Source organism: Juglans microcarpa x Juglans regia, chromosome 5S (assembly GCF_004785595.1).
Source record: "Juglans microcarpa x Juglans regia isolate MS1-56 chromosome 5S, Jm3101_v1.0, whole genome shotgun sequence".
In the NCBI taxonomy this organism is placed as follows: Eukaryota; Viridiplantae; Streptophyta; class Magnoliopsida; order Fagales; family Juglandaceae; genus Juglans; species Juglans microcarpa x Juglans regia.
The window spans coordinates 11,529,240-11,601,328 of record NC_054603.1 but is presented as its reverse complement, the minus strand read 5'-3'; the positions used below and the strand labels follow the sequence as shown (position 1 = coordinate 11,601,328).

Sequence of the window (72,089 nt, the reverse complement as noted above, 5' to 3'; positions counted from 1 at the left end):
TTGTTTCTTTTGCTACTTTAACATATTCTTTTAATTTTTTTCTTTGTTCACATGATTTACCCAGGCTGGAGAAGAGTCATTAATTTTTATATTATTTGTAAAAATGGTTTTGTGCTTCCCACTTGTGTAATTATTTTTTTGAGCAAGAACATATAATTTGGATGTGTATTGTATTTTTGCTGTATTATTTTTGGTGAATTGAATTTTTTTTTTTTTTTTTTTTTTCTGAAACACCTTTTCCGGTGACTAAAATTAGCCTATCTATTCCCATGTAACTTGAGTGTTGAACTTCTAATGACCCTCTTTTCCAAACCCACGAGATATCATGGACTTGATATATTGAATAATTAAATACTTTTGTTCTCAACCAAAAAGCTTGGACAAAAAACTTGTTGATGTGTAAATTAATATAGTTATTTTGTTGAGGTTGTAATTTTCATTAATGCAACAAAAACCTCTACCTAGTTGGTCCCTCTAGACTTTAATGCATGGTTGCCAACCCTTGGGAATCCGCTTGGGAATTGTCTCTCTTCATGCATTATTAATATTTATAATTTATATAAATGTACACTTTATACTTACTACTTGCTGCATGCAGTTTCTTTGAACTCATTGTAACTTTGCATATATATATATATATATATATATATATAGGCCATGACCAATAATGCCATGTATAAAGCAGAAGCTGTTCTTAATTCTCTTAAGAACAGTGTTGCTCGTATATATTCTCTTAATTTCTTTGTGTTGCTCATACATATATATAATATAAATATTTATGGTGTATGGAAATTACTAGGAAAGTAGCTAGGAATGTTGAATTCATTGACGAAGGGTCTTTTTTTCCATGTAAGAATTAATTGACCAAAGTTCAATTCAAAATTATATATAAATAGGTGGAACTAGAGAGTTGGGCATATCATCAAGAGACATCCTACAATCATAACACTACTTATCCGGCTGGCCTAGAAGCCACCCTTCAAATAGTTTTTTACCTTTGATACTCTGGTGATTTCCTTCAACTAGTTTCGTGATAACCCATTACAAACTTTCATACAGTTAATAGTCTACCAAGAATTTCCTCATATCCTTATTAATGTGTATAATTCCATGTAACTCAACCAGATGGATAAGGCTTGGATGCATATTGAAGATAGATTGCCTTCCAACGAATACGCAAATGGCATTAAACAATTCATAGATATGGTGAAGGCCCATGCACCAAGTAGAGAATGCATCAGGTGTCCATGTAGGAGATGCAGATACCGAACTTTCCATCCTATTGCTATGGTTGAGGATCACTTGTTCATCGTAGGTATTGTTACATCTTATACGGAATGGATATTCCATGGCGAGGAGGAAACTTTGCCAGACACCACATTTTCGGACAAAGAAGGTGATGATGCCTATAACTACAATGACTACATTGATGATGTAGACGAGCTGTTAGATGATATTCGTGTGGGGTCCTTTATGGATAATTTTGGTAGAATAGAATCTAACTCAGACGCAGGGCCTTCACGAGACACCTTTGATACTCCAATACACCCTAATTTCGACGAGTTGCTAGACGATGCAAGAAAGCCACTTTATCCAACCTGCACAGAGTTCTCAAAGCTATCATTCATAGTCAAGTTGTTTCACATAAAGATAGTTGGTGGTTGGACTCTGAAGTCGTTTGATATGGTTATAAAGCTTTTACAAACAGCATTTCCTGAGGCTCAGTTCCCTGCCTCATATAACGAGGCTAACCGCTTACAATGTGGTTTCGGCTTTAGTTACACAAAGATACATGTATGCCTAAATGATTGTACCTTGTTTTGGAAGGATCATGCTGATAAAGATGAGTGCCCTAAATGTAATGCATCTAGGTGGGCCTCAAGCACAACTAACCAACAGAGGATATCCCAAAAAGTCCTCCACTATTTTCCTTTGAAGCCACGGTTGTAAAGGCTGTTTATGTCAAAGAAGACTACCCAAGCCATGAGATGGCATGTAGAAGAGCGTGTTGATGATCCCAACTTCATGAGACATCCAACTGATTCTAGGGTATGGAAAGACTTCCATAACAAATATGATTGGTTTGCCCAAGATCCTCGAAATGTCAGACTTGGTCTAGCAAGTGATGGGTTCAACACATTCAATAACATGAGCAAACTGTACAACATTTGGCCAATGCTACTTGTGCCTTACAACTTGTCCCCTTGGTCTTGCATGAAAGATCCATACATGATGATGTCGTTGTTAATCCCTGGAACAAAAGCACCGGGAAATGATATTGACGTGTTCTTGTGTCCCCTAATAGATGAGTTGACAGAACTATGGGAAGAGGGAATTCGTACATATGATGCATACAAACGAGAATCGTTTCAGTTGAGGGCAGCGTTGCTCTGGACCATCAATGATTTTCCTGCATATGCAAATCTTTCAGGCTGGAGCACAAAGGGTAAGATGGCATGCCCTATATGTAACTTAGAGACAGATTCACTATGGCTTGTGCATGGCCAAAAACAATGTTATATGGGTCATCGTCGGTGGTTGGTGCTAGATCACTGTTGGAGAAGGAAAAAAAAATGCTTTTAATGGTAAGGAGGAACACCATCTCCAACCTAAAATGAAAGCGGGACAAGCTTTAATGGAGCACTACATGAGGTCTCAAACATGCAATTTGGTAAATCAACAAAGAAGAGGAAACGTATGCCCAATGAACTTTATTGGACAAAAAAATGTATCTTCTTTGAGCTTTCTTACTGGTTAGATTTGGGATTGTGACATAACTTGGACATCATGCATATTGAAAAAAATATTTGTGATTCAATCATAGGAACCTTGATGAATATTGAAGGCAAAAGTAAGGACACTACCATTGCGCGTAGGGATTTGGAAGATCTTGGACTAAGAAAAGAATTACATTTACAGCATGGTAATCATACTTCTATGAGTCTTGTATGTTACATGTTAAATGTAACTGAGCGAAGGAGTTTTTGTGCACGTTTTTCAGAAGTCAAATTTCCATATGGTTTTGCCTCAAATATTGCCCGGTGTGTCAACATTACTGAAGGAAATATCATGGGGATGAAGAGCCATGATTGTCATATCTTTATGCAATATTTGTTCCCAGTTGTTATTGGTGGGTACCTAGGACCCGATATTAGGGGAGCTTTAATAGAGTTCTGCTAATTTTTCAAGGAATTATATTCACGAACACTAGACATAATAGTGTTGGAATGACTTCAAGCTAATATCCCCATCATTCTTTGCAAATTAGAAATGATATTCCCACCTGCATTTTTCGATATCATGGTGCATCTTGCCATTCATCTGCCAGATGAGGCATTGCTAGCAGGACCTGTTCAGTACAGGTGGATGTACCCTTTCGAGAGGTATCTGCGTAAGTTCAAACGATATGTCCGTAACAGAGCTCGTCCAGAAGGCTCAATTGCTGAGGCATATGTTCACGTCGAGTGCTTGACATTTTGCTCTAGGTACCTTAATGATATCGAGACTAGATATAACCGAGAGGAACGGAACATTGACTTGGTTGGGCAAACATCTCAAGTGCCAAGTTTATTGGTTTTCTCCCAAAAGGTGCGCCCGTTAGGGGCAGCAAGAATGAAAAAATTACCCGATGCACTTTTGGCCAAGGTCGAGTGGTACGTCCTTAATAATTGCGCAGAGATTGAGGACTATATTGAGTAAGTGCACCATCTATATCCAATTCAGCATTTTATTTTATTTTATTGTAAGTGGATAACGTATTAACGCATTTGGTTTTTGTAGTGATCACTATAACAAAATGAAAGAAGAGGACCCCAGTAACATCGAGCGTAGGCACCAAAGTCAATTCCCAACGTGGTTTAGAACACGCGTAAGATTTCTCTTTTTCACTTATAAACATATCCCTTTATAGAACCTTTGAATTTCTTCCTTAATGTTCTCCTTTGTCAAATATCCATGTTAGATTGCCGAGTTGCATGCGAAGACTCCTCCCGAGGTGACCGATGACATATATGCATTAGCATGTGGTCCAGATCCACTAGTTGCATCATATGCTGGCTGTATAATAAATGGAATTCGGTTTCACACGAAGGATCTCGAAGGGTGTCGTCGCACCCAAAACAGTGGGGTTGTTGTTCATGCCGACCATGAAGGATTACCAATTGACTTCTACGGTGTGTTGCAGGACATCATAGAATTATGCTATATGGCTTGGCGTAAGTGTTTTTTGTTTAAATATGATTGGTGGGACATTGGCAACACGAGAAGGGGGATACACATTGGGGATCACTTCAAGAGTGTCAATACTTCTAGGCAATAGTATAAAGATGAGCCTTTCGCTCTAGCATGCCAAGCGTTGCAAGTGTTTTACATAAAAGACCCGACTTTGGGGGGAAGTTGGCACGCAGTACACAAAATAACAATTAGGAATGTTTACAATATTCGCCACAAGACCTCGGACTTGCATGAAGTTGATGATGAATCCGACGTTGTTGAAACAGAAGACGAGAATGACACTGATGTTAGGAACTGTGGTAATGTTAATGAAACTAACCCAGGCATGCTCAATCCATTGACTCGAGTAAATGAAGACTACTTGCCCATTAATCCATCAATGTTGTCACTAGAGCAATTGGCTGAAGAAAGTGACGATGAGGCCTTCACTGATGATGAAACACTAACGACGCTTTTTGGATGGAGAACATAGATGAGGGGGATAGCGATCGTACTGAATAAAAACCTCATTTTCATTATTATAGAGATTGTTTCTGATGGTTTATCTTATCCTATTTTAATGATAATGATTTCTCTAATTATATATAATGTTAATCACTTCTACATAGCTATTTCGGTTATCAAATGTTGTGCCCGACTTTCAATTCCACCATACATGCAAATAGATTCATGAGGATTTCATATACATATGTTTTTTATTATTCTATTTTACTACTATTAATTCACCATTAATAGGGTATATATTTACTTTTGAATTTATATTGCTGACTGACTTGGTTTAAATTTCATCTGTTTGCAGACAGCGCGTGACTTTACTCATTGGGAGATCATCTCCACACTTCAAGAAAGCGTGTGTGAAGGCATTATTTCGATATAATGTGGCCATAGTCTGCATGCTTTCTTTACTTTGACTTGCAATGCTAAAAATTGGTTCTCAACTACCATTGTTCCTTTTGATATTCAGAATGTTTCCAAGATACAAAAGCCTTGCATTTTAGAAACCCAACGAGCTTTACTGAATTTAAATTATTAAAGACTCCAACCATCACATTCTTTTAACAATTAATGTCTTTTACATGAGTAAAAGGGGAGCAACCCAATACACATGATTTATACAACTACATATCAGTCACTACAACCTATCATCCAGTTCACATAAGACCACCTAAATTCAAGTAATGAATTTAGTAAGGTATAGATGACAGTGTTGGTACTTGGGAAAAACTGAATACGATACAACAAAAAAATGGACTAATGATACAACTTTATAATACTGACAAGGGAAGACAGATGTGTACAATTGTTCACAGTTTTAGCTGAATGTTAGTTTGCTTGAACTCTAGTCATGAATGGTAGTTAAATACAGCAAGGTATCTACAAATGGACCACATCAAGCAGCCCATACAAGTAGTTTATTCACTCATTAACAAATTGAAAGCACCAGGAAAATTACCAAATTTAGTCACTATTCAAATTGTGATTTTTATAATATTGTGCTTGGGTCTAAAATATACATGGTCGAATCAGACACGTCAATTTTCTTTTTCATGTCGAGTGCTCTGGGTTTCAGAAGGCTCAGTGATAAAGCAAGGAGATTTAGAATCCAGGGTTCTGAATCTGCAGACCAAAGTCCAAGTATGCACACCACAATTTCTGATAATACTGAAGTACCACCACACTTTTTCACCTATTTGGCTGAAGAACTAACCAACAAAGACAAGAAAAGGTACATATTTTTGTAACCCTACAATCATATTCTTGCCTTCACGAAGCAAAGACACTCTCTTCATGGTTTTTCTGTGTGATATACTGACTTGGGAAAAATCTGGAAATTTTCCAAAGGCATATACTTTGCTAAATTTCTGAATGTTGACTCTAAAGACTGTCAAAGTTCATAAATGGTAGGAACTTTGACAGATATTGAGGTATAAAAACTGATACTGGGGTTTGCATATAAGGATTAATTAGAAGAAAATAGTACGAATAATTTGCAGAAAGTTGTCATTGTTAACATAGAATTACCTTCTATGTACTTCAACCATGTTGCTAAGTGTATGTGAACCCATGGAGCAACATCATACCCGCTGGATGGTGTGTTGCAAACATCTCATTTTTACTTTATGTTTTTTTCTCAAAGTGGAGGGAAAACAGATTAGATATTTATGTTTTCACATCATTTAAATGTGATAAGTCATCTGATTTTAACAAGAGAACAGATTGTGATAACTCCAAAGTTTTTTAAATTCACTTCCTTTGATGAAGAAGCCAGAATGTTATGGATATTGTGATTATACAATGTGGTGATTGGGTTGAACATAAGTTGAAGTAAGAGTGTTCACTGGATTTGCATGTGATAAGTGCATATTAATTGGTGACTAGTGAACAATAGGTATATTTATGCCACATGCAGTTTGGAGATGGCATGTCATTACCAATTATTCAGAATAGATGACATATGTTGTGCTAGGGCCCTGGAAAATTTGTAAAAATGTTGATATTTTTGTGAAAACATGATTTTATGTTGGATTTTCAATATGTTTTGTAACCTGAGGAAGCCATGTATATTTTCAGGAACATTCACATAGTGATATTAACTTACACAATGATGTTGGTGGGGAATTAGGAATACAGAGTAATTATGAAAAAACGAACACAACTTTGACTAGTGTTGATAACTAGTCATATGTGGTTATGTTATGGGTTCCATGTTCATATGTGGTTGATACATTGTATCAACCCCTATTGACGAAGTTCGAGGATTGGTGCCTCCGACAAGGAGCCTAAGAGATGAGGAGGATCCCATAGTTGATGCCTAAACTAAAGCAGTACAGGAGGTGGGTGTAGAAGAGTCCAATCACGATGTACAACATGACGGCAATGAGGGGGATAACATCACAGGCTTGGCAAGTAAAGGTTATAATGTTCACCACATGTATCTTTACTAGTTTTGCTGTTTATAATCCTTAGACATGATTATATGACATTAACAAGTTTATTAATGTCATTAATACAGTTCCACCTATTAAAAAACGAGGCCGAGGGCTTGCGAAGGGTTCATTTGAAAGGTTGAGAAAGTTTGGTAAGATCCCTTTAAACATAAAGGATGGGCATAGGGGTCTATCATGTGAAAATGCCACTATATTTAGTAGTCAAGTGAGCTGGATTATAAGAGTACATGTTGAAATGCGGCATGCTAGTTGGAGTGTGGTAGACGACAAGGAGAAGCACGAACTCATCAATCGTGTTAGAGTAGGGGTTTAATATATATGCCTAGTCATTTTTATTTATGATTATGCATGTGATTTTTTTTGTGACAACGTGTATGTGAACTTGTACAATGCTTTGCAGGGTGATTCTATCATGGATTGGTCAAAAGACAATCATCGGGAGGCTGTAGTAAACACACTCGCTGATAATTACAATGCATACCATTATGAACTGCACAAGCACTACCTTAAATATGCATCGCATGAGGAGGCACTAGCTGGTCGGAGATCGTCAATGGAGCCACATGTTTGGTAGTGGCTATGTGATAGGTGGGCCAGCAGGACATTCAAGGTAAGTATGAATAGTGTTATATCCATGTTGGGAAAACTGAGTATTGTTTTATTTCTCCTCTTATAGATGTCATCTATATATATTGTGTGTTTTGTTGAGGCATTGAGTACCGGTGTGTAAGTGTATGACAATAAATATTTGGAATTCTTTCAGGAGCAGACTCGTAGAAACACAAATAATAGGAAAAAACAGAAGGTCAAACACACTGGTGGGAGGAATCTTTTGTCAGGATTATGGAAGAGAGGGTAAGATATGTAGTGTTTAAAGTGAGCGTTCTGTATTTTCTGTCCATACAATGCTTTTGAACCTTAATTAACATAAATTGTAAATGAAGGGTGAGGAGGCACCGAATATGATTGCATTTTACAAAGAAACACACTGGTCTAAGGAGAAGGGGAAATTCATCAATGCAGCAAGTGAACACAATTATGTGAGTTAGCTGATACAAAATTGGATGATTTCTAATTATTTACTTCGACTATGCATGGCTGACCTGCATGCAATGATGTTTTTCTTTATGAAATTTCAGAATCTGATGTAGTGAGGCTGAATGAGAAAGACACTGAAGAGGCTCAGGATACTGATGCTGCTGCTGATGTTTTCAAAGTGGTCTTAGGGTATAAATCTGGCTATGCACAAGGGCAAGGCCACTCAGTCATTCCTGAACCCTCCCATTTTATTCAAAAAAATTAAGGCATTTAAACGATTGGCCGAGGAGAATGTACGAAACAAGACTTTTGCAGACATTTACAAGACTCTCATATGGTTAAGATTTTTTAAGTGTTGGGGACTTTTGTGTTTTTTGTTCCCCCTATGGAAATGGAAGTTAGTTAAATGTTAATGGTTAAGATGTGTATTGTGGGCAGGTGGGAGGTGGTTATATAAGTGGGCTTTTGTTTTGGCCATCGTAACCTGGTTTCTTCATGGAAGTAGGTTTTTGCAAACGTTTGGTGATGGTATGCATCACGTAATGGTTTTCATCAACAATATCAGTGAGTATCTTCTCATATACAATGTTGATTATTGTTTGTAGGACTCTATATATTCTTTATCTGAGTGGAATGGGTTGACAATGATCAAGTTTTGTTTTCTTATTCAGGGATATTGTTGCATGCTTGTAGGTAGCTGCATAGTCTGAATGGTTCCAGCAGTGCACAGTTCTGTTAGTATATGACAACTGTCCCATCACAATCTCCATGAGCTTGACAGTTCACAAAGAGAACAAAAAAATATAACTGGATAGAAGCTCCAGATCCAGTACTGATGGTATATGCTTAATTTATCTATTCTTGTTTATTAGTACTCACATTCACATAGTGCATGATGTTAGCATATGGAAATTGGGATAGACCACATGTTTGTTTAAAATAGATTGGATTTTGGAATTGACTGGTGTATTGAAGGAATAAGTAATTCTTAATTAATAGGTGGTTCTGATGTTGGTGGAAGATAAGAGTCAGTTTTTGTAGTAAAAATACTTGACGCGGTTCCCTTGTTAACATGGTGTGTATAGTATGTCAATTTTACATCTTTATACATTTTCGAGTTATATATAGGTGATCGAAACAAGAAAGGAAAAAAATTATAAAGTCATGAACTTAAGATCAATTTGCTTTCAATATTTAAAATGAGGATTGTGCAAGAAGCAAGTCTGGTCTTCCACGTGTACAGGAAAACAGAGGTGAATTCCATGATGACCTTGCTATATGGAATACAGCTAGTATGTAATAATGGACTGTTTTTGAAATGGGATGTGGTTGCTGGAAATTATATATTGAAGCTGGCATGCATATTCATTGTTCACATATGAAGTAGTTTTATGTCATATTTCACACATGATTGATGCTGGTGACAATATATGGTATATTGTTCATATATTGGCTAAACATGTAGTCAACACTTTAGCAGCCAAATGGTGTTGGTAAAGCAATGGTTCTAAATTTTTTTCTATCTTGTTTAGCACTCATAAATGTAGTTTGATCATGCTATAATGACCATAGGATTTTATCTAGCTTTAAGCCAGGCTCTCTGTTTTGAAATGTGGGAATCAATGATTTGTTGTTCAAATTTGAGATTGAAAACCAAAAAGTAAGTTGGAAATGGGCTAATATCCCTAGAATTGTATGATAAACATACTTGAATTCTTTTTGCAATAATATTTTGAGTATGGTCAAACATTTATATTTTTGGACTATACATAGTCATTTATTGATGTTTTTGTCAACAAATTAGCGTACTGAGATATATATATATATATATGTGCCATCTAATGTGGAAGACAATGTTATTGTATACTAATAATGAAGGAGGTGAAAACAAAATGTGCTATTGATATATTAGGTTCCAGCTAGGGAAATAATAAGTATTGGCATACTTATTATTTTTGTAGCTCTAGTTGGACAATTTATAAATTGCTGCAATTATATATACATTTGCCAGCTTGCTAGAGGATTTTACAATGGTTTGTTCGTGGGTTTAATATTGTAAATGCCCAAGTATATTAAGGGAGATGATATGTGAGGAATTCTTACTTAGATCACTGTCAGTAACTAATTCATTGTAGTGTAATGCTTTTTTGGTTGAGGCAAGAGTTTAATGTGATGATAACATCATGTATGCTATCTGCTGGATAGGTCTTCTTCATTCAGCATACGGGAATTTGATCATGATATAGAGGCTGCATTGGTACATGTGGATGAGTGCAATGGAGATATGGGGAGATTTAATTTGAAGCAAAGTTCATCAGATGGATATATGTAGACAAGTTCATATAGTTGTTTTATGGGCTATATATACAATAGTTGTAACAATCAAGCTGATGACCCTCTCTTGTCCCTCCCACACAGTGAACATTGATGTATTTTCATGCTTTTCCTTAGATGAACAGTGTCAGGTGGTGAATTAACTTATATATAAATGAACAATATCAATTATTTTATATGGCTGTGAGTGTATTTTGGACTAATTTTGCCATGTATCTCAACTAGGTGCCAACCAATTTATTCACTTCTTAATTTCCAAGATTGAGGAAAAAATTTAGATAAATTTTAATGTTTTTTCTACAGTCCCAGCTTGCTTGTTTTTCCCCAAGAGCTAGCAATCGTGGCAAAAGACTGATACCATATTTGCCAAAATGTTATTGCGACAGGATTCCTCCATGGCAAATAACCCATTTGCCACGATCGTGGTTGTGGGATTTATGGACTAAATTGGTTTGATGTAAAATGCATTTCCTACAGACTTCCCTCATGGAAATTCTACATTCCCTACGTGAGAGTTTTGGTGGGGAAAAGTATTTCATCATTAATGCAAAAGTATTTTTCACATTATCCCTTCATGGAAAGTAGGTTTTTCCCACTATCACATTTCATGGGTAAGCAATCATGGATATTTAACACATCCTTATTCCCCAAAAACGGTAAGGGTGGGTAATAGTTTTACCCACCAATTGTGCTCCTGGGACGTGATCCTTTTACCCACCATCACATTTCATGGGTAAATTCTCATGCATATTTAACACATCCTTATTTCCCACAAACGGTAAGGGTGGGTAATAGTACCCACCGATTGTACCCGTGGGATTTGCTCCTTTTACCACGAGCTTAATAGAACTTAAATTCCCTTTTGCGATAAAATTGAAGTTTTTTTCTACGGAATATGCCGTGAAAAAACACAGGTATTATCCACGAGTTATAGTTATCGTGGATAATAACACTTTTTGTGGCGAAGTATACCCCACGAGACTCCCATGGATAGATTTGGTGGGTAAAAGGTTTTTCCTAGGAGAAACCGGTCTTTTGCCAAGAATTTCCTCCGTGGGAAACCACAGTAATCTTTGTAGTGGGTCATTTTTCAGTTTTAAATTTAAAACTTTTTTTATCTAATCATTATAACTTTTTCAAACTTCCAGACAAAATATTATAAAAAATTATTGATTTTTCAATCTTCAAAACAAAAATAATATATATTAGAAAATAATCAAACAATTTTAAATTTTACAACATTTTTTTCAGCTCTTACTCTTCCTTTTCCCAAAATCCAATAGATTGGATTAACTCAAATTATTTCACTACTATTCTCATAATTTTCATGTTATCTCATCTCATTACTCAAAGATGCCCTAATAAAAAACGGTGGGACACACTTGGACCCATACGAAAATTTTATTTTCTCATAACACAGCATACTTCTTTTAAATAGGTTTCATGAGGCTTGCTGCACGCCAGTACTATGTCTAGTATTACTTTAAAAAATAGTTTAACATTATGACTCAAGAGAATTTGAATTTCTTTTGGCATCCACTGCAATTTCCATTCCTTTTACTAAACGTACATGCTTAAATAATCTTGTACTTTCCACCATCATGTTTTGTCAAATTATTTTGTGCTTTCAAATGAAAGGAACGGACCTAATTAAAACAACAATAAAATTACCTTCAAAGTTGTTATTACCGAGGCTTAACTTTGTAAGCATGCTTAAGTTCCCTATTTCTTGGGGTACTACTCCATCGAAATTGTTTTTCCACAAATCTAGAATCTGTAGCTGTTTGCACTTGTACAGAGATTATCAGATGGTCCCTGTGAACAAATTACCATTTAGAAAAAGTTATCGGGGTTTGCTAACCAACTAAAGATAATTAATATATCTATATATATATATATATTATATAATTGAGCAATCAAGACTAAATATACCTGCAAAGTTGTTTTGACTAAGGTTTAATTAACTTTGTAAGCATGGTTAAGTTCTCCATTTCTGGGAGTTCGCCTGATAGATTTTAGGAGCGAAGAAAAAAAATTGTAAAGTTGGGAAGCTGACGATTAATTGTGGCGCCCCCAATCCCCCTTATATAAATACACAGGGATCGAGACGCCAGGATGGTGACAACACGGTCACACATCCCAACGAAGTGCCAGTGTGTGTACATGCAACAGTGTTCAAATAAAATAACCCAGCGGATAGTCAACTAAGTACCAGAATTTAATTACAATCAAACATCAGTAAAGATTTAAATAGCAGTTATACAGTCATTCATAAAATAATTTACAATAGTTTTAAAATGTACAAACGAGTGATCCCAGATCACTCCTCAGGCGGAGCCGTCTCCTCAGGCTCGCCCTCCTCCTCCTCATCAGCATCAAAATCTGCGACACCACAAAATGGTCTCGCAGGTAAGTATAACCCAAACAACAACGTAATACAAAATGCATTAAATGCAACTAACATGCATGCACATGAAAACATGCATTTTTCCACAAAACATCATTTTTCCCGAAAATGATAAATTTCCAACACACACCAAAATCCCATTTTGGTCCAAATTATCCGTAAATCATTTTCCCAGAAAATGATTTACCCAAGAATCAACTCGCACTATTTTCCCAGAAAATAGTGCATTAATCCCAAATGCACCATGCATTATTTCCATATGCACCATGGCCTCCCCTATGGACCATCCGCACGTCCTGGCTTCGCAGCGGTGCTCAGTTCCGCGCCCAGCGCGTACATGGCCAAGCACTCACACTACGCAACGAGCGATGCCCAGTTCCGCGCCCAGCGCGTACGTGGCCAGACATCCTCTAGTCCCCGCCAGCAGAAGGACCACGGAGTCGGCACGAGACCATCTCGTCCGATCCCATTGTCGCCCGGCGACAATCCAGGGGACGTTACTCAGTATATTCCGCTCCCGAGTAACCAGAGGAGCGTTAATGCCCCATCTCGGCTTGGGGTCGTCATACACACGCACCAAAAATATTAACACATAAAATCATAGCTTTTCAAAGTACATGAACATGAATGCAATACACGAAAACCCAGTTTTCTTTTACAAACATGATCATGCATGAAATGATGAAATGCACATGTACCAACACAATATCCAAACCAACAAATACCAATCCAATCAAATCCAACCAAACAACTCCAATCACAAATCCATCCGACCCCCGAACTCCTCGGACTCAGTCCGGCATGCCAAAAATACAGTGAAATGGGTTAGTGCAAAAATACATTTAAATTACGAAAGTTCTTTGGAGAAATACTTACAGTGCAATATAATAATTTTCCGAGGATCACGAAGTTGAAAAAATGCGACGTTTGAGCAACACCACAGTTTAAAATACACTGTGGCCGTGGGTCACAGATACCCATTTTTCAACGAGGACAAAAGAAGACCCAAGATTGATAGGGTAGGGCCTAGGGAGGTCGGTGAAGCTAGTGGTGGTGGTGGTTTGCCGTGGGTGGCGGCGCAAGGGGTGGTTTTAGGCCAAAAAAGTACAAATCGGAGATGGACTTGGTGGGGCTTCACCGGTGACGGGTCGGAGTTGGGGTTGGGTCCAATGGGTTGCCAAGAGGCCGGGGATGAAGTGGTAGGAAGATGGTGGCCGGTGGTGGCGCGACGGCGGCGCAGTGGTGCATGGAACGCCGCGGCTTCAATGGGTTCGTGGTGGTTAACGGCGACGATGGAGGAGCTGGAAATGGAGGGAGGTGATCGCCGGCGGCAGGGGGAGCGGTGGAGCCGGGCGGTGTCGACCACCGCCGGCGCACGGCGGCGGGCTGGGGAGGAAGCCACGCACGGCGAGAGAGAGAGAGAGAGAGAGAGAGAGAACTCGCGCACCCGGGGAGGAAACCGGGAGAAGAAAAAGAAAAAGAAAAAAAAAAAAAAAAAAGAAAAGAAGAAAAGAAAAAGAAAAGGAAAAGAAAAAATAGAGGGAAAAGAAATGAGGTCCAATCCTCATAACTTGGGTCACGAAAATGATCCAACGGAAACGATTTTAAAACCACTAATTAAATGAAATAATTTAAACGTAATGGTAAAGTCAAATTGAAATAATTAAATCCCACGGTAATTAATTAAATATGAAAAACAATTTAAATGCACAACAATAAATAAATATTAAGAAAGCACATAAAAATTAATTTCCTCCAATTAAAATCATAGAAATAAACTCATTAAAAATCCAACCAATTTTAAAATACGAGAATAAAATTTAAATAAATAAAAATAATCCTTTAGTAAAAATACACTAAAATGCGGGGTGTTACATCCTCCCCCCCTTAAATAAAATTTCGTCCTCGAAATTGGCAAGGTCAACATTAAGACTAAGACAGGAATAAGATTCAACTAAGAGCAGACTAAGAACATACCGCCAAAATAGTCCGGTAAGGTCACTCTATAAGCAACAAGCGCAACCTTCTCTATGATCTGAAAATGGCCAACATATCTTGGACATCAACAATCGCCCAAATTGAGTTCTTCCCACTAGGAGTCCTCGGCAACCCTACCACAAAATCCATAGAAATATCATCCCACTTCCACTCTGGAATAGGGAGAGGTTGAAGTCTACCTTGATGCTCAACCTTAACTAGACGGCACGTGGCACATTCCTCAATGAGCATGGCACTATCCATCATACTCATTTTAGTCCCCCAATGACACATCACGACCAGTATTCCTAGAGTGACTGCTATCCAAAAATCTCATTTCCTCAAGAACCTTAATACAACATCCAATAAATTCCAATGATCAAAAGCCCTTACAATAATATGTGCCAACTGCAATCAACTCCTATGCTCCAACTTCTAAACCTTTATTGAATTCTACTATTGGAAACCTAATAGCCACTTCCAATGTTAACCATCAGTAACAGATTTTGCACAACCAAATGATTAATCGCCAATCACAAGTATCTTCTCAAAATTCAAGTCACCATTAATTCTTCAAATCAGCACAATTTGAACTCCTGACTACAACAAAAATACCACGCTTCTGCTGCGCACTCAGATATTCGCCACATGCATAAAACTTACGTCCTCATGAAACTAACACCAAGAGTACAAGGTGGCTCCATTCCTACTAACCAAAACCCTTATCACAATTTGGTAGAAAAAACACTCTCTCTCCCAAAACCACGAGTTATAACTCAAATTCCTCAATTAACTTCTGCTGCCTTGATCAAAATCAAATTCTATAAAATACAACCATGATCAAAGACAGAAACCCAATATCAAACAACCTCAGCATCCCAAATTGAAAATAAACAACCTCAACCCAAAATACACTCATCTCCTCTAAGATAAGAAACATACTTTAAAAGACTCAATTCCAACCTAGCGAATCAAAAAGAGTGCCTAGAGACTTCTACCTAACAACCTAAACCCGAAAGCTCACCATCTACATTCTAAACATCATCTAATCTAACGGTGACTAAACACACAGCGAACCACCATCTATTATCCTTAAAATTGATATGGATTAAATCCTCAACCTGACACTGTAACCTCAAGCTAAAAACAATTATTGACTGAACTAGATCAACATCCTCCATCTCCAAAGAAATTTTCCCCTAAAAAATTTTCATATCAATAACTCAACTCAGATCAATCCTATTTTAATTCAGCCATTCAACTCTGCAATTCTAAAACCTTAACCCAAATATAAATCATTTCCTGAAATCCTCAAGATCGATGAACTCAAATCTAAAACATTCGCCTTATAAAACTTGTAAATTCTAAAACCCCAAATGTTATCAAATTGCTTATCGAGGTCGGCAAGATCAAAAACTTCTAGTCTAAGTAATCTCTTAATTGCTTGTTGAACCTACCAGCTTAAATCCCATTAACTTATTTTCTAAAAAACTATGGGGCCACAAACCTTAGATGAACTTCTCATAAATCTAACATTGACATTCGTTGAACTTACAATCCCCTACCTCAAAGACTCATTACCTAAATTCTACGGAACCTAAATCCTCAATTATCCTAAGCAATTAAAAACTATTCCCCTCCTTAGCAGCAACTTGAGTACCTAATCCAAAGAGTTCTCCCAGACCCTAATGTTCGAGCCTTGATATTAAAACAACCAATCACCAAGAGTTCAGGCCTACTATACCAATGTTTAAGCCTAACAATGGCCTTCTCAGTCGTACCATCTTCCTGTCATAACATAACCCTTAACCCGCCTTTCAATTTCGAACAAAACAAAATAAAATTCCATAAATAAAATAACATACGACCAAATGCATAAAACCAATGAAGTAGTTCACCATAAAATAAATATAACAATAAAATAATCCGCCATAAAATAAAACAATTAAATTAAAATGACATACAAATAAATAAATAAACAACGAAATTATTATACAATAAAATAAATAAACAACAGAATTGTTATACAATAAAATAAATAAAGCCAATAAAACCATACTCAACCAAAGGTAAACACTAATTAAAGCAATAAAATCAAATAAATCAAATAACATCAATTAACATAAAATAAAATAGCAATAAACTCATAATATAAAATAAATAACTTAACTTACACCACTTAAACAAAAATTTTATTATTTTAAAATAATAATAAAAATAATTTTCTGGTTCTATCCTAAGGGACATGTGGTTTTACCCAGAGCCGAACTGCTCTGATACCACCTGTGGCGCCCCCAATCCCCCTTATATAAATACACAGGGATCGAGACGCCAGGATGGTGACAACACGGTCACACATCCCAACGAAGTGCCAGTGTGTGTACATGCAACAGTGTTCAAATAAAATAACGCAGCGGATAGTCAACTAAGTACCAGAATTTAATTACAATCAAACATCAGTAAAGATTTAAATAGCAGTTATACAGTCATTCATAAAATAATTTACAATAGTTTTAAAATGTACAAACGAGTGATCCCAGATCACTCCTCAGGCGGAGCCGTCTCCTCAGGCTCGCCCTCCTCCTCCTCATCAACATCAAAATCTGCGACACCACAAAATGGTCTCGCAGGTAAGTATAACCCAAACAACAACGTAATACAAAATGCATTAAATGCAACTAACATGCATGCACATGAAAACAAGCATTTTTCCACAAAACATCATTTTCCCCGAAAATGATAAATTTCCAACACACACCAAAATCCCATTTTGGTCCAAATTATCCGTAAATCATTTTCCCAGAAAATGATTTACCCAAAAATCAACTCGCACTATTTTCCCAGAAAATAGTGCATTAATCCCAAATGCACCATGCATTATTTCCATATGCACCATGGCCTCCCCTATGGACCATCCGCACGTCCTGGCTTCGCAGCGGTGCTCAGTTCCGCGCCCAGCGCGTACATGGCCAAGCACTCACACTACGCAACGAGCGATGCCCAGTTCTGCGCCCAGCGCGTACGTGGCCAGACATCCTCTAGTCTCCGCCAGCAGAAGGACCACGGAGTCGGCACGAGACCATCTCGTCCGATCCCATTGTCGCCCGGCGACAATCCAGGGGACGTTACTCAGTATATTCCGCTCCCGAGTAACCAGAGGAGCTCCACCGAGTTAATGCCCCATCTCGGCTTGGGGTCGTGATACACACGCACCAAAAATATTAACACATAAAATCATAGCTTTTCAAAGTACATGAACATGAATGCAATACACGAAAACTCAGTTTTCTTTTACAAACATGATCATGCATGAAATGATGAAATGCACATGTACCAACACAATATCCAAACCAACAAATACCAATCCAATCAAATCCAACCAAACAACTCCAATCACAAATCCATCCGACCCCCGAACTCCTCGGACTCAGTCCGGCATGCCAAAAACACAGTGAAATGGGTTAGTGCAAAAATACATTTAAATTACGAAAGTTCTTTGGTGAAATACTTACAGTGCAATATAATAATTTTCCGAGGATCACGAAGTTGAAAAAATGCGACGTTTGAGCAACACCACAGTGTAAAATACACTGTGGCCGTGGGTCACAGATACCCATTTTTCAACGAGGACAAACGAAGACCCAAGATTGATAGGGTAGGGCCTAGGGAGGTCGGTGAAGCTAGTGGTGGTGGTGGTTTGCCGTGGGTGGCGGCGCAAGGGGTGGTTTTAGGCCAAAAAAGTACAAATCGGAGATGGACTTGGTGGGGCTTCACCGGTGACGGATCGGAGCTGGGGTTGGGTCCAATGGGTTGCCAAGAGGCCGGGGATGAAGTGGTAGGAAGATGGTGGCCGGAGGTGGCGCGACGGCGGCGCAGTGGTGCATGGAACGCCGCGGCTTCAATGGGTTCGTGGTGGTTAACGGCGACGATGGAGGAGCTGGAAATGGAGGGAGGTGATCGCCGGCGGCAGGGGGAGCGGTGGAGCCGGGCGGTGTCGACCACCGCCGGCGCACGGCGGCGGGCTGGGGAGGAAGCCACGCACGGCGAGAGAGAGAGAGAGAGAGAGAGAGAGAGGGAGAACTCGCGCACCCGGGGAGGAAACCGGGAGAAGAAAAAGAAAAAGAAAAAAAAAAAAAAAAAAGAAGAAAAGAAAAAGAAAAGGAAAAGAAAAAATAGAGGGAAAAGAAATGAGGTCCAATCCTCATAACTTGGGTCACGAAAATGATCCAACGGAAACGATTTTAAAACCACAAATTAAATGAAATAATTTAAACGTAATGGTAAAGTCAAATTGAAATAATTAAATCCAACGGTAATTAATTAAATATGAAAAACAATTTAAATGCACAACAATAAATAAATATTAAGAAAGCACATAAAAATTAATTTCCACCAATTAAAATCATAGAAATAAACTCATTAAAAATCCAACCAATTTTAAAATACGAGAATAAAATTTAAATAAATAAAAATAATCCTTTAGTAAAAATACACTAAAGTGCGGGGTGTTACATTAAACAAATTGCAGCGTAGATATGCATGTTGAAGAAAACATGAAAAGGCATTGGACCAGAAAACTTATTTGATCCAAGATAAATTCCTTCAAGATCAAAACCGGTTTGATATATATGCTAGCTAAATAGAGATGGTGGAATAGCACCTAAGAAGTTGTTACCAAACAGCGCCAAATATTGAAGTTTGGTTAGCAACCCTATCCATGATGACATTTCTCCGTTGAATTCATTGTATCCCAAGTTTAAAAACCGCAACCGATGAAGACGAGACAACTCGTTGGGAATTGAACCGTGAAAGCTATTGTTTCTGATCATTAGGCTAACAAGAAACGAGAGGTTTCCAATGTGTGGAGGAATGGTACCATCAAAATCCATGTAAGAAAGGTTCAAGGCTGTGACTCGGAGATGTCTAGAGCCACGTGTGATACCAACCCAATTGCAAACGGAAGTACTACTGGTTGACCGATTATTTGCCAAAACATCGTGAGGATCATAAGAAATAGAAGCCTTTAATGCCAGGAGCAGATTGATCGGTTGTAATGTTGGGAATGGCAGTACTTGTGTAAGACTACTGTACCAAAATGAGAGTAAGAAAATGGGGTACGAGGAAACCAATTTTGTCTACCATGAGTGTACGTTGATTGGAGAAGTAGGATTTGTATTGGACTCAAAGGAAGAACTAGTACTGGTTTTATTAATGTTTAAAGAGATGGCAGCAATCGGAATCTATGAGGAGCTCGAGAAAAGTGCGGGGTGTCCGATTGAATGGTTTGGGCGTTGAAGTCATCATATTTGTTTGAGTAATTCTACATATAACCGTGAAGTGTACAATCGCCACGTAATCGATTTGACAAAGAGTGGAGTCCACTATTAAAAAAATTATTTTTTTCATATGGATCTTATGTTTTATTCATTTTTTTCAAAGCAATTATGCGGCGGTTGCACAATTTACGATTGCAAATATCTTTTTTCTATTTGTTTTGCTTGAAAATAATGCTGTCCAAAACAAAATAAAAGTATACGGTAAGGAATAGTACGAGTAAAATACGACTCCAATATGTTCACTCAAACTTTATTTTAGGGCGTGTCATTGTCCCGTACGTGTAAGATTGTGCTTGTGCGAGTGTCCTTTGAAATTAATCTTTCTTTGTCTTATACTCGTTATTCTACGACGAAGGGTACAGTCTTAATTAATTTTTATATATTTTTGTACCTTTGTTTTCTATTTAGCCATGCTAATTAAAAGGTATGGTATAGAGAAGAAGTCTACATTTTTCGCATTAATTCAAAAACAACGACATGAAATAATATTTTTTTTATAGAGTCCACAAATTAATAAGCTGGCATTATATAATTAGTCGAGTTATAATCGTACATCACAATTCACTGCAAATTTCTTTGACCCCTAATAATATTAAATGTGTAGTACAGCAAGATGCTAATTATTTCATAATTATTCTGATCTACTCGATCTCACCCAACGGAAAAATAATATTCATCGTGAGAGGAAATGGTTGCGGAACAGTGCTTTTCATGAGAACGAGGTTCATGTTGTACTACTCCTGGCCGGCTGTCTCCAAAGTCTCCTCCCTCTTTATTTTACTGCAAATCATGGATAGTACACATTTATTCTAAAACATGAAGTAGACTAAATTGATAAAATAATCTCTTCTCGTTGGCAGTCCAATATGGTAACATTTAGAGATAGTGAGTTGCGATGAGATATTCATATATAAGCTTATTTTCCTTTTTGTATGAATGTAAATATTAATTATTATTCATACTGTGTCTGGTACAATATACCAAGTGAAATTGGAAATCTGCAAAAACTAGAGCATTTTGATATTGGATTAAACTATTTTTCTGGACTAAATCCGTTCGATCGAGATCTTCAATATCTCAACAATACAAGTTGTTCTAATTAATGACGTCAAATAATCTTTCTAGCCACGACCTTCCATCAAATATGGGCCTTTTGCTTGCAAATCCTCAAAAACCTAAGTCTTGGCCGAAATAAACTAAGTGGAACGTACGATTCCCAACTCTATTCTTAATGCTTCACAGCTCACCATGTAAGAATTGAGTCAAAACTCATTCTCAGGCTCAAAGCCAAAAACAATTGGGAATTTAAGGCTCCTGGAGGTGCTCAACCTCGCATATATTAATTTGGCCTTTCAATTTCTAGAACATAGGAGCCTTTTATGATCTTCTTTGTCGGAGTACTGCAGATCATATCTCAGATATTTAGGTTTGTCCAAAAATCACCTGAATGGAATCCCTTCAAATTCTATTGGGAACCTCTCAATCTCTCTTCAAAATTGTCAACTACATGATTGCAATATTAAGGGCAACATTCCGAAAGAGATTGGCAAGTTAAGTGGCTCGATCGATTTATAAAAATGAGACTGAATATGCTACTGATCACTTGCCCCGTTTGGATATAAAAATCATTTTATCTCATCTTATCATTATAATTTTCCTAAATTATTATACAAAATATAATAAATAATTTTACTTTTCCAAATCCCTAAACAATAATAATAATAATAAATAATATTCAAATAATATTTTATTCAACTTTCAACTTTCATCTCAATAATCTTATTTCAACTCACTGTCTAAACTACACCTTAAGAGATTATATTTGTTAGATTTATGAATTTTACATAATAAAAAATTAGCTTTAGGTTGTGTATTTGCAATTGCCATCACTCCCTCATTCCCTGCAGAAGAGATCTCCCCTTCTGGAATATCTTTTTTTTTTTTTTTTTAAGGAAATATCTTCTTCTTTCAAATCACCAACTCATAACAAATGAATACGCATGGTGTATAGACCAATGGGCAAAGGACTGTAACTGGTCCTTGATATCACGGACAAGTAATCTTACTTCTAACCAAGACTCTTCTTCTCTTTGAATTGCTTGGACAATCTGAAGTGAATTCCCTTTTAAAATGATCTTGGTGAGTCCCAGTTGTAGACCAAATTTGACAGCTTCAAAAGCTCCAGCAACTTCTGCCAACAGAGGATCAAGGATCAAGGAACAAGGACATTGTTTTGTCTCATAGCTGCAGAAACCAACCCATTCCCATCCCTCACTACGATACCTACTCTCACTTTACAATTAATTTTGTCCACAACTGCATTCCAGTTTATTTTGAAATAATTCTTAGGAGGGGGGTCTAGCTTTGAACTACCATATTAATAGAACTACACTGCTCAGGTTTCTAAGAATGTAGTTCCTTCATCATATGCAAATCCTCACTTGCTTGCTTCACTACCACTTTTGGATGCTTGAACTCATTCTGGAATACAACCATGTTCCTTTTGTACCATATTCTCTTTGAAACCACTGCAACCTCTTCCATGATCTCAATATCTGGATTGCTGCACAGGTCTTCAATCAAACCCAGGAAAAGCCCCTCTGAGTGAGGACTTATTTGTAGCTTTGTAGAACACTGACCCCAAATTTGCTGAGCAGCAAGACAAGTCGATAGGGCATGAGTAACTGATTCCACCCCCTTAAGACATATAGGACAGTATGGCTTCTCCACCACTTTCCTCTTATACAGATTCAGCATAGTAGGCAAACCCTCTTTACATGCTCTCCACAAAAAGGTTTTTCCTGTAGGATAAATCTTCATCTTCCAAATAGTTGACCAAATCATACTTTTCCCTATACTACTAGACCTCTAGCAGTATTAGTTTTGCCCATTTTATTCCAAGAAATCCAGTGTATTCTCCTCTCTTCCTCTTGCTAACCCCACCAGTAATCTTGCATCACTTTGTTAATGCTCCTGAGCAGGCTACAAGGGAGCTTGAAAACTCCCATACTAAAGGTAGGAAGAGCTTGCACCATAGCTTTAATAAGAATTTTCTTACCTTCTAGAGAAAAAGTTTTGACTTTGTTGCTGATCAACCTACTTCTAACTTTGTCTAGAATACTCTTGAATGAATTAACTTCGGAGCTACCAACCAAGTAGGTAATCAGAGATATTTCTCATAAGGTACTGAAGATCTAACTCGAGCAATATTGGGGATCATTTCTTGGACCTATCTTGGTGTATTTCTACTGAATTGAATAGATGTTTTCTCCTTGTTCAATTTCTAACCCGAGTCCCTAGAGGTTGAGAATGTGGATCAATCTACTCCATTCGAGAGCATTAGCTTTACAGAACAACAAACTATCATCTGCAAAGAAAATGCGAGTGATGCTAAACTAGCTGCGAACAATAGGAACCCCTGTAATAGATCTTTGCCTTTCTGCATGGGTCAATCTTGAGCTTAACACTTTAGCACATAAGATGAAATGACAAGGGGATAAAGGGTCCCTTCGCCTAATGACTGTTGAGGGTTTGAAATCTTGTTGAGGCAATCCATTGAAAATAAGAGAGTAAGAAACAAAATTAATACATTGCATCACTAACCTCACCCAACTTTGAGCAAATCCCATCTTCAGCATTACAGCTGCAAGAAACTCCCACTCAATTCGATTATAGGCCTAGCTCATATCGAGCTTCAAGGCCATATGACCCTCCTTTGCAAATAACTTACTACTCATGGAATGCAAAACCTCAAATGCCACAATAATATTGTCAGAGATTAATCTACTAGGCACAAAAGCAGAGTGGGTTTGAGAGATAATACAAGGGAGAATTTCTTCAACCTCTTTGCAATGGTTTTAGAGATAATCTTGTAGAGGACATTACACAAGCTAATGGGTATGAAATCAATCACTTTAGAAGGGATTTAATCTTGGGGATTAGAACAATGTATGTTTCATTAAGCTCAACAATCTTGCCATTAGAATTCAGTACATACAATACTACTTCATACACCTCTTTGCCAACAGTTCCAATGTTGCTGATAAAAAACAAGTGAGAATCCATCAGGGCTAGGTGAACTAAGGGGAGCCATCTGGAAAACAGCCTCCTCCAAATTAGTACAAATTAATTTGTAAAAATAGATATGATTTTTCAGTAACAAAATTTAATATTTCATTCAAAACAATAATGAATTAGTTTGAATTCTTTTTTTTTTTTAAAAAAAATATTTGTCATTTAAGAATATGAAATTAATATAACTCATAATAAATTAAGAAAAAATATACTTATCATTCTCACACCACACTTAATTTTTTAATTTTTTTCTCTTACTAAATGTGCGATTGATGGATAATAAGTAGAAGAACTCAATTAGTTTAGAAATAATAAAATTAAAAAAAAAAGGTGTGGTGTGTGGTCTGTATGGATGATAAGTAACAAATCTCTTAAATTAATCTGAACTCACTGTCCATTAAAATAAAATTAAATAAATGATACTTCAACATTCAGTCGTCGTTGCAATTAACTCGATCGACCGATCGAATATATATATAATGTATTCGGAAATCTAAATAATTATACAAGATATGATATATACAACACTTTCATCTCATTTTTATCAGGTTGTATTGATGTAGTATTGTCTATCGACCATTAGATCAACTCTTTTTTTAAGAATAATAAATTCAGTTATTGATTGATAACACTATATCTTATCTTTGTTATCATCCTCTCACTTACATATGCTTAGGAGATAAAAAAAACCAAATAAAAAAATCAATCTCACTCGGCCGAAGATATTAACTATATAATTTCAGGTATATAATTAATATATTCTAACTGTAAGTTAGACTTGACTTGAATGCATCTTTCTGGAGTGACAACTTTAGAGCCCGACATCTTTGAAAGTGTTCTAGTTTTTTTCAGAAGCGTTCCCGTTTTGGACATAAGCGACAGACCCAAATAAATCCAGTAGAGCCGAAAATCTAGCAATGCCAAGCCCAAGTCCAAGACAAACATAAGTAGACAATTTGTAAGCTTCCAAGTTATTGAACTCCCAGGAATAAAGGAATGCTTTTTTTGATATTTTTATTTTCTTTTCATTTCAATTTAGTCGTAAATATGCTAATTCAACTCTCCTTTAATTCATTTTATCTAGAGTAATTATCAAGTGTATATATATGAAGGATAGTCCATGCTCAAAATAGAATTTGATGTTTCAGGTATTAACTAGTCGCAGACCTACACGACTTGCATAAATAGTTGCAATCAACTCTACTAATTTAATCTTACTTGTAATGAAACAACTTATTATAAATCATATAATCTTTATACGAAACTAATTAACTTGAAGAAAACATACCAATTCAAATTGAAAACTTGTGTATAGCTTTTGTTAACAAGCAATAATTAAGCCATTTGCATGCATTACTTTACTTCCTCATTTGGATGGTGAGATGAAATGAAATGGTTTTAGATGAAAGTTGAATAAAGCATTGATAGAATATTATTTTTTAATATTATTATTGTTTTAGAATTTGTAAAAATTAAATTGTTTAATATATTTTATGTGGAAAGTTAGAAAAGTGGTAATAATGAGATGAGATGAGATAAAACCGTTTCTGTATTCAAACGAGACTTCGGTAATAAACTTCCACGTGTAGAAAACTCAAGATCTTGCAGCAACCGTTGCCCTATCTAATTAAGTCATGTATGCCAAGCCTTGCTACTCTTATTGGAAAAAAAAAAAGGATAACTAAAATGAAATTCTATTTTTCTTCTCTGCATTTTTTCCCTCTTTACTTTGTGCCCTATTCTTTATCTTCTCTTTCAGTTCTTGAGATAAGCTTCATTGGGTCCTCATCTTTTATCAAGATATTAGAAAAATACTTTCCACAATTGATCAAGATGTCAAATTTCTTGTAAAATTCTCTATTGCTTCTCTTCTCTTTCTTTACCAGTTCTAATCTTTGTGATGGTCCTTCAAACCTTTTTTATTAGTCATGGATAAAATTTAGGTGTTGTGCTTGTATTTCATTCAGGCAGGTAGTCAATGTGGACGAGAATTTGTACTAAAAACAAGTTTGCTTACATAATGGAACACTAAGCAAACCAATAGATGACTATCCTTTTTGACATGCTTGAATCATCATGTAATGACGTGGTATTACTGCTATATATGAATATTGCGGCTGAAATATGGAAAGATTTGTCTGAAAGGTTTGTAAAAAGTAATAATTCTGTCAATCAACTTAAATGCTTTTGAGTTGAGTTATTTAGATTTCTTTAGCTCAACAGCTGACCTCAAAAAATTTCTAAAGGTCAAAAGATGTGTTAACGCCTAAAAGTAGCACAACAAGTCAGAATAAGAGAAAGAGTCATTCATGGCTCGTTATGGCAATCTGCGGCTCAATCGGTGTGGTATGGAGCCTCAGCCAATGGTCCGGTGCGAATGTATGGTATCTGTACTTACATCCATGGCAATGAACAATAAATAAATACAAGAAGTAAAAAAGATGGAGATACAAATTTACGTGGCTCAGTATAATACTTACATCCATGGGTCGTTCGGAGGGTGATTTCATTATAATATGACTGTTTTACAAGCTTTCATAGTCACTCATCCTCGTTGTATAATTGAGATTAGAGATCTATTTCTAAAGGTGAGTCTGTTGTTGGTGCTCTGGTTCCCAGGTTGAAGAAGCTGAAGGAAAGGTCAAAGTCATAGTCTAGAAGAAGTCCAGAAGAAGAAGCCCCCGAAATCTTCTGGTTTATTCCCTTTTATCTTCTGCCCCTTGTTCCTATATGGCACATCTCTTCTCCTGATACCTTGGCACCCTGACATTCTTTAGCCTTTTGTCCCCTCATTCCTTATCTTTTTCTTCCCTTCTGATGAGACCCTTAACCTTGGGTTGGGCTTAGAAAATCACTTTGGGCCTAGTATATTTTATCTCCTCCAATTGTCTGTGATTCTTAAGTGCGATTTGCTCTAAAAGAAAACCTTGAGAATCTTTAAAGATAAAATATGCAAACAAAATAATCCACCAAAGTCTGAAGAGAAACAAATTTCGCGAGCAGGTCCCTAATTATCCGTTTCACCTAGTTATCTGTTTCACTTACGTTAAGCGATGAAGATTTCCGAGCACGAGGCTAGGTGGGATATCGGTTCGATCACGTTAGGTGCGAGCGCAGAGCATGTCTTGTCGAGAAAAGCTGGAGGCTAGCTCGACCGTGTTAGGCACGAGCACAGAGCTCGTCTTTGGTGGGAAATGTGCACGAGATAGGCTCAACTACGTAGAGTACGAGGCTAGGCAGGAAATATGCTCGACAGCGTAATGTGTGAGCGTTAGCTCAACATAGCAAGATAAGCAGGAAGTTAGCTCGAAAACGTTAGGTTCAAGCACGGATCTCGTCTTTGGCGATGGATAGACTCGACCGCGTAGAGTGCGAGTCTGTAGCTCGGCTAGCGAGATAAGTGAGAGGTTAGCTCGATCGCGTTAGGTACGAGCGCGAAACTCGTCTTTGGCAGGAGATGTGTGAGAGATTTGTTCAACATCGTAAGGTACAAGCGTGGAGCTTGACTTGGAGTGCAAAGGTCTGACATTCAAGTGAGTCTGTTCGACACCTAGGGGTCTTGGGTAGTCCCTGACCTTTCCCGCCTATTGATTCATTCATGAACATAACTCGAATGAGACGGTTGTGGCACGAGTGTTAAACATTTAGCGTTTGCTGAAGAAGCTATCGTCCCTGGAGTAATGTCAGGTAGCCAAAAGATTAGGGCCGCACTATGCTGTGAGAGAGGTTGGGTAGCCTAGAGACTAAACCTGCCTCTTTGAGCCTCACGAGGAGGTAAGTAGTAGACGCTTGACCAATTAGTGTAGGTAATTCCCAATCATAAGTGTTGAATTTGCAAACATGAATCGCCTTGCATGGGTATGGTGACGGTCTGAGACAGCAGTTATGGCATGATGGTAAATGCTTGACGTTTGTTGGAGGAGATGTCTTCCTGGGAATATTGTCGGGTAGTAGAAAAACAGAACCAGCACTACGTCATGAGAGAGGTTGGGTAGCCTAGAGACTAAACCCACCTCTTTAAGCCTCATGGGGAGGTAAGTAGGAGATGCTTGACCGTGCTGCAAAAGTCAAAGCAGTTAGCATAAATAACTCCCAGTCACAAGTTTGGAGTTTGTAAACCTGAATAGCCTTGTTGAAGTGTGGTGAAGGTCTAAGATAGTGGTTATGGCCGATTGTAAACTCTTGGCATCTGCTAGAGGAGATGTCGTCCTAGGAGTAACATTGGGCAGTCGAAGATTTGGATTCACACTACACCATGAGAGAGGTCGTGCAGCTTGGAGACTAAACCAACCTATTTGAGCCTCACGAGGAGGTAAGTAATTAGGCAGCTCAGAAGCTGGACTTACACTTCATCGTGGTGGATGTTGGGGTAAGTAGTCAGCAGCCGAGAGGCTGGATTCGCACTCCACTGTGCATGAGGTCAAGCAACCTAGAGACTAAACTCGCCTCTTTGAGCCTCGTGGGGAGGTAAGTAATTGGGCAGTTTGAGACTAGACCAACACCCGTCTATCGACACTGCAGGGAAGGTAAGTGTCGGGCAGGCTGGAGCTAGACCTGCACTTTGCAGTGACGAAGGTTAAGGTAAGTAGTCAAGAAGCTGGACCCGAACTCTGCAATGAGAGAGGTAGAGCAGCCTATAGACTACACTTGCCTCCTTGAATCTCATAGGGAGGTAAGCAGTTAAATAGTTTGTGACTGAACTCGCACCCTCCTGATGACAATGTAGGGAAGGTAAGTGTCGAGCAAACTAGAGCTAGACCTGCACTTGGTCATTACAAAGGTTGAGGTAACTAGTCAAACAACCAAGAGGCTGGACTTGCATCCACCGTGAGAGAGGTCAAGTAGTTTGTAGACTAGACTCACCACTTTTAACCTCATAGGAAGGTAAGTAGTCGGGCAGTTTGTGACTGAACACGCCCCCATCTGTTGACGCCACAGGGAATGTAAGTGTTGGGCAGGCTAGAGCTAGACTCACACCTCGCCATGAAAGTGGTCAGGCCGTTGAAGGGGTTGGACCTGCCTATTGACTCTCACGGTGAGGGTAAGTAGTCAAGGTGCTTGTCCGTGTGCATGTGAATACCAAACAGTTTATTCCGATGAAGACATATTGAGACGTCCGAGCGATGTCTAAGTGGGGTTGTGTTGCCGATGTTTCGCACTATAGGAATTAATTTTGTTAGAATAAATGAAATCCGCATAAGTTTTGAGAGAGACAAGCCAGGATGTTTTAGCCACTGTATCCAATTTTTGCTTGACAAAAATTTCCCACACTTGCTTACTGTTTCTTCTCTTTCTTGCTCATCTCTCTCTCTCTCTCTCTCTCTTCTCTCTTTTTTTTAAATAGCTTGTCCGGTGAACACTACACAGCTCTGACCACCAGAATGTGTAACCATCGCTGCATCCCTCTTGGTCGTGTAACTTCATGGGCAAGTAGTCTTGGCAGCAATGCTGAAGGTCTTCGTGTCTCGACCTCGTCGTGATGGAGTAGTGGTCAGAGGACTACTGAGGTTAAGAAGGTTATGTCTGATTGGGGAGTGAGAAGTTATGAGCCTAATGAAATGGTGGTCAAGATGTACATGGGCGAGATGCTTTGGGCGAGGTGTTGGAGGTCGAGATGTGTTTGTCTGAGAAGTATGTAGGCTTTTGTGATTCAGCTGCGTGCATGGCCGAGATGGGTTGGTCATCTTCGTGCATGGCCGAGATGGGTTGATGCCTACTAGTATGTGGCCGAGCGCTTTTGCCCAATATGTCTGTGGCCATGAGAGAAGTAGCTGAATAACTTGGCTGAGTTACTGACGATGGCCGAGACGTATGCGGTAGTTGTGGTGCATGTGATGGCTAGGATGTTGCGGCCAGGATGAAAGGTGGCCGAGATGCGTGCATGCGACATGCAAGGTGGTGTTGACCAAGATGCAATGGTCATCTTTGAGGGGGTGGTGCGGGATTAACTAGGAGGAGACAGACGACGTTGATGATCCACGTGGTAGTTGTTAGTTCCCCTGCCATGCCACAACAGGGCCAAACCGAGTATCCTTAACCACATGCACTCCTGTGCACATGTTGCCCGCAACAAGGCTGCTGCTGGTTGAGGGTGGTTGAGGACCACCCCAGAAGGGCTTGGCCCGAGTAGTTTCAGCCACTACACGTGGCTTGCATGGTGAACACTAGCTTCGTGGGGGCTGGTCAGGGACCATACTAGCGGAGACTGAAGACGCCGGCTGGCCAGGTGGTGGCAGTCGACGTCCTCCTCCGGTTGAGCCATGACTGGTCCGAGTGGTCCTCCGATGTACACGGCGAGATGCACATAAGGTGCACTATTCACTACCCTCGGTCCACGAGGACATCGTGGCAGAGATAGAAACCACGGTGGTGCACATGGTGACCATCGACAAGTCAGCAAGATTCGTAGTGAGATGCCATGAGCCTTTGGGTGCATGAAAACGTGCACCTGTACGACACTGTGCGTGTCGTTGTGCATGCCATGCATAGTGGGACGTGCATGGTATTGTGCCCTTAAGTGCACAATGCTATGCCTGACATGTGTAGGTGCACAATGCCAGTGACTCGAGAGGTGCATGTGCGGCATAGAGTGCATATAAGTGCACAATACTCACCTATGTACACCCCCTCTTTTTGCACAATTCACTCAAAATGCACTAAACGTTTGCAGCTCAAGTGGCGAGTAACTTGGGTCCCTGCTAGGCAAGAATTGGCTCAGTCGCCCATTTTCTACTATAGTTTTTTTATAAAAATAAAAGCCAAAAGGTTGAGGGCACTTATATTGGAGGATGTCATCTGCTCGTTTAGTGATTATTTAGCTCGTCGAAAAATCGTCATTCTCCTGCTTCTGGTGTAGAAAGTAAATCAGATCTCACAGACGACGTCAACTGTTAATACCTAAAAATAACACAAGTCGAAAGGGGAAAAATAGTCATTCTCGGCCGGCTATGGTGATCTGCTGCTCGATCGGTGTGGTGTGGAGCTCCCAACAGTGGTCTGATACGGCTGTACGATGGTCTGATGCGGTTGTATGGTGGTCGTGCTTACATTCATGACAATGAAAAAGAAATAAATGCAGGGAAAGTAAAAGAGATAGAGACACACAGATTAATGCAGTTCGGTATAATGCCTACATCCACGGATCGATCGTTTTAGGGGAGGGGGGAGAATCCACTTTAAGATGATTGTTTACAAACTCTCATGGTCACTCATCCTCGTTGTACAAAGGAGATCAGAGATCTATTTCTGAAGGTAAGCCTATCGTTGGTGCTCTGGTTCCCAGGTTGAAGAAGCTGAAGGAGAGGTTGAAGTCAAAATATGGAAGAAGTCCGAAAGAACAAGGCCCTGAAATCGTCTAGTTCCCTCACTTTTTATCTTCTGCCACTTGTTCATTTATATCACATCATCTCTCTTTTATGTCACATCTCCTCTTTTCCTCTTGACACTCTCATTCCTCAACCTTTTGTCCCCTCCTTCCTTCTATCTATCTTCCCTCCAGAAGAGACCCTCAACCTTGGGCTTTGATTAGAAAATCACTTTGGGCCTGATATATTTTATCCCTTCCAAGATGTATTTTTTTTCCTAAAAGGAACAATGTATTTGTTTATATCTATTATAACTTAGTACATTTAACTATTTTCTTTTTCTTTATTAAGATCTTAATTTTGGATCAAAATATTAATTTCTCCATTGAAGAGATAAAATCATACTTTATTATTCATGATCTATTATTACCACCATGACATGGGTGAAAAAGTGAAACAACTTGAATGCTTGTAGTTTCCTTTTTGTATTGTTATACAAATCAATATCCATCATATTCAAAAACTTATTATTGGAATAGAAGTTTCGACCCCAAAGAGAGATCATCTTTGGCTCTGTCACTATCATATACACAACTCTAAAATGGGGCAACTCCACATCCCTCAAGGCACCCTAGAGTCATGAAAAGAGTGCGAAATCTAGAAAGGAGACTTGCCCAAGCTGCCTAAACCAGGATTACCGAGATTCCTGACTTCAACCCCTTGCTTCTCTCCTGCAATGTTGGGAGCATGTCTACACACAATGATAGATATGTTATAGTCCGATCAAATAGTAAAAGGAGAAGAACTCCTATCATTGTTCTCTGAGAATAGAAAAATCGGTTTGTTTACCTTCATTGCTCTAATATTTGTAGACTTCTAGTTGTGTGTATTTTAACAAGGTAATGGATCAAACAAGTCTCTTGAGAGGAATCCTAAGATTTGTAAATAATGTTGTAAATGAGCCAAGTTGTTCATGCTCAACTCATGAACTTGTCTCGATTTTTGTTGTTTTAAGAAAAACATAAATTCTAACAAAAATCTAGGCTAGACTTATTATACAAGTCAAATTCGTATCTAAACTCATTATGATTTGTATGAACTCGAACTACTTCAAATTTATTATTTTGTAGATATTATATTAAACTTTATGCCAAGTATTTGAAAGTATTTAAAAATATAACAGAGAATCATGTTCTTAGCACGATGATATGATGGATGTCATTTGAGTCAATATGAATGTTATAAATCATTATACTGATATTTAATAAATATATTATTTATATTAATTCAATGTTGTTTTGTTGAAGTTTGTAGATAGAGTTAAGATATTTTTGGTGTGTTCGTGCACCTATATATATACACATTTAATCTATTTTATTATAGAAATCATATATATATATATATATACATATATATATATATATAACTTGTGCCAATGGGAAGATTTGCCAGTTATTAACTTTTATATATAGTTTACATATTTTCCAATTTAATTCATATTATCTTGTCATAATTAGGTAATTATTTATATGAATTCTTGAAAATGCATAAGATTTTTTTAAAGAATTTTATATGAACAAGTTCTAATAACTGTGGTAGATAAATTGCATACTGATTGTTGATTAAACCGTAGGTTGGTAATAAACTTTACTTGACTAGCCCGATTGCTAATCGTGTAGATACTTTAATTTGATCTTGTTAAGTCTAGCTAGAACATTTTTTATATCGATCCTCTGTTCAGGCAAATCTGCACAACAATGCAAAGCCAAGTCCATAGTTGCTGATAAGCAAGTCTCCATAGCAGCATAGTCATTTTCATTGCTCAGCAAATTGGAATCAATGGCTTCAAGTATCGAAAGCGAAAATTATTCCTCTACTAAACGCTTTAAGCTCATTTCGCCAGTAAACATATCATCAATGTGCTTCTTTCTTGTGAAAGTTTCCATCAATAAGATTCCATAACTATACACATCACCACTTGCAGAAACAATTCCTTCAGATCCATACTCTACATACGTTAAAACATATCATTTCACATATGATAATCCAAATAAATTAAGTGCAAAGGTCCTTATATATGTTATCAAAGTAGAACATTTATGTATCTATGCAAGACTGGAATGATAAAAATCGTACTTGACATCACCTAGTGCCATATACCCAATTGTAGCCATGGTCATTGTTTGCGTGAGAGAAGTTCCATCACTTAGGAGTTTGGCGATGCCAAAATCAGTAACATGTCCAACCATATCTTCATCTAATAAGACATTGCTCGGCTTCAAATCACAATGAACAATAGGTGTTGAATAACCAAGATGAAGGTATAAGTGCCGTTGCCACATCAATCATTATATTTAGCCTTTGTAGCATATTCAAGCAATGGGTGTTAGAATACAACCACATTCCTAGGTTCCCTTTAGGCATGTATTCCAAAACAAGTGCTTTGAAGTCAATGTTACTACAAATGCAAATGATTTTGCCAAGATTTCGATGACGAATGTGTCGTAATATCTCACATTCTATGTCAAAACTTTTGAATGCACCTTCTAATTCCAAGTTTAGAACTTTTATTGCAACATATGTACCATCTAAGAGTGTCCCTTTATAAACTGAGCCGAAACTCCCTTCTCCAAGTAAGTTATTTGCACTGAACCTTTCTGCGGCTTGTAATAGTTGTTGGTGCGAAATTCTTTTCCATGTTGATAAAGGCATTGAGTCTTTGTTGTTGGAAAGTTTAGAATTCTTCTTCCCATGGAGTTTTCTTGAGACTAATACAACGGATACTACAAGTATCGTTAACCCTAATGTGGGCATTACATATTTTAATATACGCACCCCCATTGCCTTTTTGGGTCCAAGAGAAGCTTCTTTGCATGGAGGAACATTTAGTCTAGTCACACCACAAAGTGCATCATTTGACATGAATGATTCAGTTGAGAAGTTAACAAATGGTCCTTGTGTTGGAATTTCTCCTCGTAGTTTATTGTAGGAGACATTTAGATATTTGAGGTACCGTAGCACTTCTAAGGACTTTGGTATCTCTCCAGATAAGTTGTTACCAGCAAGATCTAACAACTCCAAGCTTACTAATCCACCAAAAGATATAGGAATGGAGCCCTCTAATTGATTGACTGCCAAAGAGAGATTGATTAGAGATACGAGCCCACCAATTGTTTCTGGGATATGACCTGATAGTTGATTTCTTGATAAATTCAATATTGCGAAGACCTTCATATTTCCAATATCTAATGAAAGAGAGCCACTTAGGGAATTGGATGATAAGTCGACCTCCAAGAGATCTGTGAACCTCCACAAGCTCGAAGGAATCCTTGAAGTTAATTGGTTGAAGGTTAAGCTGAGAAATCTGAATGAAGTCATATTATTTATGCTTTCGGGAATCTGCCCGGAAAGCTTGTTGCTAGCTAAAGATAACTCTCCTAATCTCCCTAAGTAACAAATATTGGACGGGATTGGACCTTTTAGTCTATTACCAGAAAGTTTCAAACGTTCGAGCATGCTTAATCTTCCTATTGTAGTTGGAATAGGTCCAGCCAAATCATTGTCACCCAGGGACATATATCTCAATCTACTTAAATTGCCAATATCTATGGGAATGTTGCCCTTAATATTGCAACTAGAGAGATCAAGTTGTTCAAAAAAGGTTGAGAGGTTTCCAATGGAATTAGGAAGGACTCCATGTAGTGGATTCATAGACAAATCCAAAGTATTGAGATATGCGTTGTTCGAAAAATATGAAAAAAGACTCAATTCTGAAGATTCAATGGTCAAATTATTGGATCTGAGGTAAAGCTGCCGGAGGAGCCTTAAATTACCAAGTGTTTTTGGAATCAAGCCTGAGAATGAGTTAATTGTCAAGACGACTATAATGAGCTATGAAGCATTAGAAATAGAGGCTGGAATTGTTCCACTAAGTTCATTTTCTCCAAGAAAAATCGCCTTGAGATTTGGAAGGAAATGGCCCATATCTGATGGAAGAGTGCCTGAGAGGTAATTGTTTGTTATTCAGATCTCCTGTATTGTTGAGATATTGAATATCTCCAGTGGAATTGTGCCAAAAATATTGTTAGCTTCCAGATTGAACTACTCTAGGTTCTGCAAATTACCAATTTCACTTGGTATTGCACCTGCAGTCACAATAAATCTATTAAAAAAATATTTTATAACAAATAAAACATACAACTAATAATTAGTTGCAAGAGAACAATCAAGACTTGGAATATACACCATGGAGGTTGATTATAAGGCATACAACATTTATAATTGGTTGAGCCACCCTTGAGTTGATTGTATTGGTACTGGATTGGAGCCACATGCACTCTAGTGGGTGCAGTTTTTACATGATTACAATTTTTCTTTTCCTTGTTGCACTGGCTAGAAGAATATTTTAAGAATTTTTGTTAATATATATTCTAACCATTAAAATTAATTCCAATATATAAAAAAAAAAATCCCAACTTCCATGGTCATGATATCAACATAGTCGACCAACTAATATAGTGGCATCGTTATTATCAACTAATACAAGACGTCACGTACCTTCGAAGTTGTTGTAGGCTAGACTTAAAACTGTGAGCTTGGTTAAGTTTCCTATTTCGGGCAATAGTTTTCCTTCAAAATTATTTGACCGCAAGTTTAAATATTGCAACTGTTTGCACTTGAACAAAGAGGATGGGAGCTGACTACCTGTGAAACATGCAAGTATACTTTAGAAACAAATATTGGAATTTACTTACCGATCATAATTAACAGTATAACCTACCAATCCAGACTAAATATATATACCTTCGAAGTTGTATATATTAGAAGTTTAAATATTGGAAGTTTAAATATTTCAAGGCAGGAAGAACAGATTGATCTGTGGTAATGTTGAGAATTTTTGCATCAGTAGTTAAACAAGACATGAGAAGCAGTGGCAAAAAACGGAAGATGAGGAAACAGGTAGTTTGGTCCGCCATGACTAGTCTATGTGGAATGAGGTATTCGGATTTGTGTTGTAGTCAAAGGAAGGACAAGATCACTGACATTTAAAGAAATTGCAGCTAGATGAAGATAAGGATAAACTCATCAAGCCGATCGACGGCCAATAGGTTCTTTGCCCACTAGCAAGGTCACCAATGTACATGATGTGGAAACATGCAGTTTTCAACTAACAAGACCGAGCTAGCCCCTTATAATAAGTAGAGTGTTTTAATTAATGGGTCGGCATGTCCTTTGCATTGACCAGAGGGTTTAAAAATCAAGGATATGAATTTGACAAAATGGATATGACAAAGTTAATGCCTTGTATATTACTCGGCCTGCAGCTGTCACACAATTTTCATTGGCATGTGATCAACAACCTTATCATCATCTAATTAAGGACGACCCACAAACAAAGATTTTTTATAATTTTATGACTCAGATGTTTTAGAAGATTCGAAAAAATGGACAGTATCTTGTTCACGGCAGTGAATATTAGTAATCATGAGTAATAGAAATTTCAATATTAAATACAGTCATGTGGTCCACATACTATATCTATCTCGAGTCAAATTGCATGTAGAAAATATTTAAGTAACAATCTATGTTCGCAACTTCATTCCAAAATGTCAATTTCTTTACAAACAACTTTGCCAAATGGACTCATTCCAACAATTGTAGAACATTTCAACGGTATCAATTGCCACAATATCTTGTACTTAATTCTTTTTTTTTTTTTTGCATCCATCTAATCCTTCTAGATGTATCTTATAATGTATTTAAAAATCTAAATACTTATACTGGATATTATATATACGACACTTTTATCTCATTTTTATCACGTTATATTGATATGGTATTGTCTATCCACCATTGAATCGACTCTTTTTTTAAGAATAATAAATTCAATTATTGATAGATAACGCTACATCTATGTTATCACGGACTCACTCATATCTGCTTGGGAGATGAAAAATCAAATAAAGAGAGCAATCTGATCACTCAGCCAAAGAGAATAACTATATAAGTTCATGTACATAATTAATATATTCCAAGTGTATAAAAGTACTTAGACTCGACTTAAATACATCTCTAAAGAGTGGCAACTTTAAAGCCCAACATCTCAAATGACAACTTTGAAGCTAGTGTTCTAATATTTTTTTTAGTAGGAATTCCGTTTTGGACATAGGCGTTAGAACCAAAAAATCCCACCAGAGCCCAACATCTAGCAATGCCTAGCCCAAGTCTGAGGCTAACATAAGTGGTCCAGTGGACAACTTGTGCTGTTAATTTTCTTTTCATTTCAATTTAGTCGTAAATATGCTAATTCTACTTTCCTTTGGTACATTTTACTCTGAGTAATTTCCAACCGTATGAACTCATCCTACTTACCTGCACGAAGCACAGAAATAATTACAATCTATCCTACTTATTTAATTTTAAATAAGAAAGTAAACAACTCATTATTAATCATATACTCTTTTATATGAAACTAATTAACCTATAGAACATACTTTTCCTCTCCTTCATAAAAGGGTGAGGCGTTTTCTCTCTTCTTAGAGGAGTGTCTCTTAGGCTGGTTTTTGCTAGTCTAAAGAGTTGGTGATAGTTGAAGAGTTAACAAAGCAATGGGAAGACTTTAGCCTTACTAAGCAAGAGAAAAAGGAGGTCAAAGTGCCTTCATCGATACTGAACAAGACAAAGGAAAGAGTAAGATCATGCTTATTTGCCATGATCATAGCAGACGAAGCTATGAATAGAGAAGCTTTCAAAATGACCATGTCAAAGGTTTGGAATACGACAGGATGGCTGGAATTCTCTGACATGGGGGAGAACAAGTTCTTGATAGAGTTTCAAAAGGAAGAAGATAGGCAGAGGGTTATTAAAGGCAGACCATGGTCCCTTGATAGATGGCTGGTATGCCTGTAGGAGTTTGAGGGTGATTTATCTCTAAATGATATTCCTTTTAAGCAGGAAGTATTCTGGCTGCAAGTTGACAACATGCCTCTCGCATACATGACACAAGAAGTTAGACTACATGTAGGGAAATGCGCTGGGAAAGTATTGGATGTCATTGTAGATCAATGGGGGCTTGGATGGGGAAAGTTCCTGAGACTCAAAGTGGAAGTGCACATCACCAAAGCACTAGTAAAAAGCATTCTTAAACTTTGATGGTCACCAAATTTGGCTTCAGTTTATGTACGAGAGGTTGCCAACTTTTTGTTTTAAGTGTAGAGTCATTAAGCATGTAAAGAAGATCTGCCCAAAGATGACATCTGTCAAAGGCATGAAGCAGATATGACCCAATATGGGCCATGGCTACGTGCTGTTGCAGTTTCTATCAATAAAAACAGGCGAAAGAGGTATGGTGGTGGAGGTGATCAAGAAGAGAAGGTGTCTGGGAATCCATGGCAGCAGGGGGAAAGGGAAGGGGATGATGTTTCAAAAGGAAAGTCTAATATGTAGGAGCAAATTTAGGAGGTAAAAAAGGAATTTGTTAATAAAAAGGAAAGTGTAGTATTTATGGAAAGAGAGGAAAAAAATGGAGAAGGGTGAGGAGGTTATGGAAAGTGACTATGAAGGAATGGAAGGTCTGGGAAAGGAAACTTTGTCAAAGATGGAGGAGCAAAAGATCAGCAGGGATGTCAAAATTCCCAAGACAGAAGCAGTTACATAAAAGGAAGGTGCAAAAGATATTGTGTCAGTTGTTGCTCGAGGTTAGAAAGAGAACAACCCTGGGGCACTATTATCAGAGTCCATGTTGGCATCACATATTAATTCATTGGACCATTTTTTGGCAGATCAGGTTCTCATTTAGGAAAGGTAAAAAAAAAAAAAAAAAAGGCCAACTGGAAAAGGAGAGCTAGAAACAAATTCTATGTTGATCATGCAAAAGAGGGTACAGATCAGATGGAAAAATGTGAAGAAAGGAAGAGGAGTTATGAAGGTGCAGAGGATGAGGTCCCTAGAACCAGTGGCTTCAAGAAACAAAAGGGTGAACAAATGGAAGTGATGGAAACAATTGCAATAGAGTTGGTGGAGGCTGTCATACAACCCCACCAATAGCAATGAGCAGCCTAAGTTGGAACTGCCGAGAGCTTGAGAACTTTCAGATAGTTAGAGAACTTCACTTTTTGGTGAAAAATAAGATCTCAAACTTTGTTTTCCTAATGGAAACAAAGTGTAGAAGAAACAAGATAGAAAGAATTAAGAAGCTGCTAAAGATGGAAAACAATTTTGTAGTGGATTGTAAAGGGCTGAGTGGGGGATTGGCTTTCTTATGGAGGGAAGACATGGATGCAACTTTGGAATCCTATACACAACATCATATTTCCTTAAAAGTTAATAAATTAAATGAAGGGAAGACTTGGATCCTCACTGGATTTTAGGGTATCCCATCTACTGCAAAGAAGCATGCTAGTTGGCAGTTGCTTAGAGGGTTGAAACCAGCAAGTGAAATGGGGTGGCTTTGTGTTGGAGACTTTAATGAAATAGTGAGCAATAGAGAGAAGTATGGAGGGCCCATGAGACCTTATAGACAGATGGAAAGTTTTAGAGAGGTTCTAGAGGAGTGTGGATTAAGGGATTTGGGATATGTTGGGAATAAATTCACCTCGTTTAACAATCGAGATGGAGCTGGCTTCACTAAAGAGAGGCTTGACAAAGCCTTATGCAATTCCAAATAGGCTGATTCGTACCCTACAACAGTTACTCTATCCTTAACTGCTCTTTGCTCTGACCATTGTCCAATACTCATTACCAAGGATAGCTCCCTTCAAGATACAAGTAGTCACACCAAATGTAACACCCGGCCCAGTACGAAGGTTGCGAGCAAATAATTTTTTTTATGGATGAAAGACCCATTTGGTTTTTAACGAGTGAATTTAGGATTTGGCTTTGGGCTTAAAAGTTTATTATGATGGACTATGGACTTGTCTTGAGTTTGGTAATTGGGTTAAATGTGGCGCCCACGACCCCCATGTAAGGAGACACGGGAATCAAGACGCCGGGATGATGACAACAGGGTCACACATCCCAACATAAGTGCCAAGTGTGTGTACATGCTACAGTGTACAAAAACAACGCAGCGGATAATTAATACAACTAAGTACCAGAATTGTTAACACAATTTAAACAATCAGTAAAAATGTTTAAAATTTATATAGTCATCCAAAATAAATATTTTACAAGTCTCAAACCAGAATGCGAGTGATCCAATCACTCCTTGGGCGGAGCCGACTCCTCAGGCTCACCCTCATCCTCCTCTACATCAAAATCTGCGTTACCATAGAACGGTACCGTAGGTAAGTATAAACCAAACAACTACGAGATAAAAATACATTAATGCTACCAACATGCATGCATATGATGAGATATGCATTAAATCCAAAAATACCAATTTTTCCGAAAATAGATATTTTTAACACACGCCAAAATCCCATTTTGGCCCAAAAAGAATACTCCGTCATTTTCCCAGAAAATAACCCAAATCAATAAAATCTCATTTTCCCAGAAAATGAATCACATAAAAACCTTTTAATCAACACACGCTATTTTCCCAGAAAACAGCTCATTATTCCATTAACCAATGCACCATGATCTCCCCTAGGGATCATCCGCACGTCCTGGTTTCGTAGCGATGCTCAGTTCCGCGCCCAACGCGTTCGTGGCCAAGCACCCACTACGCAACAAGCGACGCCCAGTTCCGCGCCCAGCGCGTTCGTGGCCAAGTATCCTCTAGCCCCCACCAGCAGAGGGGCCACGGAGTCGGCACGAGACCATCTCGTCCGATCCCGTTGTCGCCCAGCAACAACCCAGGGGACGTCACTCAGTATATTCTGCTCTCGAGTGACCAGAGGAGCTACACCGAGATAATACCCCATCTCGGCTTGGGGTCGTGATACACACGCACCCAAAATCCTTTAACATATGAAAACCCAGTTTTCATGAAACACATGAACATGAATGCATGTACACGAAAACCCAGTTTCCTTGACAAACATGATCATGCGTGCAATATGCTATGTACATGAACAACACCATACCAACAACCAACATTTCACAATACCAACCAAATACACAACTCCATCCACAATCAATCCGACCCTCGAACTCCTCGAACTCAGTCCGACATGTCCAACCAGATCACAATAATATGAGTTAGTGCAAAAATATATTTAAATCACGATAGTTCTTTGGAAAAATACTTACAGCGCTATAATATGATTTTCGAAGGATCCCAGAGGTGGAAGAAGTGGTGACTCAGCAACGTAACAGTGTAAAATACACTGCGGCCGTGGGTCTCAAAAACTCACTTTTCAACGGAGACAAACTAAGATCCGAAATTGATAGGGTATGGCCTAGAGAGGTCGGTGAAGCCAATGGTGGTGGTGGTTTGCCGTGGGTGGCGACGCAAAAGGTGGTTTTAGGCCAAAAATACTCAAATCATAAATGGTGTTGGATGTGCTTCACCGGTGATGGATCGGAGGTGGGGTCGGGTCCATTGGGTAGCTGGGAGGTCGAGGATGAAGTGGTGAAGAAATGGTGGCCGGTGGTGGCGCGATGGCGGCGCTAGAGCTCAAGATGCGCCACAGCTTGGAGGGGCTCGTGGGGGCAAACTGCGGCGCAATAGGAGCTGAGAATGGAAGGAGGTGGTGGCCGGCCGGTGGGGGAGCGAATGGGCTGGGTGGTGATGGCCACGGCGGCGCGGCGGCGGCGCGCGAGGACGAAAAGCCGCGTAGCTTGAAGCTACGCGTGGGGGAGTTTCGTGGCATCAGAGGGGCTGAAAACACGGGGGTGGGGTCGCCGGTGGGTGGGGAAGGAGGTGGGAGGGGTGGTGATGGGAAAGGGCGGCGCACGGCGGCGCTGTGGGTGGAGGAGAAAAATGGACGGAAAGATGAAGGCGGTTGTCGCGCGCGGGAAGAGAAGCATGGGAGAAATAAGGAGAAAAAGAAAGAAGAGAAAGAAAAAGAGGAGAAAAAGAAAAAGAGAAAAAGAAAAAGTGAGGGAAAGAAATGAGGTCTAATCCTCACATCTTAGGTCACAAAATGATCCAACGAAAATTATTTCAAAATAATAAGTCAATTAAAATAATTTAAACAAAATGATAAAATGAAGATAAAATAATTAAATCCAACAATCAATTAATTTAAAAAGAAGAACAATTTAAATGTACAACAATAGATAAATATCAAGAAAACATCTGAAATTAATTTTCATAAAATTAAAAATCATAAAAATAAACCAACTAAAAATCCAACAATTTTAAAACAAGAGAATAAATTTTTGAATAAATAAAAATAATCATTCAATAAAAATACACTAAAATAAGGGATGTTACATTCTTCCCCCTTAAAAAAAATTTCATTCTCGAAATTGGCAAGGTCAACATTAAACTAAGACAGGAATAAGATTCAACCAAGAGCAGACTTAAGAAACATACCGCCAGTCAATCAAATAAATACGGATACTGCTCTCTCATGACAGCTTCTCTCTCCCAAAAGAAATCATGAGCCATCGGATCGCCCCATGATACCTTCACCAAAGGTATTGTCTTAGACCTTAACCTTTGCTCTTTCCAATCCACAATCTGAGTCGGGGCAACTTTATAAGAAAGATTAGGCCGAAGTTCAATGCGTTCAGAGTCAACAAAACGCGACTCTAGCTGTCCAAAACTCTTCTTCAAAGAAGACACATGGAACACATCATGAACATCCCCAAAATAATCCGGCAGGGCAACTCTATAAGCAACTAGCCCAACTTTCTCTATAATCTGGAAAGGGCCAACATACCCCGGACTAAGCTTTCCCTTCTTGCCAAAGCGCTTAACCCCATTCATCGGAGAGACTTTAAGGTAAACCCAATCATCTATCTCAAATGATAAGTCTCTTCTCCTTGAATCTGCATAACTCTTTTGGCGACTTTGGGCTTCCCTATTTTAGTCCTTATAAATTGAACTTGATCCTTCATTTCTTGAATTATCTCAGGCCCAATCAATTTACTTTCGCCAACTTCATCCCAACACAACGGTGATCTACACTTCCTCCCATACAAAGCTTCATACGGGGCCATGTGAATGGAGGAATGAAAACTGTTATTGTAAGCAAACTCAATTAGCGGCAGATGATTCTCCCAACTCCCCTGAAATTCCATGACACAAGCACCCAACATATCCTCAAGAGTCTGGATAGTACGCTCTGATTGACCGTCTGTCTGTGGGTGATATGCAGTACTAAACTTCAACATAGTGCCTAAAGCTGCCTGCAAACTCTTCCAAAAATGGGACGTGAACCGCAGGTCCCGATCTGACACGATACTCTTGGGCACTCCGTGCAAACGCACTATCTCCTTAACATACAACCGAGTCAACTTACCCAAAAAGTCAGTGTTATTGATAGGCAAGAAATGGGCACTCTTGGTCAACCGGTCAACAATCACCCAAACTGAGTTCTTTCCACTAGGAGTCCTCGGCAAACCCACAACAAAATCCATAGAAATATCATCCCACTTCCACTCAGGAATAGGGAGAGGTTGAAGCCTACCAGCAGGTCTTTGATGTTCAATTTTAACTTGACGGCACGTGGCACATTTCTCAAAAAAAATTATGGCGATATCCAACATACTCGTATTAGTCCTCCAGCGGCATATCACGACCAGTATTCCTAGATGACTATGCTAACCAAAATCTTATTTTCCACAAAAACCTTAATACAATATCCAGAAAATTCCAATGATCAATAGCTCCATACAATAATCCATGCTAACCTCAATCAGCTCCTATGCTACAACTTCTAAACCTCCATTGAATTTTACCTTTGGTAACCTAATGGCCACTTCCAAGGTTAACCATCAATAACAAATTGTACAACTAAAAGATTAATCTCCAACTACAAGCATCATCTAAAAATTCAAGTCACCACTAATTCCTCAAGATCAGCACAAAATCCGAACTCCTAACTACAACCACAAATATCCTGCTTCTGCTGCACAGTCTGATAATTCGCCACATGCATAAAATTTATGTCCTCATAAAAACTAGCACCATTGAGTACAAGGTGGCTCCATACCTACTAACCAGAAAACTCTTACCACCTTTTGGTAGAAAATACTCTTTTTCCCAACACCAGGAGTTATCACTCATATTCCTCAATTAACTCCTGCTGCCTTGATCAAAATCAATATTCCGTAAAATACATCTATGATCACAGATAGAAAACCAACCTCAGCATCCCAAATTGAAAATAAGCAACCTCAACCCAAAATATATCCGTCTCATCTACGATAAGGAACAAACCTTCAAAAGATTCGATTCCAACCCGACCAATCAAAAAGAGCACCTATAAACTTCTACCCGACAACCTAAACCCAAAAACTCATCACCTACATTCTTAATAACATCTAATCTAGCGGTGACTAAACTCACTACGAACCATCATTAACTCCACCAAAACATTATCGAAACCTTCTCAGTAACTCGCCCACCTACTTTTACTCCTATGAGCTAGTATCAGTACAACTAGTTCTTTCAATATCACATCACTACTAAATCTCAAGGCAAGCCATACTGCTCAAATCATCAATCCACCAAAAGCCAATGCAAATCACCTAAGGATCCTAATGCTTTATTAACTCACCTACTTGATCATATTATCCACTGCTGATGCCTAAGCTTCAACTTCCAAGATCTTATCATACACCAAACATAATAACCCATCAATCTCTCTTCAAGTTAATAGCAATGTCCTTAAACTAACCAACTGGATGCTCGATCTTCAAAAAAAGTATAACCTCGAAACTTAAATTCCTAGGTAACCTCAAGTCACAATTAATTCCTGCAGATAATCACAATAATTATTGCCAACCATCATTCCATTGAGTAACCTGCTTCGACTGCACACTCCAATAAACTCACTAGAAAAACTCCAAATCAAAATCTCTTGAATTTAATACTATTGTATTTATTCATGTTCAACACCTACCCAATACACTTCTTCCAAGCCAAAAATGAGACAAGAACCCCTGTACTCTCCGAAATGCATACACACTCACCACTACTACGCATCGATCTCATGCACACTTAGCTAGAACCAATAATCCTCCAAACGTGCAAGTGATCTGTCACTACCATTTCCATCATCTGGGCCTATATCCCCGAAATCAACAAGAATCATTTCCTACGTCCGCACCATCTAATATTCCTTAAAATTGATATGGATTAAATCCTCAACCTGTCACTAACCTCGAGCTAAAAACAATCATTATCTGAACTAGATCAACATCTTCAATCCTCAGAAAATATACAAACTAGATCATTACCTTCCATCTCCAAAGAAGTTCCCTCCTAAAAATTCTCATATCAGTAACTCAACTCTGATCAATCTCAATTTAATGGTTACCAACTAATCAATTGATAGAATAGACCAAGCTAGCGTACCAAGTCTACAAAACTAAGAACTCAAATCCTATCATAATTCAACCCTTCAACTTTGCAATTTTAAAACCTTAAACCAGATAAAAAAATCATTTCCCAAAATCTTGAAGATCCATGACCTTAAATCTAAAACATTCACCTTATAAAACTTGTAAATTCTAAAACCCCGAATGTTATCAAACTGCTTATCAAAGTTGGCAAAATCGAAAACTTCTAATCTAACTAATCCTTCAAATGCTTGTTGAACCTATCACCTTAAATCCAATAAACTTATTTCCTAAAAACTATAAGGCCTCAAACCTTAGGTGACCTTCTCAAAAATCTAACTTTGGAATTCGTTGAACTTACTACCTCCTACTCCATAAACTCACTACATAATTTCTACGGAGGCTACGACCTCAATTAACCTAAGCGATTTAAAACTATTTCCCTCCTCAGTTGCGACTTGAGTTCTTACTCCAAAGAGTTCACCCAGATCATGTCGTTCCCTTCAAGCCTCGATATTTAAACAAACCAGTTGCCAAGAGTTCAGGCCTACTACACTAAGTGTTCAAGTCTAACAATGACATTCACAATCGTACCATCTTCCTGCCATAGCACAACTCTTAACTCGATTTTCAACTCCGAACAAAACAAAATAAAATAAAATTTCATAAATAAATAATATACAACAAAATGAATGAAACCAACAATAAAATATCATAAGATAAAACGAATAAAACAAATGAAGTAGTGCACAATAAAATAATTAAAAATAAATAAATAAAATAAAATAACCTGCCATAAAATAAAACAAATAATATAAAATAAACAAACAAGTAGTATACAATAAAATAAATAAAACCAACAAAATATAAAAACATAAATAAATTAAAACCATTAAAATAACATACTCCAAACCAAATAATTTCAAATAACAACTTTAAAACTTTCTGGTACTCCACCTATGGAACATGTGGTTTTACCCAGAGCCGAATTGCTCTGATACCACCTGTGGTGCCCACGACACCCATGTAAGGAGACACGGAAATCGAGATGCCGGGATGATGACAACAGGGTCACACATCCCAATGTTAGTGCCAAGTGTGTGTACATGCAACAGTGTACAAAAACAATGCAGCGGATAATTAATACAACTAAGTATCAGAATTGTTAATACAATTTAAACAATCAGTAAAAAGGTTTAAAATTTATACAGTCATCCAAAATAAATATTTTACAAGTCCCAAACCAGAATGCGAGTGATCCAATCACTCCTCGGGCGGATCCAACTCCTCAGGCTCACCCTCATCCTCCTCTGCATCAAAATCTGCGTTACCATAGAACGGTACCGCAGGTAAGTATAAACCAAACAACTACGAGATAAAAATACATTAATGCTACCAACATGCATGCATATGATGAGATATGCATTAAATCCAAAAATACCATTTTTCCCGAAAATAGATATTTTCAACACACGCCAAAATCCCATTTTGGCCCAAAAAGAATACTCTGTCATTTTCTCAGTAAATGACCCAAATCAATAAAATCTCATTTTTCCAGAAAATGAATCACACAAAAACCTTTTAATCAACACACGCTATTTTCCCAAAAAACCGCTCATTATTCCATTAACCAATGCACCATGATCTCCCCTAGGGATCATCCGCACGTCCTGGCTTCATAGCGATGCTCAGTTCCACGCCCAGTTCATTCGTGGCCAAGCACCCACTACGCAACGAGCGAGGCCCAGTTCCGCGCCCAGCGCGTTCGTGGCCAAGCATCCTCTAGCTCCCACCAGCAGAGGGGCCACGGAGTCGGCACGAGACCATCTCGTCCGATCCCGTTGTCGCCCAGCGACAACCCAGGGGACGTCACTCAGTATATTCCGCTCCCGAGTGACCAGAGGAGCTCCACCGACATAATACCCCATCTCGGCTTGGGGTCGTGATACACACGCACCCTAAATCCTTTAACACATGAAAACCCAGTTTTCATGAAACACATGAACATGAATGCATGTACACGAAAACCCAGTTTCCTTTACAAACATGATCATGCGTGCAATATGCCATGTACATGAACAACACCATCCACAATCAATCCGACCCCCGAACTCCTCGGATTCAGTCCAGCATGTCCAACCAGATCATAATAATATGAGTTAGTGCAAAAATATATTTAAATCACGATAATTCTTTGGAAAAAATACTTACAGCACTATAATATGATTTTCGAAGGATCCCGGAGGTGGAATAAGTGGTGACTCAACAACATAACAGTGTAAAATACACTGCGGTCGTGGGTCTCAAAAATCCACTTTTCAACGGAGACAAACTAAGACCCAAAATTGATCTGGTATGGCCTAGAGAGGTCGGTGAAGCCAATGGTGGTGGTGGTTTGCCGTGGGTGGCGGCGCAAAAGGTGGTTTTAGGCCATAAATACCCAAATTGGAAATGGGGTTGGATGTGCTTCACCGGTGACGGATCGGAGGTGGGGTCGGGTCCATTGGGTAGCTGGGAGGTCAAGGATGAAATGGTGAAGAAATGGTGGCCGGTGGTGGCGCGACGGCGGCGCGATAGGAGTTGAGAATGTAGGGAGGTGGTGGCCGGCCAGTGGGGGAGCGAATGGGCTGGGCGGTGAGGGCAACGGCGGCGCGGCGGCGGCGCGCGAGCACCAAAAGCCGTGCAGCTTGAAGCTACGCATGGGGGAGTTTTGTGGCACCAGAGGGGCTGAAAACACAAGGGTGGGGTCGCCGGTGGGTGGGGAAGGAGGTGGGAGGGGTGGTGATGGGAAAGGGCAGGGCATGGCGGCGCTGTGGGTGGAGGAGAAAAATGGACAGGAAGATGAAGGCAGCTGTCGCGCGCGGGAAGAGAAGCAGAGGAGAAATAAGGAGAAAAAGAAAGAAGGGAAAGAAAAAGAGGAGAAAAAGAAAAAGAGAAAAAGAAAAAGTGAGAGAAAGAAATGAGGTCTAATCCTCACATCTTAGGTCACAAAATGATCCAACGAAAATTATTTCAAAACAACAAGTCAATTAAAATAATTTAAACAAAATGATAAAATGAAGATAAAATAATTAAATCCAACAATCAATTAATTTAAAAAGGAGAACAATTTAAATGTACAACAATAGATAAATATCAAGAAAACATCTCAAATTAATTTTCACAAAATTAAAAATCATAAATATAACCCAACTAAAAATCCAACAATTTTAAAACAAGAGAATAAATTTTTGAATAAATAAAAATAATCATTCAGTAAAAATACACTAAAATACGGGGTGTTACATTAAATGCAGTTAATATCTTATGGACCAAGTGGATTTTATTTTAGTTGGTATTGAGTCCGACCAAGTTATGGAATGAATTAGGCTAGTTTGGAATGTGAGGCGAGGCCCAATAGTATTTATAAAAAATACTAGACCCATGAGATAAATAACGGATAAGCTAAGTATATTTTTGTTGGACCGCTTTAAACTGCCCAATTTATGTTCTACAATATCCAAGTTGGGGGCCAAATTTTTTTTCAAATGGGCCCAAAAAGCCAAGCCATGAGGAACCCACACCATGCACGTTCTACCGCTCATGTTTCTCCTGTGCTCCTCTGTTTTCCAGCCCGTTACACCATCCAGAACTCAAGCCACGTCCCCATATAGAATCGACGCAACCCGTGCATGCATTGTATCTCCACGGATCGCAGCTCCACCTCTCCGTGCGCCACCTCCACTTGACCATCACTGGAGCTCCAACTCCTCTGCCGTACACCACAGTCACCATCATCAACCTGTTTTCCCTCAGCCTCCATGGACGAAGCCGCCAGCCTCGTTACAATGAACCCATACCCCACCGCACGAGACCAAACCGCCCAGAACAAAACCACCATGATAGCCACTGCTCAGCTTTGGTGCAACACCATAGCTCCTCCACAATACTGCCTTGCACCACCGTACCCCACACAACTTCACCCCTATTTTTAGCAATCAAAACAGAGCACGTTGAGCCACAACCCAGCCACCCATAGTGCCAACTCTCTCCGCATTGTCATTACTTGCCTAGAAAATGCCGGTCGTTGCCACCCTCGGTCCGTCGTTCATTGACCTTCTCGATAAGCCCACGACCTCATTTCCTCTCATGGCACCCTTTGTCCGTCGCTTCTCACAGTGAGTTTCATTCCCCTCCCTCACGTTTTGCTCTCTCACTTCGTATTTCTCTCTCTCTCATTAGTGGGTCTCTCCTTGATCACTCTATAACTCTGTACTCAGCCGCCTAGCCACCGTCCACCTCCCAGCTCTTCGCACAACTCCTTACCGCACAGTGAGCATACATCTATTGCGTGGTTTAATAAGAAAACTTATAATGTTTTAAATTCTATTGTGCCGTGCCTTCCCATGATAGCCCATGCACTTTAAGTCGATTTACTAAAACACCCTATCTTAGATGTGTGCTATATTAAATCTAGTTTTGTTGTACGAGGACTTTAGTTTTTAGATTTATATATATAAAAAATAAACAAAGATTTTGAAGTATATTATTAAAGTATGAATTTCATATGGGAATAGTAAGTACAAATTTTTTGTTTTTTAAAACCCCTTTAAACAAATACCAATTAAGCCTCTTTTTTTAGTTAAATGATCTTTTTGCTTGATCCAGTTTGGTAGATTTTGATATAATTATGTTATCCAATTTTATATTGTATAGTAAATAAGTTAGAATTTAACATTTTAGTCGGAGTTATTAAGTGGAAAACGATGAATTTAGAAAGTGATGGTATTTTAGAGTTAAGAGAAATTTTAGGTTTTGAGGTATTAAAATAGATATAGTAGAAGCCTAGGCTTAAATGGTGTAAATTTGTGATTGATTGGAAATTTACGAAATTACGTGATTATTTTATAGATGACGATTTATAATTGACTCGAAATTTTTTGAGGAAAATTCTGAAAAGCTAAGAAGTCCAAATAAGCGAGGTTCCTATGCTAGATTTTGCATAAAGTAAAAAAATGAACTGAGGTTGATTTATGAAAATGTGTATTATATGTTTTGAAAAGAAATGTGAAAATAGCCTCAGTTATTTGTTCATCATTACTCATTGAACTCTGGTGAAAGAGAAAACATTTTTGTTATGATTGGTGTAGACATGAGCTTATTTTTGACATTCTATTTCTGACCTATGCAAAGAGAGCGAATATGAAAATTTGTGCATAATTATGTAAATATGCTTTGGATCTGTTTTGATTATGAAGATGATATGATTTTGTTTAGTACTCTGTTTGGATAAGATGTGATTTCTGAAAACCTTTGGCATAACTCTCTGATTCTGAATTTGATTCTATTTCCGCATTGTTCAGTTACGGCCCTGCCACGGGTGAAAATAGTGGCATACAGTCCAACCACGGGTAATAATAGTGGATACGGCCCAACCACGGGTTATAATAGTGGATACGGCCCAACCACAAGTTATAATAGTAGATACGGCCTTGCCACAGGTTATAGTAGTGGTCTCTATTGTGAGTGGACACCTTGCTGACAAAATGATTTATGTTTTGCTTGGCTATCCGCAGATGCACAACCCTACCACGAGGGTTATACATGGCCTCTATTCTGATATGATGTTCTAATGATGATGATGATCATTTATACTATCCCAAAGGATATTTTTGAATGAAATTATTTCTGAATCTTCGCTCTGATATTTTGATAACATGTTTTGCTTCTGCACTTTGAAAATAGAAATATTTTTTTCTGCATCCTGATTTGTAAATGCTCATGTTTACACACCAGTATATGTTCTCTGCTTACTGAGTTGTTGATAACTCACCCCTTATCTTCACAATATTTTTTAGATAATTTTGATGCATTAGCTGAAAGTCAAGAGTAAGGTTTGATGATCATAGAGGAATCAGTGCCAGAGGGTACAAGTTTATTGGAGATTCTTATTTAATAGGTTTATGATTTTATGTTATTTGATATTTGGAGTCCTAGATATTTCTAAATATTTATGGAGTTTTTAAATTATCTCATTGAGGTATTTTCTTGGTGTCCTGGTAGAGGAACATATATTTTGGTTTGAATAAATGGATTTGTACTTTTTGCGAATACTGAAGTATTTTAAATATGTTATGGAAGTTGGATTTAGGTTACAAGAGCTAACTCTCTGAACCTTCGAGAACGGGGCAAACCTTTCAGGTATGAAGTGAGTTGGTCCCAAAGAGAAGAATGCAATAAGCTAATTGAGGAAGAGTGGAAGAGGCCTAGATTAGCTTCTAATAAGCTGACTTACACCACTTAAGGATTGAAGAAATGTCAACACAAGTTGAAACAATGGAGTAAATAGGCAGTTGGTAACTCAAAGAAGGAAATACAAAAAAAGCTATCCCAAGTAGACAAACTGCAGCAGTGTAACCAGGGAGAAATGAATGACAAAATTAAAGGATTGAAAGTGGAAGTTACTAGAAAAGGATAACCTGAAATGGAAGTACCGAGCAAAGCAGAGATGACTAAAAAAAGGTGATAGGAACACTAAGTTCTTTCACCAATGTGCTTTTTAGAGAAGGAAAGTAAACATGATCAGCAAGCTGGTTGATGACAGAGGCCAGGAAACAACAAATTCAATAGCAACAAGTCAACAATTTCAAGATTTTTTCTAGGATCTTTTCAAGATCTCAAATCCTCATAACATTGATGCCTGTTTGGCTGCCATGAGGCCAAAGGTGATTGGAGAGATGAATAAAGAATTGCTGAGAACTTACACAGCTCAGGAGGTTGAAGATACCTTGTTCCAAATGAATGGTATGAGCTCGCCAGGACCAGATGGCTTCCCAGTAGCCTTCTTTCAACAACATTGGAATATAGTGGGAAGGCAGGTCTGTGAATCAGTTCTTTTTGTGCTTAATTCTAAAGGTAGCTTGGATGACATTAATAATACCTTTATAGCTAAAATTCCAAAAAAGAAGAATTCTACTAAGGCAATTGAATTCAGGCCTATATCTCTTTGTAATGACTTATACAAGCTAATTTCTAAAGTCATAGCTAACAGACTCAAAAAGATATTACCATGTATCATATATCAGAACTAATCAACTTTTGTTTCTGGAAGGCTTATCTCTGATAATGTAATTGTTGCCTTTGAGGCTATGCACACCATGAAATGTAAAATGTCAGGGAGAGATGGGTATCTGGCCATGAAGATTGACATGAGAAAGGCATATGACAGGATTGGATGGCCTTTTCTCAGAGCTGCGCTATGTAAACTAGGCTTCGATACTCAATTGGTAGAACTGGTGATGCGGTGTATTGAATCAGTATCACATTCCATTTTAGTCAATGGGGTCCCTCAAAGTTCTTTCAGACCATCAAGAGACATTAGGCTATGTGATCCTCTATCACCTTACCTTTTTATTATGTATGCAGAGGTTTTGAGTTCTTTGATCACAAGAGGGGAAAAGGAAGGGGTAATAACAGGCGTTCCTTTTGCAAGGAGTAGAATCAGAATTTCTTGTCTATTTTTTGCTAATGATAGCCAGCTTTTTTGCAAGGCTAATGCTATAGAATGGGGCAACCTTTATAAAATTTTGAAAGTTTTTGAAAAAGCCTCGGGTCAAAGACTGAATCTGGAAAAAACTTCAATCCAATTCAGTAAAAATACTACTAAGGAAACACGAGAATTTATACTTAGTATTGCAAGTGTGAGGTCCACAATGGCTTATAAAAAGTATATTGGATTACCAACTGTAGTTAGTAAGGCAAGAGAAAAATCTTTCGATGGCATACTTGATAGAGTAAGAATAAGGGTTAGCAGACAAAGGGTGAAAACTTTGCCTCAAGCGGGGAAGGAAATATTTATCAAGGTTGTGGTGCAAACTCTTCCAGCCTATAGCAAGAGTGTTTTCAAGCTACTTGGCAAGTTGCTTCGAAATATAAATAGTGTCATGCATGGTTTATGGTGGGGACAACAAGAGGTAGAGAGGAAGATTCATTGGGTGTCATGGAGCAAGATGAGAAAGGCTAAATTAGAAGGTGGTATGGGCTTCCGAGATTTGGAAGGGTTTAATATTGCTTTGCTAGCAAAACAAGGGTGGAGACTGATTTAATATCTCTTTTCATTAGCTTCACAAGTTCTTAAGGCCAAGTATTATCAAGATTCGTCTTTCTTGAATGCAAGGTTGGGATAGAAACCTTCATATATCTGGAGAAGTATTCTGAAAGCAAGACCCCTTATTGAAAATGGTACTTATTGGAGAATTGGGACTGGTGAAACAGTTAGAATACGGGTGATAAATGGCTTCCAAAAGGTACACCAACCAAGGTACATAGCCTAGTAAATGAACATGACAACAATGCTAAGGTTCAAGAACTAATTAAGACAGGTGAGAAGAGATGGGATATGGAACTTATTGAGCATATTTTTAACAAAGATGAAGCTGATATTATTGACCAAATACCTATAAGCTCCTCAATTAGCCCTGATAAGTTGATTTGGAGAGGATCCTCTTCAGGTCTATTCACGGTCAGAAGTGCATACTATATGCAACAGGAGTTGAGTTTGGCAACAAAAGGGCAGGTCTCGAGCAGTCAAGACTTTAAGAAGGTTTGGAAACTTCTCTAGAACTTGCAGGTCACACCAAGAGACAATGTTTTCCTATGGAGGGTCTGTTTAGAAGCATTGCCAACTCAGTCCAATCTATTTAAGATGAGGATAGTAGATCACCCAAAGTGCACCATCTGCAACATTGAAGAAGAGACAACAACACTTGCTTTATGGGACTGTGAATCAGCAAAGGATATTTGGAGTCAATGTTCAAAAAGACAGCAGAAAAGCCATTTCTCATAGATCAATCTTTTGGGAATTCTCGAGACTATTGTTGAATCAATGGAAACATAATGCTTGTAGGAGTTTGCAGTGGTAGCAAGGCAGATTTGGTGGAGGAGAAATGAGTTCATTTTTAACCAAGAGTTTAGGCATCCAAATAAAGTGGTGTACTTAGCTAAGTAAAATTTGAAAATGTTGAAAGAGTCGGAAGTGCAGAGAAAAGTCTCTTCAGAGCCTAGCAACAACAATAACATCCAATGACAGCCACCTCCAATGCATACTTATAAAATTAACTGGGATGTAGTAGTGAATAAAACACGAGCTAGTGTTGGGATTGGAATTGTAGTCAGAGATTCTGAGGGGAGAATTATTGCTACATTGAGGAGGAACAAATGCCTATTTCCACATCCTTCATTGGCTAAATCTTACGGGGCATTGCAAGCAGTAATGTTTGGTCAGGATTTGGGATTAACAAAGATAATACTTGAAGGGGACTCATTACAAACTGTTCAAGCATTGAAGAAAGAAGAGGACCAGTTGACTAGTTGGTATGTTTGTTTATGAAGCTAAGGAGAAACTTAGGAGCTTTGTTAAATGGGATGTCACTCATGTACGAAGAGGTGGCAATGTTATGGCTCATGTTTTGGCACAAGATGCCTCGGTCATTTCTGATGTAATTGTTACTATGGAAGAATCTCCTCCATGTATTTCGGATTTGATTTAATGAAAAACTTCATATATAGCTTCCTTTTTTTTAAAAAAAAAAAATAACTTAAAGAAAACATACCAATTAATATTGAAAACTTGTGTAAAGCTTTTGTTATCAAGCAATAAGCCATTTAAAATACATCATTTTAAGTTGTCGAGTGTGAGTGTGATAGCTATCTTTGCTTAATGCTTTTGCAAAAACTCAAACATCTCACTAATTGATTTGATTCTTCTTCCACCAATCCATCTGCATTCAGCCATCAACACACAGTAGCACCTAAATTTTAATTTCAACACCATTACATCCAACAAAGCTCCTCCAGTACATAAAGTGATATATAAAACATCAACACCATCCATCAAATTAATTACAATTTATTTATCAATTTCCCTGTCAGGGTGAATAACCCACACTACAACACAATTGGTCTTTAGTGACGGTTGGGAAATTGTAACAGTCCCCAAACCTTCACTAAAAGGTCTTTCCTGTGACGGTTTCTGGAAACCGTCACTAGAGACAGAAGAGGTTTTTTTAACGTTCGAATGTATTGGAAATTTACGTTTGAACGTCAAATTTACGTTCGAACATTCTGGCAACTTACGTGCGAATGTGAAATGTTTTGACGCCAATGTTCGAACATTAGTAATTAACGTTCGAACGTTAAATGTTTTGCACCAACGTTCGACCATTAATTAATAACGTTCGAACGTTGATTGTAAATTTAAATTAAATGACTTTAATTTAAAAATTATATGGTTTTTATAGTGCATAATTTGTGAACAAGTCTAAAAAAATGACTTGTATATATTTATATATACACAATTTGTAATATATAAATATATTTTTATGTTTATATATATTTGAAGTGCAGCAATTTAGTATTAAAGTTGAAAAATATAACATTAAAGAAGATTGAGAATTGAATGGTGAAAAACCATAAAAGTATTAAATAACATTTTTCTTTATAAATAATAAAAGCAAAATACAAAATATGATCGAATTTCTTAAACAACACTCAGATGATAGCGTTGTTCGCAAAATTCGAACTCCGTACCTCCTCAGTCAAGGTATCAACCTTGTCGTTGAGGATACTTACACGATGGACGATCTCAGATACAGATGCCTCTATAGCCGCGAGCGATCGATCGATCTAATGATCGATATGCGTAGTTAGCTGTGAGATCACCGCATCAACCCAAGCAGGCCGTGCATCTCCCGCAGATGTACTTGGCGGCTGCTGACTACTACTCCCCACATGACCTGGCTCAGGCTACGTTGGAGGAACTAGATCCTCTACAGAGGGTGGCTGACGTCCCCTAGCCTGTCCAATGCTACGTTGATGCGTGGTCATGTCGAGGGGGCTCATCTGATCTTTCACCCGCTCCTCTGGCTAAGTTGGCACTCCTCATGCAAGTAATAGCCGGCTGATCAAGACACTGTATGAGAGATTATCCGTGGAGACGATGCTCACCTCATAACGGATCGTCTCAAAGATGTGAAGTGGCAAATCTATGGGATCTCCACGCGCCACTCGTATCAAAAACTGTGCCCGAAGCCGACTAAATGTGGTTTTGTGTGCCACAGGATCCACGTTTGTTGCAACAATAAGGTGCAACATGCGGAAGAAAGGCAACAAATGGTTCTGGTTGAATGCGTTCTTCCTCTCAATCTGCATGCGGTCCCTCCTGGTGAAGATGTAGAAATCCTCATCTCGGTCATCATCTCGAGCCTCGAGGCCAGTATCCTCAGCCTCTGATCGGTCTGCATCTCTGGCTGATGCTGGCTCAAATGGGCGGCCAGTAGATGATGCAGAAGTGGCTACATCCTCACGGGATGTAGCGTGTGCAGATGTCTCAACTCCTCGACGAATCCCGAGGTGCTCGGCGATGACATCTGGTGAAATCTCAATGAAAACACCGCGTCAGTCACAGTGTAAGAGGATGTGTACTAAGGCATGGCACACATCCCATATAGAACTCCTGAACCATTGAGGGGTATACCTTCCCCCTCAATGTGCAGATATTTCCCCAGCCTCTACTGAGGAAAACATCTCTCAGGTTCGTCTGCTTCCAAATGAGTTCGTCGAACTCATTAATCAGGATCTCTCGCTCTACCATAACAGTACGAGCCTCGATACGAGCACTGTCCTGAGTGGCTCATTCCCTCCCTCGTTTCCTAGTATGCAGAGGATGAGCCATATCCTGGAAATAAAGAAAGAAAAAAAAATTATTTACATTAATGCATTTTTTGTGTTAATTTTAAGCTGCTCTACATTAACGTTCGAACGTTAAGATAAAATGTTTGGACGTGTTTTTTTACGTTCGCAAGCAAAACACATACGTCCGAACGTATAACATACACGTTCGAGCATAAGCAGTAAATAAATATTGGCTTATATACGTTCGGACGTTTATGTTATACGTTCAAACGTATGTGTTTTATGTGCAAACGTAAATATGGAAGTCCGAACGTTGAAGCATAAATAAAGTAGAAAAGTAGTACGTTCGGACATTATAATTAAACGTTTGGACGTAACTTTTACGAAAATAGTGTTCGAATGTAAAACAATACAGGTTCAAACGTATAAGCCTTAAAAGCTATATAATTGTAACGTCGTATGTTCGAACGTCTTGGTAAAACGTTCGAACGTAAATAGCAAATAAATTTAAACGACATACGTTCGAACGTGTATCTTATACGTTCATGGTATTGTTTTATGTGCGAACGTAAAGAATTTACGTTCGAATGTTGAAGCTTAAATAAAGTTAAAAAAGTAGTACATTTGGACGTATTCATTAAACGTTTGGACGTAAAATTTATGAAAAATAATGTCTGAATGTAAAAAATTTACGTTTGAACATATAAGCCTTAACGGCTATGTAATTGAAACGTCATATGTTCGAACGTCTTGGTGAAACGTTTGAACATTACGAGACAGAATGCCTGAGTCGACTTAGTCATTATTAAAATCTCGAAAATTAATTTACAACGTTCTAAATGCCGAAATGCCACTGAGAAATAAAGTATACACTTCAAGAAACATTTTTACGGTGACTATTTGGCCAATGGCAAGCGGTGGTGGCCGAAAAATGGAGTTGAAAATCCGGCCACCACTTATCTATTTTTAAACAAAACTCAATCCAAATCTCAAATAAAATACATGTTATTTAATTAAAAGATGAATGCCTACCTTTTAGTGACGGTTGTGGTGGAGTTTGATGGTGGTGGCGACGGAGGAGAAGCGGCGTGCAACAGAATGATGATGATAACGGTGAAAATGACGTGGATGCCGTTCTGTTTCCACCTTATATACACAAAACGTTCGAACGTAATTCCTGATACGTTTGAACGTTTTTTGATTTATTTTCCAAAATATTAACTATAATATATTATATTATTAATATATGTTATATATTATAATGTTATGTATAGCATTATAATATATAATATTATACTATAATATATATAGTATATTATAGTATATATATACTATGTAGTATATATATAATGTATTATATAGTATATTATATATACTGTGTTATATATATATAGTTCAGTATATATCTAATATTATATAATATAATATATTATATATTATATATATATGACCTATTATAAACTAATGAAATCAACATTAGAACCACATGCTCTTATTACTTGTCTAAAACAACAATACTTTATTATTACAATCTAGTACCCAAAATTATAGTGTACAATTTCATAAATAATTTGATTGGAATCAAATTACTCTCCCTAATGAATGACAATTAGATTAATTGGTTTTTTTGAATTTGTGAGTGCTAGTTATATTTCTAAAGTATAGCAATATGTTTATATATGTTATTGTGATTTTATTCTTACTCTTGAAATAATTGTGATTATTGTTTGTGAATTTTGTGAATAGTTTATGAGTTTATAGTGTTCATTGATGAATTAATATGTGTATAAATATTGTTGTGAGAATATTGTGAATATGTTGTGATATGGATTTAAAATATTGTGATTATTGTTTTTGAATTTTTATTGAATATGTTTAACAAGAAAATTATAAGTTTATGATCTTAATTTAAGTAAAGATTAAAAACATTTAATATACAGATAATATGAAGTTTAATATTTAACATGGAGTAAGTATATATAATATATTCTTACTAATTTAGTTAGAATATGATTATTATTCAAATTATAAGTATAGTGTAAATTATGTCTTAAAAAAAAATATATATATATATATATAACTTAACTATATATAAAGTATAATACTTTTTTCATATAGAAGGAGATTAAAGACGGGGCTGGCCATTGGATCAGTAGATAGCAAGGTGTATTTTTTTGGGGAGGATCAATCTATTTTGTTTTCAAAGTAACGTTCAAACATCCTCCATGATTGTGCATGTTACAAGTAATAAATATATAGAGGACCGACTAGCTAGCTAGCTTGGTGATCACGTTGTAGTTGCGTACCTTCATTTGTTACGTTTGTGGCTATGAAGTGAGTCGTACGTATCTTCAGACATCGAGACAAGTGTCCATTAAGTGGTAGCCCCAGCCGTACTGCAACAGCTGATAGTCGTTGAAAGTCGGGAATATTTATGAATGGTATGTTGCCTATAATATACTATTATAGAACGGGAATATTTATGAAAGGTATGTTGTCTTAACGGTCTCCATTAAGTCGGGAACATACTATATACTATAATATAGTATATAATGCAGAATTTAATAAGAATTATATATTATTGATTTATATATATGGTATAGTATATATATTATATTATTATGTTTTCATCTAAAGTATTATGCTATCATACTATATATATATATATAAAATATAGTATATATACTACACTATAATATAGTATATAATGCAGAATTTATGGCGTAACAAATAATATCTCGAACAACCAGGTTGTATGAAATAAGAAAATAGTGAGAAGAAGTTGGTATTTTTTTCAACTTTTAAAAAAAAACATTATAATGAAGAGAAATATTGTGAGTATCTAGAAAATAATAGGTATATATAACTATTATATTAAGGAATACTAACTATTGAATAAAAATTTACGCCCGACCATAATTTTTTAATGTTCGAACTTTAATAATGTATTCCCACTGTATTTTTTATATCTGTTAGGAAGGGTAGATTCGAATGTTTCAATTATAACGTTCGAACATTAAAGTAAAAGTGTGGGAAATTTCCCGCTCGATTAAGGTGATGAGCTAAACGTTCGAATGTTTATACTGTACGTTCGAATGTTAGTGACTGAAAATCACTAGAAAATTATAACGTTCGAATGCAAATTTCTAAACGTCCGAACGTTAGGAAATTAGTGCGGGAAATTTCCCGCTCGATTATGGTAACTCTTTGATGATATGAACGTTCGGCGTGCAAGTTGTACATTCAAACGTTAGTCGGTGAAAATCTATGAACGTTCGAATAACAAATTCCTTAACGTTCGAACATAAAAATAAAAGTGCGGGAAATTTTCAACTAGATTTCATGCTCTATCATACGAAGGGTACGTTTGAACGTTTATATAAAACGTCTGAACGTTAATCGCAGAAAAATTATCCTATTTTCTTACGTTCGAACGTCATATTAAAATTGGGCGAGATAATATAACGTTCGAACGTACAACTTAAACGTTCGAACGTCTGGTCTAATAATTTTAGACTTAATGAATACACGCACGGGAGGAAGCGGCTCATTTATGCTTCTCCCATGCGCACAACAGAGAGAGAGTTGAGAGAGAGTCTTCTGCAGGAGAGAGAGAGAGAGAGGGACGTGAGTTAGGGAGAGTGGGAGTCCCGTTGAGTTTTGGTAAGAAAAGATATTGAGTTTTTGTCTTTTTTTTTTTTTAATTTTATGATATTTGTATTGTGTTTTTGTTGAATAATACAAAATAATAAATTAGTGTCGTATTTTTTTGAAGGATTGGTTGTTTTGGCAAGTTGGAAGCTTTGGATTTGTAAGAGGATATTGTGAGTGCTAGGTATATTTCTAAACTTTAGCAATATGTTTATACATTTTATGATTACTCTTGAAATATTGTGATTATTATTTGTATAGTTTGTGAATAGTTTGTGAGTTATTGTGAATATGTTGTGATATGAATTTGAAATATTGTGATTATTATTTGTGAATTTTGTTTGATTATGTTAACATGTTTAGAAATATGTTGTCTTTAGGTTTTGTTAATACATGGTTATTGCTTACTCAAGTTTAGGAATATGTTGATACATATTGTTATCATTTTATGCTTACTCTTGAAATAATTATGATTATTATTTGTGAATTTTGTGTGAATATATGTTTATATGGTTAGAAATATATTGTGTTTAGTTTTTCGTATTTATGTGAATTTTTTATATAATAATTTTTTTGTGTTTTTTAAATTTGTTCTTTGACAAGAAAATTATAAATTTAGGATTTTAATTTAAGTAATGATTAAAAACATTTAATATACATTTAATATGAGATTTAATATCTAACATGTAATAAGTATATATAATATATTCATACTAATTTAGTTAGAATATGATTATTATTCTAATTATAACTATAGTAGAAAACTTGCTTTTAAAAAAAAAGAAAAAAAAAGTATATAACTTAATTATATATAAAATATATATATACATACACTAACTACAATTAATAATTACTTATTAAATATAAATAACTCACTCAATTAAAATTATATAATAACATTTGAAATTAAGTATAACAATTAAAATGATACTTTAAGAATGATAATAATTAAAATGTTATAATAACATTTGGAATTAAGTATAACAATAAAAATAACTCTTTAAGAATTACAATAATTAATATTATATTATAACATTTGAAATTAAATATAACAATTAAAATTATACTTTAAGAATGATAATAATTAAAATTATATTATAACCTTTAAAATACTCTTCAATAAAAAAGTCTTGTACCTACCAAATAAGTAGAGTTGGAATAAATATACTTATTTATTATAAACTAAAGAGTAAGTAAATAAGGATCAAATAAATGCTTATATAAATATTATATACTTATTGTCTATATAAATAAATAACTCACTCAATTATGTATAACAATTAAGATTATAATTGTGGAATAATAATAATTATAATTATATAATAACCTTTAAAATTATATATAAAAATTATAATAACAATTATATAATAACAACGAGGCAAAATGATCTTGAAAAAATGTCTATCAATTTGCTTGACTGTTATAGTCTCTCCGGCCTTGACTACTCTCTTCCGGTCTTGACAATTATTAATTGAGAGTTGTCAGGAATGGAGAGTCTATGACAGTTAAGCAATTAGACTAAAATATAGACATTTCTTCAAGATCATTCTCTCTCGCATCTACTCATGATACGAAACTTGTGAATATATCATTCCATCTCTCTCTAGTTTAACAATATAACATGCACTACTATTTGTTTGACAATCTAGATACAAAGCATGAAGATATTGTTTGTAGTGTTTTTTTATAGATGTGTGTGACATTGCATAAATAACCTTAGACCCGTTTGAGAATTAGTGTACATTTATGTGTCCACTAATTCCTGAATTGTCCAGTGTGGACAGTTTGAGATTATATTATCTGTATTGCACATTTTTATTACTCCTACTTTCCAGGTTTAATATGAAGTTTCGGTGTCTTCCTCTACTGTTCTTCGGGTATACTGTTCGTAAGGTCACAATCCCTCTATTTGAACATGTGTAATTGGAGAACTTTGGGGAGGTGCTGCTGAAATTTCTACTAACGTGGAAAGGAGTAGAGTGACGAGATTTGTGCAATATGGATAATATAATCTCGAATGGGATAGGACCAACTACCTTATCAAAAAAGCAACTTCGTAATGGAGCATGATATGCATGTGAATTTTCTATGTACGTGTTATTAATAGATAGATGCTTTTAGAAATGGACAAAACTTGGATGCGTCTGGGCGATAGACTTGGAAATGATTACATACCCTATGCGCGTGGAGTAAGAACCTTCATTGATTTTGCACGAGCCTCTGTTGATAGTCGTGGTTACATTAAGTGTCCATGTCGAGGCTATAAAAATATGTGCGCGATAGGGTTGGATGAAGTAGAAAGTCATATATTTGTGAATGGTATGGATCTAGGGTATACCCGATGGGTACTGCTGGTGAGCCGTATGAACAGTCAGCAGATGTATTGGTCAATCATCGCAATTATTTGCGGCACATGGATGATGATTATGAGCAGGATGAGATGGAGGAGATGTTGGGTGACATTGGAGCGGGGATGTTTATGGATGAGGTTGATGACAATGCCTCAAGTGGCGGAGGGACTGATTGTGATAATTTCGCTTCAATGTGGGAAGATGCAAAGCGCGAGCTTTATCCAGGTTGTACAAAACATTCCAAAATGTCGTTTATTGTTCGGTTGCTTCACATTAAGTCATTGTGTGGGATGTCGACAAAAGCAATAAACATGGTATTGGACTTATTTAACGAGGTGCTTCCCGAAGGGTTTGCATTGCCCAAGAACTTTTATGAAGCGAAACAGTTGAGAAAGGGATTAGGATTTGAGTACAAGTCCATACATGCATGCAAGAATGATTGTGTTTTGTTCTGGAAGGAGAACGATGAGAAACAAGCATGTCCTGTATGCGGAGAGTCGATGTGGAAGGGTAAGAAAAACGTGCCGAATAAGGTGTTGTGGTATTTTCCATTGAAACCTAGGTTGCAAAGACTATATATGTGTAAGAAAACAGCTCATGATATGAGGTGGCACTAGGAAAAAAGAGTTAAGAATGACGCATATATGAGGCACCCAGCTGATTCACTTGCATGGCAGTCTTTCGATAATCAATATCTAGAGTTTGAGATAGAAGCTCGGAACGTGCGCCTGAGACTCACAACAGATGGATTCAACCCTTTTGGGAATATGAGTACAAGTTATAGCACTTGGTCCGTAGTATTGATTCCGTACAATCTTCCACCATGGAGTTGCATGAAGGCCCCAAACTTTTTGTTAACTTTACTCATCCCTGGCCTGAGATCACCTGGGAATGACATTGACGTATTCATGCAGACATTGATTGAAGAGCTGAAAGAGTTATGGGAAACAGGTGTTAGAACTTATGATGCATCCATGTTGACATCTTTTCATATGCATGTTGCGGTAATGTGGACTATAAATGATTTCCCGGCAGATGAGAATCTTTCCGGCTGGAGTACGAAAGGGAAGTTAGCGTGTCCGACGTGTAATAAAAAAACTACGAGTGAGTGGCTAAAATATTCTCAGAAGTTGTGTTTCATGGGTCATCGACGTTATCTACCAGCAAATTATGCATGGAGAAGAGAATGTGCTAAGTTTGATGGGAGAGTAGAGGATAGAATTGCACCAAATAAGTTGTTTGGGGAAGAGATAGTGGAACAACTGCAACATATTAAAGTGAACAATTTTGGCAAAGGTCGGGGAAAGAACAAGAGAAAACGAGTGTGACCCCCGACTCCCACGTACAAAAACACGGGAATCGTGACGTCAGGATGATGACAACACGGGTCACGCATCCCAACGAAATGTGCTCAAGTGTGTGCAACATGCAAAAGTGCACAATAAAAATCGTAGCGGATAATATAAATAAGTCATCTAAGTACCAGAAGTTTAAATACAAATATTCGAAACAAATCATCTTTAAAAAGTTATACAGTCATCCCAAAATATATTACAAAGGCAAATACATAATAATTGATAAAACGAATTTCGATATACGGGAGCAATCCCAGATCACTCCTCCAATGGAGCCAAGCTTAAGGCTCGTCATCCACATCAACATCAAAATCTGTGATACCATCAAAATGGTATCACAGGTAAGTAATAATCCAAATAACTCTCAGGATAAAATCGCATTAATGCAACCAACAAACAGATCCCAAAACCACATTTTTCTCGAAAATGATTATTTTCCAACACACGCCAAAATCTCAATTTGCCCGAAAAATAGAATCCGTCATTTTTCCAGAAAATAATTCACACAAAAATTCAACCATTTATCGGACATTGTAGGCAGGAATCGCAGGTGGGACTATACCACCATCCCTACCGCGTGCACCGTAGGTGGGAATCACAGGCGGGACACAACCACCATCCCTGCTTACCACCATCCCTATCGCGTACACCGTAGGCGGGAATCACAGGCAGGACTCTACCACCATCCCTGCTTACCACCATCGCTATAGTTCCTTTCCATACAATGAATACTTATCACACACAATGAATACTTATTAGAGCATTGTAGGCGGGAATCACAGGCGAGACTATACCACCATCCCTGCTTACCACCATCTCTACCGCGTGCACCGTAGGCGGGAATCACAGGCTGGACACAATTACCATCCCTATCGCGTGCACCGTAGGCGGGAATCACAGGCGGGACTCTACCACCATCCCTACTTACCACCATCCCTACAGTCTCTTTTCCTTTCCTTTTTCTCAAACCAGTCAATCCAGTCGTTTCAAACACACTCAAAATCATTTTACATGAAAATCCAATTTTCAAATAAACACATGAACATGTATACAATCATGTGAAAACTCAATTTTCAGTTACAAACATGAACATGTGTACAAATGCAGTGAACAAGACACAACACCAATATCCAACAACCAACAAATGTCAACACAATCCAATCACAAACCAAACATACAATCAACTCCGTCCACAACCATCCGACCCCCGAACTCCTCGGACTCAGTCCGGCATGTCCAACCAGATCACAATAATATGGGTTAGTACAAAAATAGATTTAAATCATGAAAGTTTTTTGGGAAAATACTTACAGTGCTATAATATAATTTCCAAAGGATCACGGAGCTGCAAGAAATGGTGGCACAACAACGTAACAGTGCAAAATGCACTGTGGCCGTGGGTCTCAAATACCTATTTTTGAACGGAGACAAACCAAGACCTGAAATTGATAGGGTAGGGCTTAGAGATGTCGGTGAAGCTAGTGGTGGTGGTGGTTTGCCGTGGGTGGCGGCGTAGGAGGCGGTTTTAGACAAAAAATGCCCAAAACTGAAATGGAGTTGGATGTACTTCACCGGTGACAGATCGGGGCTAAGGATGGGTGCTTTGGGTTGCTAGGAGGTCGAGGATGGTGTGGTGAAGAAATGGTGGCCGGAGGTGGCGCGACGGCGGCGCATAGGCTCAAGGAACGCCGCAGCTTCAAGCCGTGCGTGGAGCAGAACGCTGGCGAGATAGGGGCTGAGATTGGTGGGGTGGTGTCGCCAGCGGTGGGGAAGCTGATGGGAGGGGCAGTGTCGCGCACGACGGTGCGGCGGCGGTGGGCTGGGAGAGTCGACACGGACGCAAGGAGAAGGGGAGAGAAAGACATAGCGCGGGAAGAAAAGAAAGAAAGAGGAAAGAAAAAAAGAAAAAGAAAAATGGGGAAAAGAAATGAGGTACAATCCTCACCTCTTGGGTCACAAAAATTATCCAACGAAAATTATTTTAAAATAGCAAATCAATTAAAATAATTTAAACGTAATGATACAATAAAAAGAAAATAATTAAATCCCACAATCAATAAATTTAAAAAGAAGAACAATTTAAATGCATAACAATAAATAATATTAAGAAAACATATCAAATTTAATTTTCACAATTTAAAGATCATAAAATAAACCATTTAAAATATCCGATAATTTTAAAATAAGAGAATAAATTTTTGAATTAATAAAAATAATCCTTCAATAAAAATACACTAAAATACGGGGTGTTACAACGAGGCGCAGCAGAATTGAATTGGACAAAGTATAGTATTTTTTTTTTACTTGCCGTATTGGTCGTCCTGCATGTTGCGACATAGTTTGGATGTAATGCACATAGAGAATAATATTTGTAATAATATACTGGGTACATTGATGAGTATTAACAAAAAGATGAAAGACACGATCAAGACGAGAAAAGATCTTGAGAAAATGGGAATTAAACATAATCTACATTTGCGGGTGGAAGGCAATAGAGTGGTCATGCCACATGCATATTTTACGATGACCAGGGAGGAGAGGATGGATTTCTGTAAATGGTTGCAAGGTGTGAAGTTGTCAGATGGTTATGCTTCAAATATTGGTAGATGCGTGAGTCCTGATCATTGGAAAATCAGTGGATTGAAAAGTCATGACTGTCACGTACTTTTTACAGAAGTTATTACCTGTGGGAATTCATGGGAAGATGACATCTAATGTACGTGTTGCCATATTTGAACTCTGTATGTTTTTTAAGAATTTGTGCACTCGGGTAGTAAATCGAGATGTGTTGTCGAAATTGGAAGGAGACATTGCTACTATACTATGTAAATTCGAGCAGATCTTTCCACCATAATTTTTTGATGTCATGGTCCATTTAGCAATACATTTACCGCGAGAGGTACTTTTGGGTGGACCAGTGTAGTTCCGTTGGATGTATCCAGTTGAAAGATATTTTGGTCGACTGAAGCGCACTGTTGGGAATAAAGCCAGAGCTGAAGGTTCAATAGTAGAGGCCTATATACACGATGAATGGTTAACATTTTGCTCTTTATATCTTCGTGGTGTTGAGACAAGATTTAATCGTCAAGAGTGAAATGCTGATCTTGCTGCTCCACCTCCTCGTGAGCTATCAGTGTTTTTCCAGAATGTACGTCCCTTAGGTGCACAAACAGGTTACGATTTAATTGATGAAGAGTTGGGTAAAGTTCGGTGGTATGTGCTAAATAATTGTCGGGAGATTGATAATTATCTCAGGTATGTCATTCCATGCTTCGAATAATATAGTTTTCTTAAAATTAACTATAATTGTTGTGCTCAAAATATACTTCTTTTCTACATGTTATAACAGTAAGTACATGGACAGACTTAGGACGGAAGGCGTAGAAAATATAGAGGCAAGACACGAGGAAGAATTTCCCAGATGGTTTGAAGAACGTGCATGAACTAAAATTAAATATATGTTATATTTTGAAATTTTTAACTGTGGATAATGAAATAATAAATATATACTATTTCAATTTTTAGATTTTGGATCAACGTGCTCGTGATCCAGGATCAATTTCTTTTGAATTGTATGCATTGGCCCGTGGTCCCTCAAATAGAGCACTTCGATACACTGCATGCACGGTTCGAGGTTATAGATTCCATACTCTGGACTGTGAACGTAATAGAAAGACTCAAAACTGTGGTGTGTTGGTCGAGGGGAGTCATGAAACAGATGATATTGACTATTATGGTGTCATACGTGATATTATCGGATTGAAATATTTGTTTGCGTCTGTAACATATGTCTTTAAATGTAATTGGTCGGATCTAGGCAGTGGTCAGGTTTCGATACATAGGGATAATCACTTTACAAGTGTCAATACTGCATCTAAATGGTACGAAGATGATCCATTTGTATTGGCTTGTCAAGCTACCCAAGTCTATTACTTGATTGATCCAATGAAAAGTGCTGATGAAGATAGTGGAGAGATAACTTGGCGAGTTGTGTAAAAATTTGTTCCTCGAAATATATATGAAGCAGAAACGAGTGCAGATTACGAAAATAGTGGAGATGAAGATCATGACACTCCGATTGTAAAAGCATACCAGGAAGATGGAGAGGGTATTAACTTGTTTGTTGACCTCGGTGCATTCGAGTTGCTCCCCTTGTGTAAAGATGATGTCTCACCCGTCCATCTCGACCCGTCTGTATTAAATGATCATTCAATTCAAGTAAGTGAGGAGGAAGAAGAAGAGGAAGAGTCAGAATATGAAGACGAATCAGAATCCAGACAGGAGGTGGATAAGGACAATGAAGAAGAGGTGCATGATGATGATGAAGATGTTATTGATGGAGATTTTGAAACAAGCATGGAAAATTCATCCGAAGATGAAGAATAAAAGTACTAAATATTTAATTCATATAGGTGACTATAAAATATCTTGAATTTTCATAATTTCTTCTAATTAATTTCCTTTGATATAATTAATTATTTTCAAGAATGCCGCCAAAATGACAACGAAGAAATGTGCCTCCGCCAAGTCCAAGTCCTGAACCCATTGAGGACTTCCCACTCGAGGAATCCGTTTCTGAAGATCAAGTTAACACAGAAGAGAACAACAGCCAGTCGACACCTACCCGTAAGGAAATATTGTCGTTGATAATTAATCATATAGTTAATACTTTTGTCTCAATAACTATATAATTTATAATTATACTATCTATTATCATGTAATTGACACATCTGCACGTCGTGGTTGTGGCTATACACGTGGCATCTCTCTTGAAAAAAATAGAAGGCACGGAAAACTAAAGATCACAATTCCTGATAATTCCACTGGAGGAGTGGATGATAGTGCAACAGTGCTTTCCTCCTATATTGGCACAGTAGTTCGAGCTTATGCTCCATTTTATGTGCGCTCATGGCGAGATGTTCCGAATGAGATTAAGGAATACATTCGAAGTTGTGTGCTGGTGAGTTTACTTTGAGAGTACATTTTTTTCACCTAGATTAGTATATCATATTTTTGACCTGATTTCCTTGTTAGGATGAATTCGACCTTGACTTTGGCCGTATCGAGGATTTGAGAACCGTGAATGAGTTGATGGCTACACTATTCTGACGTCACAAAGGACGATGTCATGACCACTTCAAGAAGTTTGAAACGTTGAAAGAGGCTATGCAGTCTCCTTTTTAGCAGATGAAGTTAGATGATTTGAGAAAGTATTGTGATCTTTTCGCATCTTCAGATTATCAGGTGTTTTACATTTATATCTTTTAATTATTTACATTCATATTCGTTCTATATATTATATGTATACATATTACAATTAACATTCTTAATATATTTTGTAGCACTTAAGTTCTACAAATGCATAGAATAGATCCGCTCTGACTATCCACCATCATGCCGGTTCAAGGTCATTCCACCGTCTTGCTGAAAAAATGGTAATTAAAAAATTTTAGATTTCATTTATTTTCCGGATATTCTTTTATTTAAGTATTAACATTATATTTTGAAAATTGCTAATGTCGCTTTGTTAGAAACGTGATGATCCTGAAAACTTTTCCCTCATTCATGTGTATGCTGCTGCTCACACTAATGAGCATAGTGAGTGGATGGATCCTGTCGCTGTAGATAATTATGTAAGCAGTGTTAATTTTGTTAAATAAATTATTTATATAACATTTGAATAATTTATTTTTTATTTCTATTTCTTTTAATATGTTACTAATTATTTACGATCATTACCTTTCAAATTACAGGAAAAAATGATGGAGATGCAGTCGACTTCTGGGGAATCCTCTCCTAGTGACATAGACATATTCAAGCAAGTGCTCGGGCCACAGTCTAGTATGACAAAGAGGTTTGGGACGATCTATCAAGCATAAATGTTCATCCTGCTCAACCTCATCGACTTCACAAATTAATAATCTTACGGCAGATTTAGAAGTTGCACGGCGTGAGAATGAGTATATGAGGTCAAGACAGCAAGAGTTAGAGTCTCTCTTAGAACGACAGTCTTATTTAGAGACGCATTTGCAGGACCAACAGAGAGACCAGTAGGAAAGAATACGCAGTGAAGTGCAAGAGCAAGTGCAACGGGAGATGATGGTGCAAATGGAGCGTGTTATGTCATTACAACAGAATCGCGGTGGACGAGGGAAAAAGAAGAAATAAATTTTATCAGTATTTGTGGCTAGTTTTAATATCTAATTTTGTCCTTTTATAAGACATTGTTACTTGTTAATTGATAGTATGTAATATGATACAATTGGAATTATGTTTTTAAACTTGATGAAATTAGTATTTATGATATTTACGTTCGAATGTAAATTAAAATTGTTCGAACGTTGGTTTGTTTGAACGTTGGTTAACATTCGAACCAATGTTCGAACGTGAATTCATAAAATTCGATAGTAACATTCGAACGTAGGCTTATACGTTCGAACGTACTCACACCCAAATGACCAAACCGTTCGAACGATTAAACGATTAACATTCGAACAAATCTCTGAACGTACCACTTGCATTCGAAATAACGTCCGAACGTTAAGCGCGTTACGTTTGAACATTTCCGTTTACGTTACAACAAAAATTCGAACATTTGTTGCGATTAATAGTCGGACGAATAAACGTTCGAACGTAACTATGATACGTTCGAACTATAATCAACAAACGTCAAATTCTCTCATTCAAACTCCAATTGGTCGGGTTAACGTTCGAACGTTTATTTTGTCGTCCGAACGTTACTTTCTGTGACAGTTTTCAAGGGTCACAAAAAATGGAACGTTCAAACGTTATACCAAACGGAACACCTCTAACCGTTACTAAAAATATTTTTTGTGACGGTTGAACAGTAAACCGTCACCAAATGTATTCTATGACGCACTTTAGGTGACGGTTTTAAACCGTCACCAAATATATTTAGTGACGGTTTGCCCTTTTTTTGTGACCATTTCCTCTGTCACAAAAGACACATTCTATTGTAGTGCCATAATCAAATCTAAAATAGCCCCATCACAT

The 72,089-nt window shown here is 37.6% G+C and overlaps 1 protein-coding gene, 1 long non-coding RNA gene and 1 pseudogene across 2 annotated transcripts; 1 reads left to right on the top strand and 2 right to left on the bottom strand.

Moving 5' to 3' along the window:
• Window positions 1-12,128: 12,128 nt before the first annotated feature.
• On the bottom strand, window positions 12,129-20,140 carry LOC121267977. Its single transcript, XR_005941097.1, has 3 exons — window positions 19,598-20,140; window positions 12,486-12,558; window positions 12,129-12,368 (listed from the first exon to the last, which is right to left on the bottom strand). It is a non-coding gene; the product is annotated as an uncharacterized LOC121267977 (long non-coding RNA).
• An 11,999-nt stretch (window positions 20,141-32,139) lies between these two features.
• Window positions 32,140-36,089, bottom strand: LOC121267976 (annotated as a pseudogene).
• Window positions 36,090-38,410: 2,321 nt separating this feature from the next.
• Window positions 38,411-38,803, top strand: LOC121267095. Its single transcript, XM_041170971.1, has 2 exons — window positions 38,411-38,548; window positions 38,606-38,803. Exons 1-2 carry the CDS (start codon window positions 38,411-38,413, stop codon window positions 38,801-38,803), a joined length of 336 nt encoding a protein of 111 aa, XP_041026905.1.
• Window positions 38,804-72,089: the final 33,286 nt, after the last annotated feature.

Bases quoted from the DNA above. Each gene is read 5' to 3' on its own strand.
- LOC121267095 (XM_041170971.1), top strand. From the start codon at position 38,411: ATGTCAAAGGTTTGGAATACGACAGGATGGCTGGAATTCTCTGACATG. The intron at 38,549-38,605 runs GTATGCCTGTAG...CCTTTTAAGCAG, and splicing joins GGTCCCTTGATAGATGGCTG to GAAGTATTCTGGCTGCAAGT.